The following is a 72,089-nucleotide window of genomic DNA, read 5'->3' as shown; positions in this document are numbered from 1 at the left end:
GATGTTTTGTTTTTGTACGCTGTTGTTGACCTTTGCTAAGGCTATGATATTGAGATGGGTAGGAGTTGTGATGCCAGGAGAAAACATTCAGATGCCGCTACTGAGTGGTAATGACCTAAGTGAAGGTGAGGAGGTCATAGAGATTGGAGAGAAATATCCATTTTTGAATATCTGAATTCAACATTGACTCACTATTATTTTGAACTGGAAGTGAATTGATAAAAGGGGGGAATTGAATATTTTAATCATGTATATTAATCATGTATATGTTAATCATGTAGTGGAATAATGCGAAAGTATGATGCAAAAATTAATATTTTTGATGTTTTGTATGTACAAAGATACTGGCTGTTGATTTTTCTTCCCAGGATGATATTTGGGAGACCAATGTGAGGGTGGCTGATTGTCCAGAGATCCTTCCAGATTAATGGAGTTGAAACAACCAAACTTAAGAAAATGGAGGATGGAAATGGACAACGGAAACCTGAATGAAGACATCATGATGAGGGGTTTCGATTGAAAAATCATTGAAGGTTTATTACAATGTAACTTGTATTGTTGATAAATATTTTTGTATGTTTTACTTTATAGTAGATATTTTTAGCAAGACATATTTTTCTGGAACTGTATAAGATGCATATATTGGGACCTCAGGTGTTTTCTTTCTTTATCGATCCTTAGGGAAAGTGGTGTTAGGTAGGGAGAGGTCCATTGGAAGGTGCGATGGGTCGACCAGCCTGACTTTGGACAATTTTTAGATTTTATTTCTGAGGTTTTAAATGTGTGCATTTATATATCATCCTAAAAAGTTTTCATAACCCTTTTCTTTTTAATTGGTTTGGAGTACTATAGGTGGTTGCCTGGGGCAGAGGGACCGTGAGAGAGTTTTCCTGTCTAGATTGTTTGATGGATAATAAAGAAAGATAGCTGCCTGATGGGTTTTTCGCTCTCACACTCCACAAATAAAAATTTTACTATATTACTAAGGTTAAGCATGGACAGAAGTGATTCGTATGAGGCTAATTAACATCATAATTGTATAATTTATCTCGTTTGCGAGACTATAGTCTCGCTAGGGGGGACTATGAAGTGTCTGATGTAACCAGGACAGAGATAATATAGGTTTACAACGGGCGCGTCTGGAGATAGTATCTGAAGGAGATTTAGGAGTCCCCTCAGGTGGAATGTTTACATTGAGGTGTTGTATAGGAGTATTGCCATATATGGTTGTGTAACTTGATGTTTTTATGACCCATGACGAAAAGCAGATGTTTAGGTGCATATAAGCAATTGTCTCTGTGCAATTATTGGCTTCTTGATCCTCCTGGTCAGACGTGACCAGTGACTCTGTTTCTTGCTTAAATAAAATTATACTCTTTGAAAGCAAGTCAGTCTCAACGGCGAATTTCTTCATCATCAAACATATCAACAACAAGGAAATCCACATCACTATACTATGGGGCGGGCCCAAGGTCATACATAGAACATCAAATAAATGAGTGACGATAAGGGGAATTTGCATTAACTTGTTATTATCGCGTTAAATTCGGCAGCCCTAATGCTAACACATTTTACTCTTGCTCAGACAGACTAAAAGTGCAAGTTATGTATGTTTCAGCTTCATGTGCATTTGAATTAATACAAGATACTTGATTTAATTCTTTAAAAACTTTATTCATCCTGAGGGAAGTTGCAGCATCCGATAGCTGCTTATCAGATCTAACACCTGTAACAGCTCTCACACTCATGGTTTAACAATGAAACTGATTTCATATTCTCTATCACAGTGGAACATTAAACATGCACAATTACCAATGATTACAACCTTGTTACTGAACACTGACTTTAACGTCATTAACACACTTTTCTTAACTGGACACTGAACTTCCCATGAGCCTTTGCTCCACAATCAGATCTCAGAGCGACTGTCCATTTGGGGTCTCTACAGTATAAAACCTTTACACAGATTCAAATGACACCTGTCCAATGTCAGACCTCTGTTACAGCTGCACAGCATCAAGGTACAGCAGTGTGTGAATGGAGGTGGTGCACATTGAGTCTGTGCATAGCCTGCTTTAAGGTAACTGTTGTAATATATTATTATTTAGTATGCACAAGAGACTGTCTCTTTAAAACAGATGTGCAGCTGAAAAAATAAGTCCTTACCTACATAGGCGTAGATTTCGGGGGGGACGCAGGGGATGTCCCCCCCCCACCCCCCAATATTTAGAAAAGGTAGATTTGTCCCCCTCAAAAAATATATAGTTTTTTTAAAAAGTCGAAAAAAGAGTTAATGAAAAACATTTTGGGGGGCTCAAAACATTTATATATCCTTCTGACCTGTAAATACGTTTCCAAATCATTTCAGACACCCCTATAGTGGACTATACCATCTTAACCTTGCCGCACAGTCACACGCCCGTGCGCAGGCACGTTACTCTCGCTCACGCTTGGTCAATGGATCAGGTCCGGTCAGGTTAGGAGTCGTGGTCTTTATACAGTCTATGGTCGCGGGCGCAGACAGTGACAAGACAAAGCAAGAGCAACAGGTTGGTGTTTGCATTAGTGTCCCATTAACTGTATAGAGGTGACACCACTTTTCAGAAGTACACACATACAGTCACAACAATCTACTTTCAAAGGCATATTATGGGACCTATAAGAGCAGCGTAATCAGTTATGTGGAAAATAAAGATGTGATTTCTTGTGATTTTTGAATTTCATGGCTGTAAGAGCCAATTTTAACTTATGTCCCTAATATTTTCATTAATATGTATTATTTATAGTTTGTCATTAGTCAGTTAACGCAAATGTATTCTTGTTACTTTTGGACATTAACTCGGTATTGGACTGGAGATTTAAGTTTGGACCACCTGTTGTTTTTGCCTTTTTTGGTTAATAAATCCTGCCTCCTCCTAATTACATTGGGTTTTTATAAAATAATGGATCTTCAGTGAGTGAAAGATTAGTCAGCCATAACAACGGCTTTCATGTAGTTTTACATTTTGGATACTAAGGCTATAACAAGGTGTCATTCTCTAATAGATTTGATTTGAGATGTACATGATTCCTAAAAAAACATCCTAAAACTAGTTCATGCATTTGTTACCTCCAGGTTGGATTATTGTAACTCTCTTTTGTCAGGGTGCTCTGGCAAGTCTCTAAAGACTCTTCAACTGGTCCCGGAGTGCAGGCCTGCTGGTGGTACCTACAGTCTCTAAGTGTACTATGGGGGGTAAAGCCTTCAGTTATCAGGCTCCTCTCCTCTGGAATCGCCTTCCAGCCGGGGTCCGGGAGGCAGACACAGTCTGTATTTTTAAGAATAGACTTAAAACTTTCCTTTTTGATAAATCTTATAGTTAGTGCTGGTGTAGACCAGCTCTTAGTTATGCTGCTATAGGCTTAGACTACGGGGGGAACTGGCACCTTGAGCTCCTCTCTCCCTCTCTCCCTCTCTCTCTCTCTCTCTCTCTCTCTCTATCTCTCTCTCTCTCTCTCTCTCTCTCTCTCTCTCTCTCTCTCTCTCTCTCTCTGTGCATATACAGTACATCATATTACTGCATGTATCTATCTGTAAATCTCAGTCACTAACCACCTACTTTCCTGAGAGCTCTTGAGCTCTCTTAGGCTCCTCAAGATCGTTGGTTGACGGCCTGCCAGAATAATAATTAACAATTAATTAAAAATGATTAATAATTTCCTATACATAGTAAAGAAATTTCCGCCATATATTTTATGCAAATATATAAAAAGAAGACATGAAAGGGTAATAAATCCTCCTAAATAAAGACATGTCATTATCTCCACAAGGTTCAGTCCAGTATATCTATGTATTGAGGTTTCTATCAGAGAAAACTCATTCCTCCTCTTCATCATCTGACAGATCAAAACTTTTCACAAAGGCAGTAAAGGGTCCCCATATCTTTTCAAACATGTCACCTTTTCCTTTTTAATATATATGTCACTCTTTCCAAAGGAAGTGTTATAAGTATTTGTTTAACCCAGTGTGTTGTACTTGGTTTTCCCAAACATTTAAATTGATTTTTTGGCATGTAAAAGACACATATCTATCATTATCTGATCATTTTTGGTAAACTTGTGATTGTTTGGGTAAAGTCCTAGGATAAAAAGCTTGGGATCCATTGGAACATCTTTTAAAACAATTTCTTCTATCACCTTTTTAACCTCTTCCCAGAGTTTCTTAATGCTAATACACTGCCAAACACAATGAAACAGTGTTCCCTTCTCCTCAGTGCATTTTGTTAATCTGGAATATTCTTATTATATAGAATATATATAGGTTTAATTTATCTGCTGTGATGTATGTTCTCATTGTCCATTTGTACTGCAGTAGTCTTAACCGAGTATTAATTGATTGAGAGTGGACCTTAGTACAGACTGACTCCCAGTCCTCAGATGTTACAAACACGATACCTGGGCCCATGTATATATCCCACCTGTTTTCATTTAATTTTTCATTTATTCATAAAATTGCTGCGTGCCTGAGAGAGTGAGAGGGAGCGGGGGGAGAGAGAGAGAGCGGGTGGAGAAAGAGAGAGCGGGGGGAGAGAGCGCACGAGAGCGTGCAGGCGCGCGCTCTGCAGGCTCCGTGCAACCAGAGCCGCTGTGTTATAAGTCTCTGCGTTCAACATAGCAAAACTGCCTTTTAAAAAAAAAATCCCTCTCGACTCCTGAGGAGTGTTAACACTAGAACCGCCAAGACCGTGTGACGGACGGTTTGGGTTTTTATAATACAAATAACTCTTTTGAAATAAAAACGTACAAGCCTCTCAGCCAATGACTTTTCTTAAATATGTGTCCTGTATGTTTTCTGAAGCCTATGTGTAACTAAAATAAAACACACAAGATTTCTGAGCATTTATACCTCTAACCGCCGGCGCCTTCATATTGACGGCAGTTGAAAATGATACATTTCCCTGGATTGTTTTCGCACGTCGTTTTAATTTTTATTAGTTATTGTTTCTATTTATAGACTTCATATATATGCGCAGGAATTTAACAAAGAGCGACAGGGAGATAGGATATACAAATAGATAGATAGAGACCATAAACAGATAGATACATGCTCATTCTTGAGCCGGCAAAGGAACAGAGAGAGGAACACCTGCGCGTCAAGGCCAGTCTGACGTCGGTGCCCACTGACCCACAGCATCCACAAGAGCTGAGAAGAAGGCAGTGCAAGGAAAATATGACCATTGTCTCCTGCAAGGGGTTCAAGCGCCCTGTGAGTGGGAAGTGCACCGTAAAGGTTGAACACTTTTGCCGCAGGTATGTGCATCACGTGCCGCGGCATTTGTTCATCTGTTTGTTTGTTCGCTGCTGCATCTGTTATGGATTTCTGCAGTTCTTTTTCTAGGCTATATAGTTTGTCATGCCCATAGATAGCCGTGTTTTTGTTGTTGTTTTTGTTGTTTTTGGTGTGCGTGTGTTGGTCAATGATTTCCTCTATGTCGGGGAAACAAACCCAGTTGCAGAGAGGAGGAGGAGCATCGGTGTTTAGCTCTTTTTTTTGCAGTGTTTTTATTAAAATGCATAGCCTAATATATCCAACAATATAAAAGACTAAAAGTTATGTGTGTTTCATTATTGTACAATGTGTTTTAACAACGGGAGACGTGGAGCAGCAGAAAAAAACGGCGCTCTAAAAAAGCCGACAGATATTTTAAATTAACATGCAACATTTAAAAGGTTACCAATCCTGCCTTATGCTGATAGTCTATTTGGTTTGTAGATAAAAGTAAGTTGTATTTAACTTCATCAAAAAAATGCATTATTTGTGTGCTTCTGAGCACAAACAAGCACATATGCTATCTGAAAGACGGCTGCGGCGCTTGGAGGTCTAGAATGATGGTGGTCCTAGTGTTAAGACAGCAAAATAGAGCAGAATCACATCAGCTTCAGAGCAAGAGAGAGAGAGAGAGAGAGAGAGAGAGAGAGAGAGAGAGCGACTCTCCTCTCATGCATCAAAAAGTGAAGCTTCTCCTGGCTCCGTTATATACAGCTGCTTGCTGCCGATTTTACTGAACTCCAATAAATAACAGATATCTGTTAATGTAGACCTACAGCTGCTTGCTGTTGTTTCAGGACTGAAATATAACGGAATATCGAGTGGAACTTTTCAAAACGTGAGGCGTACTCCTGTTGTTGTTTATGTCTGCACGCGAGCATAAATTGAGCAGATTAAAGTTGTTTGTTGCAAAAACTAGATTAATTTAGAGGGGAAAACACATTTGATATTAATACAACCCAATAGATACAAGACAGATAAGAGTATGTCAAAAATAAAAAATGTCGTTTTATGCTGAACAGGATTTTTTTTCATTTTGTGGAGATTTCTTTGCGTACCACCACAGGGAGCCCGCGTACCACCGGTGGTACGGGTACCATAGTTTGATAACCATTGCTTTAGAGCATCTGAAGCAATCTGAGCTGTGAAACCTGAAGACGGCACACTACAGTTTTTCAATGTCTCAGATATCCTTTTCTAAACTCTGAGAAAAGCAACCTACCTACCTACATTACTCGACAAAACAAAAAGCTTATTTTTGGCTTCAAACCGAAGTTGTTCATTGAATGCACACTCCACATCTAACCTCAGACACACATTTCAAAATACTCCGGCGTAGGAATAGGCTTGAGAAGATGTCTGATCAGAGGCTTACTATAAATATATTTACTAGGGATACTTTTCATTGTCATCCCTGAGCCAATGAGTTTCATTCTTTATTTTAATCGTCTGTCATTCATTTTTCAAAATAGGCTACACTGGGATTTTCAGGATGAATGATTCTCATGTATAGAGAAAATGGTCTGTTGTTATAAGGTGTAAAACAAAAACACAAGCTTACTGTCTCATATAGAAGAGTAGAGGTCTATGAATAACCAAAAGAGGGGCGCCGGTAGCACAGTGGTACACACGCCCCATGTACAGAGTCTACAGTCCTCCAAGCGATAACCCTATCTCCCACTGCCCTGTCTCTCAAATAAAGACATAAAGAAATAAACCTTTGTAAAAAAGAAAGTATAACCCAAAAGGCAAGGATGTTGTGTATAGGTACGTTCAGGAACATTAGCTTTAGCTTTAGAGACCGGAAGGTTTAATTAATTTTTGATCAAAATGTTAATCAGTCATATCTGTTGAGCTGCTGCTGCAGGAGCACACTATTTTACATGTAGAGAACATTCAGATTCTTTGTGTTTAGTATATTCAGTAACAACACGAACAGCTGTTCTAATTGTGTTTAGAGATCTACAAACTAACTGGGTAAAATCATAACTGTAAAATACAGGTTTCTGGAGACTTTTTACATCTGTACATGTAATGGATCGCAGCCTATCTGGATGACTCGGGAGCAGGTGCAGGCCACCATGCCTGACAAGTTCCAGCAATGGCGCGGACTGCTGAACGGCAGGAAGTTGTAGTACATTTTATTTGTAATGCACTTTATATTTTTGGAAAAATTCTCAAAGTGTTACAGAGATTAAAAATAAAATAATAAATCATCAGAATAAACCATTGGAATAAAAACAAGAAAGATTAGACAAATACACTTCCTGATATTTATGTTGTTACAGGAATTTCTAAATACTGATGTCATGAGGTGAAGCCGCAACATTTATATTTTGAATTGACATAGAGAAAATACATCTTTTAAAGGTTGTAAAATATTTATTGTTCTTTTTGAAGGATTTATTCATTGATTTAAACGGCTATTTAACTGTAAACGAGTTCAACTTATTAGTGTAAAAACCTTGGACTAGTCACTGATTTGCTCTTCACAGCTGTGTCTGGATAAACTGATGGAGAAGTGCAGCCCGTGCCTTGACACAATCAAGATGCAGGTGTATTTTGAGTTGAATTACACCTCCAGACGTAAGTGTGTTTGAAATGAAAACCAATATCCTGTGTGTCTTAACCCAGGAGTAAACATCGTTCTCTTCAGTGTATCATAGAAACTGGTATTATTTTGTCGTCATTAATAAAGTTTTCACTGCATCGTTGTAATGATGCCTGACCCGTGTCTAAGGATGCATCATATCATATCTTTATATTATTTTTACGATCATCCAGTCAACTCGCCTGAATCAGTAAGATTATTCTGCAGGAAAGATTTTAGAATAATTGAGAAGCAAATCCAACATGTTTTTGACTAAAAACCTGAAAAGTTGTTTATGGAAACCTTCTTTTAAATTGTGGCCTTTTTAAGGATTGCATATGAGCGTTGTAAGATGAACATCTTAACAGAGACCTGAATGTGTTTGTGCAGGAGAGTTCCTGGAGGATATCCACCAGGTGATGGAGTCCAAGCTGAGCTCAGTGAGCAGAGAGATCACAGACAGCAGGGTGAAAACACGGGAAGAGTCAGAAGCATTGTACCGCAAAGTCGTAATGTACATCCTGGTTGTCCTCCCAGCTATTCCAGACGATGATAACCATCCTACCAATCCAGTTGTCTGCATCTGTGTTTTAACAGACACGCCTGGAGCGAAGTCTGAAATACGACTCAGCCAGTTATCCAGTTCATACAGTCCTTTTAAACCTCCACAACAGTCTGTGAGTGCAACAGCCACCTTATGACCACCTGTCATAAAAATGAGAAATCAGAATATTTTAAAAATCGTTAAAAAAACTTGTTGAAAACTAAAAATGTTATTGTTATTTATAACCAAAAAAGTTAATATTTTGTATTTCCTCCTTGATAGCAGTTTGCATTCTTGCTGGCTTTGTTTTGATGTACCTTTCAACAGTCTCTCTTGAGTTACAAATAGTTTCTAGCTGTTCCCACAGACTTGCTTTAGATTAAAGTTTTCATCAATCTTTGAATCTACTAAATCCCAAATTTGTTCAATGGGATTCAGATCCAGACTTTGACTTGGCCAGTCCATCAGGTCCAGTACTCCAGATTCCTTTTCTTGGTCAAATAGTCTCTGCACAGCTTTCAAGTATGCTTGGGCTTATTGTCTTGTTGGTATATAAACCCAATTTCAAACTGAATTCCCCTTTGTATACCCAAAAATGAGCCGGCTCACTGGGCTTCTCTGAGAAGTCAGAAATGAATCAAGCATAACTTTCAACCACTAAAACACCTTTTTCTGTTCAGGAATACAAGTAAATAACTATAATTTGACATCTTAATCAAGAAATAATAATCTGCTTTACTATTTTTTGCTAAAACAGTAAATTTGAATGGATAGCAATAATAATGATATTTTAGCATTAAAAATATCATTTCAGTTAAAGAGCTTCTACATACTGATGTATTAACCATTACAGAAACATAAAAAAATATTTTTCTAATAACCAATGGTGTTACCGAATTCCCCCCTGGGATTATTTAAGTATTTCTGATTCTGATAATTTAGGGCAGCCTTACATTGGGTGGTGGTCTAATACATTTATTAAGCACTGTACATACAAAGTACACTCCAACGCTTCTATCAGTGTGTAGTTAGACATTTTGTTCACTTTGTTCAATTCCAACATTACAGAAAGTGATATTTTCTCCACGTATAGTTATCTTAATGTTGCCGGGTTGTTGTTATGGTAGAGTTTCACAACATTGTCAGTGATGGTTGCGCGGCTCGAAATCGTGAACTTTGAGTTCATGGATGAACTCCTTAAATCCACACCCCTGTGAGATGTGAAAAGGTGTTCTAGTGAATGATGGGTGATGAAGGGTCAGATTCAGGAACGGTAGCAAACACATTTACAAAACTAAAAACACACACTCGAATACTGAAGTTTTGAAAGTCTTTGAATTATATTTGAATGCTGAATTTCTTTCCAACAGCCCTAATACTGAGGGTTTGAAGAAGAGCTAACTGGCTGCTTTGAAGCTGAAGGCTGTGGTGTTAGCTAGTACCTTAAAGCCGAACCACTTCTCGTCAGATGACTGCAGTCCGCTGCCAAAGTTACATATAGCATACTGACGCAATTCTCCTTGTTGAAAATTATCGTACAATTAGACCGACCTTTGAAACGACTGTTTTAAGGTGGAAAAGTTCCATAATGTTGCTTTAACTGATGCTAAAAGAAACCCTGCCCTGATCACGTAGTAGATTGTGAGTTGGCCTGGCTGGACATTTTTCTGCGCATCTTCTTGAATTTTTGCCGGATGACTATTTGACAAGTAGCTTCTCATATTACTTGTATTTCCCAACGTGTAGGTCACAGCAGTCTGGCAGTGTCTGTATATTGTTTTTTTTATTCATCAACTTTTCTCCTTTCTCATTTCTTGTCCTGTTAAAATTAAAAGGCTTCCACACATCGTATTTAAAAGCCGCTGTGGCATCCACAAGTTCAAAATCTTTTCTATGTTCTCCCTCGATGTACTAGATCTTAGGCAGTAAGCGGTCATGCATGGAGATGGTCTCTGTAGTTCCCACTTCCCTCCGCTCTGCTCCACAGTGTCTGAAACAAAACTACACTTTTTGCCCAGAAGACTTATCGATTCATACCGTCACAGCAAGTCCACGACCATACTGAGACACTTTTAATCTTGTGATATCGTCAAGTTGATGATAGTCTTTGACCCCAGTTTACAGAAAAGTAGAAAAATGTATCTAATGTTTGAATTTTTACATAACAAATATTAGTTTTCAGCACCACCCTGTTGATTTACGCCTTTAAATATTTTTCTAGAAAGGGGAAACATCAGGTGAAGGGGTCTGGGGATCTTCTCAGATTTTTTAGCAACAAAGATTTCATTCACTGCATTGTGCTCGATTTTATGCACAAATTTATGTTCTTGTGATTTTGTCTTGTGTACTCTTTTGTGTCCCTTCTGTAATCTCATTTGGTGTTAGGACACATTATCACATGTTAAATACATTTATTTTGATACTTTTATTTTGTATGTACATTGTTTGTTGGATGTATGATTTTACTGCTGCCTGAAAAACAAATTACCCTCTCACAGCGACAAGAAAGACAACCTTGTACCGTGAACCAGAGGTAAGCCATGACTTGACTGTCTGAGATTTGCATATTCATTTGCATAATTCTTTTTGCATTTTATCAAAAATAAAAACAGCGATGGTTTGAGAATAACATGCAGAACTTCCAGGTTATACCGGTTTTGAGGATAATATGTATTTAGGATTATTCCAAGAAATGACTTAAAAAAGCAACATGTGTCCTTGGGCAAGACCCAATTTTCTCCCGCTGCTTCAAAGGCATCGTATGAAAGGGATTAGTTACTTCTGATGGTCTCACTACATAGAAACCTCTGCCATCAGTGTGAATGGGTGTGATTGAATCTACTTACTTGGTCCATTACATTTCTCCTGACACAATGAAAGTAATAATACTCTGTCAACAATTTCAATCAAAGGGAAATTCATGCAAACATCGAAGTCAGATGCAAACTATAGGCTCTGTTTTTCTTTGTAAGCAGAGCAGAACAACCGCACATAAACAACCCCTTACATCAGACTTTCTTTTATTTATTTAATGTTTTTTATACACTTATGTATGAGTGAGAGAGGACGACACATGTCAAGTTTGTTAATAAAGCACATTTACAAAATTCTCAACTTGACCAAAGTGCTATAAAACCAAGATAGAGAAATAAATAAAATTAAAATCCATATTAAAGAAGAAGAGTACCCACAAAGAAATATGAAACCCCAACAAAATGAAATGTGAGAATAAAACAAATAAGAGCAAAGATTAAATCCATAAACAGAATAATTGGTCAGGCCATTGCTTCATTTGTGTATCACGTTTACAGTTCCAGGTCTAAAAGAACGGATGAACTTGGTTCATTAACTTTAAGATTATCAAAAGTGTATTTGAAGATAATCTGGATTGTTGACTGTGTCCACAGCTGGGATGAGCAGCTGGTGTTGAATTTCTTTAGATTTGCAAATCAGTGTCAGTGATATAAGTAGAGACTGTTGTCATATTCAGTTCACAGAGCACCACGATGGAGAAGTTCTGGCTGGGTCTCTTGTGTCTCTCAGGTCAGTAAACTCTGTTTAATTATGACTGCTTGTTTTCTTACAATCCACAATGTCTTCAGTAATTAAGTGTTTTAAGGGGTTGTCTTTATGATTATGTTGGTTGGTCTGAAAAAAATGTTAACCTTAAAAATTAAATAAAAAGCAATATATAAAATAGAATAATATAATAAAAGGCAGTGTACATATTATTTTTAATTTTGTTCGACAGGTGCATCTCCACATAAACAGAGAGACTTTGCACATTAATAGTTTGGTAAAGCAGCTTTATATAAATCATTTTGTAGGTGCAGCTAGGCCTGGGCGATATGACAAATAATTTTATAACGATAAAAAATGTCATATCAGTCGATATCGATAATTATCACGATAATTGTCAATCATTATTTCTTTCAAATTTAAAATCTGATTTGAAAGTTGAAGAAACCAGATGGTTAATTATGGTTTAATTATTCTTTATTGTTGGGGAGCTGGAAATACTGATACGACAGTTTGCTGCTGGGGAGTGGCACTTACTGGCCCGCTGCTTACTGAGGGTCCACACCATAGACTGTTTATTTTATTTACAATACGGTCCATACTAACACTCGTTTGGGATGTTTGGTCATTTCTTTCCTTCGGTGTGTTATAGCGGGTCAGGTTTGTGGTGTCGCTGTTTTAGCTGCACTTGTCTTCGGCACAGTTAACAGAGCACTTTACTCTGTTTTTTTCGGTCTGTAAACTATCCAAACTGTCTCTAAACTCCGGAAGTTGAGCGGCCTTTCTTGTCGACGATGTTTTCTCCTGCTCTGAGCCGCTACACTCAGCGTTTTCTTCAGGGTCTCTATCGCTTATTTCAGCTGTGTTTTCATTCCACTCCTAACATCTGTAAGCCCGCCTACGTCCCTATCCCTACAACATGATTGGCTGTTCATCGTTTTTTTCTTCTTCTCTTTAATATCGGGAAATTTTATCTTGCATTTTTCATATTTATATTGACAAAAATTATATCGCAATAATTATCGTTATCGTTTTATCGCCTAGGTGCAGCAAAGCACCTGTTTATTTACTCTTTACTGTATGTGTGTTCTCCTCACAGGCTGGAACATCTCCTCATGCCTTCCCTCTCAGTACCACTATGTAGCTGAGCCTATGACTTGGACTGAAGCTCAGACCTACTGCAGAGAGACGTACACAGACCTTGCCACTGTTGAAAACATTGAAGAAATGAAACAACTTCTCTCCACAGTTCCATCTCTGCTTGATGAACATTTTGTCTGGATCGGCCTGTACAGTAAAATCGAGTGGAAATGGTCAGACAGCTACACAGGGAGTGGGGCTGATTATAGGAACTGTCACCCTGCACAACCCGACTTTTACAGAGGTCAATTCTGGTGAATGCGGCCGGTTCGGGTAATGTAAATGACGCCACTTCCATACTGAATGAATCAGATGAAGTAGGAACAAATATCTGCCTACTGTGTGTGCCTCCTGAATAGTAGGTACTAACAGTATACAGCACGGATAGTAGGTACTGCCTACTGCCAGATTGAGTAGGTACTTGGCAATTCGGATGCAGCCTCTGTCTCAGGAGCTGAAGCAGGTTTTAAGCCTCATTTCAATCATCTACGCCTGTCAATCAGGTCAGCTACACGCCTTATTGTGAATAACTCTTATCTACCTTCAAATCAAAACAGACGAGTCATCAAAACATTCACCCCCCGTACAGTGTGTGTCGATCGAGACATGAGCTAATGAGACCTATTTGGTTTTATGAACCAGGCTGTAAACATGTTAATTTCTGCTTTTTTGAATGTAGTGTGTGTGACTTCCTGTGCTTCTGCAGCCAGCCTCTAGTGGACACTTGAGGAGCTGCAGGATTTTACACTTCAGCTTCATTGTTAAGTTTTGTTTTGACAAGATGATAATAATAATTATTATTATTAGTGAAGACCTCCGGTGGAAGCGTTGTGGTTGTGATGGATTTAAAATTTCAATTTTGTGGCATTTGAGCAAGTGTGCGGGCAGATCTTCTTCCTCAGGCTGCTGTTTTGCTTTGCCCTGCACCTACCTGATGTGCATATAACTACATGCTCCTTTCTCTACATGTCTCTCCACACATTAGCTTCAATTATGATATTCACTCATGTCCCCACAGAGGTGACGTTTGACCCGAGGTCACGTGAGAGCGCAACAACTTTTTAATATCTCATTTGCACTCGAACTTGACACCTGTCGGCCTGATTGAGAAACCTCTCTAAGTGGATACCTGAACTCATCAAACACCTGGACACCTGAACTCATCAAACACCTGAACACCTGAACTCATCAAACACCTGGTCACCTGAACTCATCAAACACCTGAACACCTAAACTCATCAAACACCTGAAGGAGAAACCTCGATGGAGAGATACCTGCAGGGAAACCCGTCTGCTACCGGAGCCCCCGTGATGGACCGCCTGCTGACTGGGGTCAGTTGATGGCTCAGCAGCTTTGCTGGTAAGACATCTTTTTATTTTCATGCTAAATGTGTTCGTTTATCTTTCTTTAAACATTTAAATGAGGTTTATGAAACAAAGTATGTTCAATGGATGAATGTACGTAAATCGAAAGTTAAAAGAGTTTTCATTGGGTTGTTAAGAAAACAATAATTGTTGGAGTTACTCAACGTTTTCTTGATTTTAAAACGATGATTTCATGATTAAAATGTGTCTGGCTGTTGCGGGTGGAAAAGTGGAATTTGTAAGCAGGTGCGAACTGATTTGAAAACAACTTTATTTTGGTTTGAGGGTCAATTTGACTCAATTAATCGTCTCAATTTGAGGAGAAAAAGATGGCGACCAGGCCATTTTTCAAATAATGCCAAAAACGTATTTTTCTTGTTCGCCATGGAGCAAATTTAAAAAGCCTGGTTGTTGAAGTTTCGTCACAGATGTATTAATAAGTCATTTAAAAATATATTCAGAGATGATTGAGGAATGTTTTCTCCTCGGTCATGTTGTGTTCTGATGTTAAGAGAAGAGATGATGCAGATAGTCTGAAACGCTCCGTGTGTCTGCTCCTCTCTCCTCCACGCGCGTTGTCTGTAACTCATGTGACAGTAACTAAATATAAGAGAACACGTTTATCCTGACAGGAAGTTCACACCTGTGTATTTAGTGGTTCTTTCTCGTGCTAGAGTTTATAAAGGCACTCTGGTTTGGGCATGCATAATGACGCCCGGAGCTCTGTGGCACATCTGGGAACTTTTTGCCACAGCTTATAGTTTATTGCAAACTAAAGGTAAGTGGGCTCCTGTTAGAAACTCCACAGTGTCCCATCAGAGAGAAGTGTGGGGTCAAACATGATGTAATGTGAGAGGATGTTCTGATTTTATTTGATGAAGGTGAAAATACATGCTCCGATGGAGTTCCGATCTGTGTCTGATTTATGAGACTGTTACTGTGATTGGATGATAATCATCCTCCTTCAAATACAAACCATCGCTGTGTTGTGAACTTAATTTAACTTTTTCAACTGACTCTTAAGAGGCTGTTGACTCACCTTTATGTCAAACTCAGCCTCTTCACTTCACAGCTCGAGGACGAAGAAGGAAGAAGACGAAGGTGAATGTGACCTGCTGACTGTTCTGCTCCTGTTTGATTCATTATTATCACATTTTTAATCACATTAATCTGTCTTCATCCTCGTGGTATTATTATTCATCTTACTAACCATCTTGTGTCTCTCCTCTTGTCCTACTCGGCTGCCTGAGGTCGAGTAGGATCAGAGGACCAGTGGAGGTGAGTGTCAGCTTCTCATCGAGTGTTTTTATAAAGACAGGGACACAAATTCATTATCCAATCATATTAAAGATACATGTTATACTGACTATTCTTTTGTTCTCTTCTCTGACTCCATCGCCCCAGCAGCTGCCCTTCCCTGCAGGTGACGACCAATAGGATGTCTCAGGTAGGACAGCAGGTGCAGAACATTCGGAGTTTCCATGAAGAAGTGGTGTTGAGGTAACGACAATGACAATATAACTTCAGGAATAATCCAGAGACCATCCATCTCACTCTCTCTGTTGGACTCTGTGTTTGTTTTACAGACTCATCGTTGCTGCAGGACATCCAGGGTTACTGCAACGACGACGAAACAAAACGCCAACTGCAGAGCGGATCATTTTTAGAGCGACGACCACAAGACGAGCTGCAGAGAGAAACTGAGCTGTGTTTTCATCGTTAAGGTAAGTCCCAGTTTATAAAAGTAACACAAAGAGCAACGTTAACATGTGATGCAGATATGTCTCATTGTAGACCATCAACTTTTTCTTGTTGCATAATCAAAGTATTTTTTCTGTTTCATAGGGAAGGACTGCCGATTCATTTGTGACCAAACCTGGGACCCTTCAGAGAGACGATATCAACCAATCAGCATCCAGCTTCTATTTCAACCAACCTTCTGAAAACATCTGGTTTGGTGTTACATTCAATAAAACCTGCAGACCTGCAAAGAAAGATTATGAATTTGGAGTTTTGTTAGACTTTGAGTAATTTTGTGTTGAAGCATTCAGTTTATTATAAAAGCTTCAATGTTTATTTGGTTTATTATCACGTTACACACATTGTGTTGGATCTGAACTCATCTTTAAAATCATCAAAGACAAATAATCAAACTCTCTAAAACTTTATTCTTTAAAGAAAGTTCAAATAAATATCTGTTAGAACTTAAATAGTCTGAGATGATTTATATTAAGTTTATTAAACTCAATTAGAGTGAAGGTGTCATCTTGATGTTGGATGTCTGGATGCAGTTAACTAAAACAGCCAGTAGGTGGAGCTGCTGCTGCAGAGATAACAGCTGACTCTAAGGAGCTGCGGAGGTTTGACCTTTGACCAGATGGTGCTGCAGAGAGGTGACCCAGAGGGGGGAGAGCACGTGTCGGGTATCGCTTCAATCTCTGTTAAATAACAGCATAAGAGTGATGCAGTGATTTCTTCTCTCCTGACATCTTTCCCCAGAGTCAGAGTAAGTCATATCATACTCTGTATACATATTGATCAAATATTTTTGGCCGATCTATTCCACAACCTTTCCATTTTTCCCCTCATTATTACTGGACAAATGGAGCCCTCGTGTACAGCGCCCCCTGCAGGACAAACCATTTTAGATCAATGTGCGTGGTCATATGTGCACTGCATACATGCAAACCTTTTCTGGCTTCAGAATTCCCTGTTTTGTAGTTATTGTAGCGAGTTGTCTCGACGTATTAAACAACTAATCGAACAAAGCAGTCAGATGTTCTGCTAAGATCCTCTGTTGGAGGAGTTTGGTTCAACGTGTGATTGTCTGTGACCTGTCTCTGATGTGTTTCAAACCAGCTTATAGTCCCTCTGACTGCACGTAAAAAAATAATCTGCACCTTCATTTATGTTATATTCCTGCATGGCGCCTGTGTATGTCTGTACTGCAAACTCATTGTCCTCTGTGTCAATGTCAGAGCAGGCAGGAAGGTCACAGAGTGATTGACAGTTCCGTCTGTTCCTTTGACTGAGACATTTTTCCATCGAGCCGCACAGTCTGCACCGACAATGAACACACACACACACACACACACACACACACACACACACACACACACACACACTGTTCATGACGTCAGAGGAGGCTTGTTTCAGACAACAGGCTGTGATTGGCCGTCTGGAGGTTGTAGGTGTGGTCAAAGGATCATGAATGGATTCTGGGCAAAGATGTTTAGTCATAGCATGGAGACCAGACACAAAGATGGTGACCATTAAGTCCGATAAGACCCGATCACCTGAGACATGTCACAGCATGATAAACACCTGCAGCCTGATTTATTCTTTGTGAACGTGTCTCGACTCTCTGACTTTAATGATGTTGTTGAAATAGTGTTTCTCCTCCCCTGATGTTATAGAGAAATCTCTTCACCTTTTGGATTCTATTAAAACTAAATCTTAATCATTATACTTTAGACTAAACAGAAAATTAAATTAACTGCTAATAATAATACAATTTATTTAAAGGAAGAATGTGCAACATGTTACGCAAATGTATGATAAATCCAGTCTCTCCTGTGTAAATGTGTTTCTGAGTCATGACTGTCTACAATGAGGGAGAAGCTCGAGTCTCGCTAGCTGTGTTGTTGTCAGAGCCGTGTTTACATGGACGGGCCGGCCGGCTCCTCCCCTTGTGTATAAAAGCTGTTTTATGGCCCTGACACACCAAGGAGACCATCAGCGTTGGTCTGTCTGTGAGCGGTCGCCCCCCTACTTTTTGAGGTGTATCCAGCTACGTCGCTACCCGTCTGCCCCCGTTGGCCTTTTTTTGGCGATTACAGACTACCGCCGCCTGCTGGCATGGAGAGTTATTTCCGCAGAACGTACGTAGTGTGGTTGGCCGTTGCCTGTAGTCTTTGCGGTGTGTTCAAGTGCAACTTTTTGGCCAAGACGTGGGGCGGCCTTCGTCGCCACTAGTTCTTTGCCGTCTGCTTGGTGTGTCAGGGCCTTAAGTCAAGGACTAGAGAAAAGAAGAAGAACATAATCACTGCTTATTTTGATGTCACATAATCATCTTTTGATCATGGTCATTCCGTGTCAATGTATGTGAAAAGGGAAGCTACGAGCTAACTAAAGAGCGCTAACATTAGTATGCTAACAAAATAAATCAGGACACAGGTGATTGCAGCTCAAGCAAAGGACAACTTTATCCACTGCTTACTATTAATGGTGCTTAATTACGGTGCGTTCTTATTCATAACTCCTTTTTGTGAATGTGAGTGGAGAGGGGTTGGAGGTGTGTCTCTGCAGGAGAGCGGAGGCTTCAGGATGGAGGAGGTGTGGCCAAACAGCAGTTTGTTTTGGTTTCATGCTGGTGCTCAAGGGCGACATCTACTGGATTAAAAAGTCACACGTTCTTCCTTTTAAAGGCATCTTTCATCAAGCAGCACCTTATTAATGTATTACTTTAAATAATTTAATTCTTCAAGACAAAATGTTTCCTCGTCTTTTTTGTTGATGGAGGGTTAAGTTTGTAACTCATTTAAGACAAGCTAAAGTGAGCCCTCCGTCTGACACGCACACACACGCACGCAGTAAAACACACAAACAGAGCAGTGAGTTGTTTCTCCCTCTGAGGCTACTGTCGTCCTAATGCTGAAGGTTTTCACCCAGCTGTGATTGTCTCTGACAGGTGAACTGAGTCATTCCTGCCCAACGCTAAAATAACCTCCGTGCACGCTCACACAAATAACCACACACAAACATCCTCGACTGGACTTAACCTTTGGATTCTGGTCGGTCTGAACTGATCCATCAGTCTCTCATTAACAAGGTTTGAGACCTTTAAACCCCAGATCCTACTCCACTCAGAAATATTACATCATCCATCTGTCTTTCAATTACCAACACTGGCTCGCTTTGCTTCCTGAATCCCTGATTGAATCAAAAACCCCACCTGCCGACCGCTGGGTGTGTGTGTGCGTGTGTGTGTGTGTGTGTGTGTGTGTGTGTGTGTGTGTGTGTGTGTGTGTGTGTGTGTGTGTGTGTGTGTGTGTGTGTGTGTGTGCGTGCGTGCGTGCGTGCGTGTGTTAAAGCTCAGGAACAAAAGGACGTCTTGTCTGCTGGATTTTTCTGACCTTTTTCTGATTTTTGGTGCCATTAAAGGTCAACAGGATCATGATCTATTTTCTACATTTCAATATTTAAGATAATTCTGACATGCCTTCAACCTGCAATTTATAAAATGTCCAACAGGTGGCAACTCCATCTGTAATTATATTGAAGTCTATAGCCATTTTTATAGTGGCTGATCTGGTTGTTCACACATGCACCTCACAGCGGGAGAGTCACCACCACTGATTATATCCTGCTGCTTCCTCACAACAGCTCACTCTAACTTTGTGCGGAAAAAATACTCTGAGAAACTCCGGATAAAGTCTGAATGAAAAATGTGGCTGTTTGCGTTCACACATGGAGCTCACACCGAAAACTTCAGTTTTTAAGGAGTTTTGTGTGAGTGTGAATGGACTATAAGAGAAAATGGTCCTAATTGAATTATTCCCTTACAAATTCCCTGAAACTTAAACAATAGATATTCATAGTTAAGGACAATTTGGCCCTGAAATCTTCTTGAGTTGCTCTTTCACACATGTCGACTCACAGCGGAAGATTCTCCCCGTTGGACAGGAGGGTGGGGGGTGGGGGGGGACTTGAGAGGGAAGAAGCGACATTAAAAAGGACGCTGTGGAACTTACAGCGTAATGTTTTACAACAGTGAGGTAATAGACGGAGCAGAGTTACTACGTGCTGTTGGACGTATTCATACAGTGAATTTTGTCTGAATATTTCCTGCCTCATATTGACTCAACCTGACTTCACTTGGAAACTAAACTAGAGTACATGCAGGAAAATTCCTGATAAAGTGAGGATGAAAAATCCAGCTGTTTGTGTTCATACATTTGCATGACTTACAGAGTGTAGAAAAACAGAATTTCCCCTTGTGTGATCAATAAAGTTAATCTTAATCTTAACATGCTGACCAATCCAAAAAATGCACATTAAGACAATTACTGACTAGATGTTCTACCATTATCTATCGTTTCAAAGTGCAATTTACTCTCTGATGCTGACGAGGAAAAATCAATCCAAGATTTCATCCTCTTAAGGTTCTTGTTCAGTCACTCTGTCCATCGTTTTTGTTGTCTTCACCTCTGCCAAGGTCATACATACTTGGCCAAGACCGATAAATTGTCCCGTTTTCCAAAAGGACTTTCTGCCTGAAAGCTGAACGTATTTCTCACAGTGAATTGTAGACACATAACCAAAGTAAAATTCTAGATAAAAGGCGAGAATGAAATATGTATTTTTCTTGTTCTTCATTCGTAGGTAGTGTGATGTTGAAGCGGTTATTTTGAGGCAAAATGGGAACATAATGTTGCTTTAATTGGTTTTGATAACTTAATTTGAAGCTGACTGATTGCTTAATTGACCTTCAACAAACACCTTCCAATTATCTTCTTCTAATCCTTCAGATCTCATTTACAGAGAGACGACATGATTCAGGGTCTTTTCTTTTTAAACACAAACACGTCTCCTGTCTTTACTTTGGGGGGTACAGGAAAGCCCCCTCTCCTTCTCGTCTGTTCTGGGGTCACTCAGAGGGGCAGTCAGTGTCACCTCCCTTAACCAGTTTAACCAATCATCTAGAACCAGCTGGGACCAGCTGGGACCATCAGACAAGCATGCGTCAGCGTGCAGAAGTGTAAACCGTCATGTTGTCATAATTTTATAAGTGGGCGTTCAAACAGAAGCAGGGGGCCGAGGATGCTGCGGGGAGTTTGACTGTGGACGTGCACATTTTCACACATTTTCTCTGCAACAAATCTGTGAGACCTGACATGATGAGGACAACAAGTGCAACATATTCCAAAAGTATTTACTCCCCCTGATGACTACAAACACATAATAACGTGCAGTGAACCACCAATGAGGTAACTGCCCCTTAAAAAAATCAGGTATCCCTTAAAAACCCAACATTTTGGTGCAGTTAATCTCCATTCAAGGGGGGTCTGGATTTTAATCTGAGGAGTGTTTTGGTTTCTGTTTGGTGTATGTTTCTAGTCTAAGCTTTAAGGTGTATGCAGGTAAAAACAGTCTGCATGGAGAGGAAGAAAGCAGGCAGAACACAATCCGCCGTGATGACAGCCAGGCTCCAATCAGCAGTAATCTGACAATCGTTTATTTATCTCAATACACAGATATCTGCATCCAAGTAGAGCTAACAATCCTGTCCCTTATACTTTGATTGTATATGTTTCAAAATGCATAAAAAGGCATCATTCTTCTCAATAAGGTCTACATGTTGGTATGTTAATTTACAGTGCAGTTTGTGTTTTATGTTTGGAAGCTGTTGTAATTGGTTATCATCACAACATGAGACCAACAGTATATCAAAGTTGACTTTCACTGCATGTTGTTAATACTGGCATTAGACATGTCCCGGCCTGAGGTCATCTTAACATCTAACCACATTGGTGGACAGCTGGGTCTACAGTGAACATATTGTGGTGACAACATGGTATTATGTTCTGTCATGCCAGTGAAATGTCGCACTGAGCTGGAAGAAAAGAGGCATGCTGTATGAGAGAGTGTGATGGAGGAAGAAGAGCAGCAACCCAGATTCATGAAGACACAGAAACACACACACTGAAGAAGGAGAGAGGAGAGAGATGTCAGGGAATATGAGACTCTTCTTCTGCAGCTCCAGAGCTCAGTGAAGAGGGACGAAGTCAAAGCCAGAGAGGACAGTGTGACACAGAAGGAGAGAGAGAGAGAGAGTGTGTGTGTGTGTGTGTGTGTGTGTGTGTGTGTGTGTGTGTGTGTGTGTGTGTGTGTGTGTGTGTGTGTGTGTGTGTGTGTGTGTGTGGAAAAGTGAGTGAGAGACCCGGGGAAAACGTCATCTGCCCAGACTGGACTACCGGACTGCGAGCATACGAGCACCGTCCGGAGGAGGAGGAAGGACAGTGGCTCCACTGTGTAGCCGGACAGAGAGTCACTGTGCTCGGACAGCAAAGCGTTGCTGTAACCGGTCCTCTCTCGCAGCGGCAGCGGGGCTGAATGCTGGAGGACACCGCGGAAAGTGACACGAAGAGCAGGCTGTTAATGAGTGATTGACGGCGGGGGGAGAACATGGATACTTCTCCGGTCTCCCCAGTGTCGCTAGAAGGAGGGACACCTTCACCCATGCAGAATGAGGGGCCCGCTACAACCCGACAGGTAAACACACACACACACACACACACACACACACACACACACACACACACACACACACACACACACACACACACACACACACACACGTCTGTGCCCCGATTGCATGCCCGATAACGTCCCTTTCACGCATGTCGAAAAAAAACATCACCGAACCTCATTTGAAATTGTACTAATTTAAGACTTACTCGGGCTTCCGCGAAGTAACATGCGTGCAACGTCATGATATCACACATAGATAGATTCAGCGAAACCTGCCCTTTAATTCGGTAGTAATTTAATAGTTTTTTGAACTCTCAATTTTAAATAAAATACAAATTGGGTATCGTCTTTTCGAGTAGCCGCGCGCCACAAAGTAAACAGTGACAGTGTTTATCGAGCCGTATGACGGACCATAAAAGTTAAGATTTTATTAAAATGAGAGAAAATCTGTTAATACAGTACACGCCGAATTGTACATAACCCCTAAAGACACATGCTAGCCTATAAGTCAGTGAATAGCGATTACGTACGTTCGCTACTGACTGAGGAAAGGTGAATCTATGAGAAGTTTGAATGGAGTTTGGTTTGACCTACTCTCGCTGCTGTCACTCGTGTTTCTACGTCGTATTTGATGTTTAAGAGCTGGAGGATAGTTTGTCCCATAAAGGGACTACATGCTGTAGGCTTCTGTAGCTGGGAAGGCGTTTCCCTGAATTTGACACTTGCATGGCTGACCAAATCTCAGCTGGAAAGTCATGAAGTTGTCCTTGGTAATCCTGTCACTGCTTTTCATCCACAGCCAGAGATGGTCTGTGTATGAAGATGATTTCGCCTGTGTACTGTTAAATAACCCCTGCCTTGTAGTTACAGCATGTTTTCCCTTCAGTGCTTGTAAAGTCCTTATTTTTGCATATTTGAATCATAGTTCTGCACACGTTGAGCTAAAAATGAGATCCATTTCCCTTTCTGCAGCCTGCCAAGCTGCAGGTTATTGTGCTTGTGAATGAGTCATACTCGGCACAGCCAACATGTGCGTCTGTCAGATAGTCTTGAACGCTCTGACACTCATATTTAGACAGTGGGCAGCATGTTGTCTCTGCAAAGGTGATTGTGTTTACAGCCTGCTTCACACACGGAGGCCTTCACAACAGGTGTAGGGCGGTATCAGTGTCACCAGTCTGGCAGCTCTGAGGTCCTAATGTGTACTCATGGCTGGAGTGACAGGAATGCAAAGTCAATGCCAGGTTAGACTGCTTGTTCTCAGACCCACTTACAGGGAGCAGGAGAGAAAGAGAGAAATGATCTGCAGCTGCATTTTCAATTCGGAGGATTTTAATACCCAGAAAGTCAGTCGCATGTTAATGAGTGTCCTGTCTCTCCTGTTATGTGTTAACAACCCTTTGCTTAGGGAATAAAGAATTACGGCCGGCCACTTTAAGCGCAATTTTTATGAGGAGCCTTTTATCAGGTCAGGCAGGATGTACTATCACCCCAAGTAACCCACTACAAGGTCACCTTACACGCTCTGTAAATGTGCAATTTTAATTAACTTGACAGATTTGAAACTGTATTCCTGGGCAAAATCAAAGTGATTGGATTTGCAGTCCGACCGATATATCTGACAACTGAGATATCGAGATATGAAACGGATATGGGCCTGTAACGGATTGATCTGTGTCGGCATTATGTTTTTTAAGATATGCAAAACTATCAGAACAGAACAGAGGCAGAGTGATTTAGAAATGGTGTCACCATGCAGAATGTCTTGCAGACGGTGCTCATGTCTCCTAAGCTCTTTTCAGACTTTGTTCGAGGTGCATTGTTTACACCCCTGTGACGTCTCAGAGGCATAATTGGGGGAATTGAAGTGATTCCATATCTGTGCCGTCATGGGAGGTATAGTACCAGTAGGTGAGTCTGGATACACGGAGCCAGCAGTGCTGTGTCTGAATGTGTGTGAATGTGGAACTCCCGCTGTGTCTTCCACAACGATGTAATGCAATGTGAATTCACAGACTGGGACACCAAAAGTACGCCATGACAGAATAAATGAATGATTGAAGACATAGTGATGGTGGAGCTTCATTACGCTGCTGTTTCAGAATCACAATCTGAAAACGTCTATAGATTATAATCCTCTCTGTCTGCAGCACTTGTTGTAGCAAACACCAGAGTTTTATACTGTTTAATAAAGTTATATAACTTAGAGCGTAGCCTATTGAAAACATTTGCATATCGATATTGTTGGAGAAATAGGTGTACAAAAGTGAAAAAAAATATCAGCGCTAAGACTCTGACTTTTGCACCAGTCAAGCTCCCTTATAAACTCGCTGTCGCTGTTTTTTTTCAGTGTAAATAATTTGTGTTGGATGCATTGGTTCAACATTGGTATCGGCCTAAATCGGCCTTGTTGACAGACATTTGCAAATAATGTGGCATGAAGCGATGTCAGTAGCCGATGTTTATTTATTATACCAAATCAATTTCATGCTGACATCTAGTACACCTCACTACGGATTAAGAGAAGAGGTTTTTTATCGGGTTGAGGAAGTCACCTGTGGGACAACCTCTGACTTGTCTTCATGGTCAAAGACGAGGTGGCATTGTTGGAGTCTGACACCTAAAGAAGTCATGAAACGAACATCGGTATCGGTGCATCTCTAGTTGGATGTTTATCCTGACATTTCATTGGATTGATCGGTGCAATGATGGAGACTAAGAGAAACGCTGTAGCTGCAGCCCTTTGCAATTAGCCCAGTAAACTCATGGATAGAAAATGTGGCCAATCTTTCGATTCATGTGCTGAAGATTAAATTCTTTGTTCTGTGAGTAGTCACACTCCATCAGAACGCTTCAGGCACCAACTATTTCACAAAGACACCTGGATGAACTCTGCTTTTCTCCCCTTTGTTCCTCTGTGCTTCCTCACAGTATAACAGCTGAATATCTGCAGGTCACTATCAGACTCTGACAGAGTGGAGGTTTGCACACAATGTAAATGTTGTGTAGAGCAGTGGTTCTCAACTGGTGGGTCGGAACCAAAAATGGGTCGCGGAGCCTTTTTCAGTGTGTCGCAAACGTGTGCTAGGAAATAATAGTTGTGTCCAAAAGTTTATGGAGAGCTTTTTAAACATGCTGGTTGTTTTCTGTATCTTTGTCTATCATGTTTGGTTCCATCGTGGTCCAAACCTCCACTTTTTAAAAAATTAAGTACATCTAATTGTTTGAAAAATATCCGAAATTTTGGGTCGAGATTTATCAGTAAGGGGTCTAGCCTCAGGACCCACCACCAAATCCTTAATAAGCAACCCACGACTGGATATTTTTCAACCTATATTTGTTTTATAAAAGAAATGGTGCAGTTTGTACCTCAGACTGTACGAAACATTTAACTGAACAAAGAAATGAAACAAAACTATATATATATAAATATAGATTTTTAGACTTTTGACACTTTTTTTTCTTCCTAGGCACACTTTTGCTCACACTTGAGCACGGATAAGCACCTCCACTACTGTGGGTCTACCTGCTGAATGTGTTTATAAACTGATGTCTCATTGTCTTAAGTCCAAGATGATTCAAATAAGTCGGCTGTGGTTCTTACTCTTGGACAAAGAAGAAGCTGAGGATACTCCTTCTCACTACAGCCTTCGCGACTACAATCGCCGCTGCAGCTCTGAGCGATAAACACATTTAGTTCCGGAAAGTTTTTCACAATAAAAGTCTGTTATTACCATCGCTGTGATGTGCTTTTATTTTGAAGCAGATGTATGAGGAAGTTGGGTGTTGTAAGCTGGTGCAACTTAACACATCTCAGATGTGTTAAAATAAATACTTCAAACCAAACAGATTCAGTTGGAAGCTTCAGTAGCTAAGAGGTAAACAAACAGTGACTTAAACATCTAATATAATCTCATACAGGCTCATTTTAAAAACAATAAATGGATTATATTTCATCTCAGGTTTAGTTGCAGCTACATCAGCCTTTGAGGCTGCATTTGAGACTAAGAATAACAAAACTAAAAACACTAAAATACTCTTTATGATTGAGACAAAGACCCCTTTAGTATTTTCTTAAATAGTTTAAACATTTCCTTTCATAAAACAGCTGATCACTTGAACATATAATCCTTGATTATTTATTCGTCATTATTAATATTTTGTTTTTGTCAATGGGGTAGAAAAGAAAATGTTTGTCTGAAAAGATAAACTTTGCAAAGATTTGCCTTTAATTTAAAAAACTTTGAGATTAATATCCTCTCGTCCTTCTTCACGTCTACGCGTTGTTAGAAAAAAGTAACTAAGTAACTTTTACTCAAAGTAAAAAACTTTTTACTTTTACTTGAGTACATTTTTAAACTAGTACTTTTACTTGTACTTAAGTAAAATTTCATTAAAGTAACAGTGCTTTTACTGGAGTAGAATATATTAGTACTCTTTACACCTCTGCCCCTGGTGTATGTAGAGGGTTTCAGAGGTTTCCTTAAAGTCGTGTTTTGGACGTCACAGTGAAGATGGAAAAGCCTGAGTAACAGAGATGAGGACCATCTCTGTCATGTTGAACCTTTTTATCTGTTGACCTGTGTTTTCTTTCCAACCATCATGAAGAACTGCATCGTTATCAACCTGTGGTTATGAAGGTTTGAATCCGTCTTTGCACTTTTTCTTCTGGTCCAAGAATAACCTGAGCATCTAAACAGTGTACACGAGTCTGAATATAAAACAGGACAGTCTACCTGTTTACTCGTCATGGCTGTTTGCTCGAAGATAACAACCTGAAAGACTTAAATAATCGACATTTGATTGATGAAGTCATCAGAGTCAGCTCCTTGAAGGTCTATCAGGGTGAAGCCACTAATCATGAGAAGAAAATTGGTTCTTTGAAAGCCGGCCGTTCAAAGGACTCTGCTTGAAAGGTTTCCCCTTCCAGTCTGTGTTTATACAGATTTTACATAAACTGAGAGCGGAACCTTTTACTGCAAAAGCCATATAATAAAATATTGAAGGTTTGTCTGACTTTGCAACGTCTGGTTCATGCTGTTGTTACTTCTGTTTTGTTCTTGGATTTCACTGCGTCATAACTTGAGATCTGATCGAGTTTTTTGCTTTCATGTCTCAAATCAAGTGAAGTTTTCAGGATTTAGATTCTTCATAAATTACTCTGTGTTTGTGTTTGCAGCAGCAAATATCAGAAAAATCAACAACTACTCCCGAGCAAACAAGGGTGTAGACAATGCAGTTTCAGTTTGAGAAAACAGGTTTTATGTGAATTAAAATGCTTCCTCCAAATGTGTTTCGACCTCAGTGAACATCCCGATGTCCCTTTAAATATGATACAGGTTTTAAGAAGCAAGTCTTTACTAGCTCTGCCATCTATCACTCTAAAAATCTTTGATTTTAAATAATTCTGTTAATCCTAACAGAAGGAAAGTAATGCCAGTTGATGGTCAAAACAAAGGTAGTAGAAAACCATCTATCACCGTTGTTTTTCTCTCCTCTCGTCCTTCATGAAAATGAGGGAGTAGGTGGAGGTAGAGCGATAGCCTAGAGACCGGCAGGGGTAAGTGCTAGACCCAATCAGTGCATCTCATCTTAGCTCTCGTTCTAAGATATCTCGACAGACTTTTCTGTGGTCTGTGTTTAAACCAGGAATGGTGGCATTTTGGTTGTTGGGGTGTGTGTGTGTGTGTGCGTGCGTGCGTGCGTGCGTGCGTGCGTGCGTGCATCTGATAGTGATAGTGATCTGCCTATCAAAGTAATGCAGGAAAGGAAATGGAGTTATGGGACAGAAAGAAAGAAGAGGGGGAAAGAAATGGTGAGCGTGAAAGAGGGGAGAGAAAGAGACGAGGCCAGAGAAGCCATTAAACAGAAAATCAATCAACAGAGAGAAAGAGGAGGAGGGAGTGAGGGGCAAGGGAGGGTGAAAAGCCCGGGATGATAAGGAAGAAAACTCAAGAAGGAAAGAGGATGGACTAGGAAAGCGATGTGCTGTTTAACTTTTAAAAGAATCATAATTCAGAAAGAAAGGAGGAGGTTTGCAGCAAACAGAGACCGGCAGGGGGAAAAGCAAAGTGGTACTACAACAATAAAAACTGAAAAGTGAGCTAGAAGGACCAGAAGGCAACAAAAGGGCAACACTAGCTCACTGATGTGATAACAAATGAAGGCAACATGGCTAACACTACCCCTCTCTTTCACTCTCTGTTCTTCTCAAACACAGAGGCACACTCAAACGCCCTCCTTTGCACACACTTTCGCTCCTCCTGTGGGTCAGTCACTATGGGGCACGAGCATGAGCTCATCCTCCCCAGGTTGCCTACTGAAGCAACAGCGGGGAAGAGAAAAGCCCACACTTCAAAAGATTTAGCCAAGTTTACATGCTAAAAATATACGATCAGAAACACTTGTCTGCAAGAAGATTTTTGCCCAAAGCTCCTTTATCTTCTTGATTTGCAAATGTTTAACACTTTATATTCAAGTAAAAGCTCAATATTTGAGTTTTCACCTTCAGTCCAGAAAGCCAGTTGGGGCGAAAGGGCTGCTAAATGCTAAGTATGTTTGTCTTCATTTGAATGCCTCAGAATTTTATTCACATGACTCTTGCAGAAATGAAGCTTGTGTTTTTGGATTTTTCTTCCATTTTTCCCAAGAACCAATAATACAATTCACAGCACTGTGACCTGACATAGTTTTTGTCCCTGTAGTGTTAGCTTTTGACTCTCTTAGTGGGATTTTGCAATAATATCACCTGTCTGACTTTAAGATGAGTCATAAAATGCTAATGAAGGATGCAAGAGAGAATTATAAAGAATGTTAAAATTTTAACAAGATTAACAACATAACGATGTTGTATATTTAAAGCTGTGCTTATCTGGGAGATATAGTGACCATATGCCATTATGCAGTTGCTTCAAACTAGCAAATACATACAGATTTAGGTTCACCTTTGACTGCTTGGTGTTCTCAACAAGTATCAGTCACTATTGTCAGCTAAAATTCATTTTATTCAATCTTATTCACATGTCTCTCTTTTCAAACTCCATTCTTGCATTGGATGAGGCCGTAGTGACCTAAGGCCTCCTCAGTTGTCTCCCACAGATTCATTTAAATGCTTATTGGATTTAAAGATTTCCACTATAAACTTATAAGACTTCTGTGTAGTTTTAATCTGATTACATTTTTATTCTTCAGATAGAGTGGGGTTCCAAGAATTTGAAAATGACTCATTCAATACACTTTTCTTGAATGCAGTCCCCTAAGTGTGAGTCATTACAAAAATAAATATCAAAATGAAACATACCTTAGTTCACAATGATTTTTTTAAATGTGCCATGCTGTTAAGTTAACACTAGTGTATTTGACTGATCTTATACTGCAGCTGTGACGAGACAAAGGCAGGAAGTGATAGCAACAGAGAATGATGCGATTGAGACAGTAATATTTCACACTGTCAAACAATGTCCCATCATGACTGATGGAGCAGGAAGGTGTGAGCAGCATCCTAAATTAGCAGGTGCAACATGCAGAGCTGACTGGTTCCATGTCGGAGGAGCAGGCATTTAACAGAAGGTAATCAGTGTTGGCCTAAGGTATGTGGACGCCTCACCCTCCCCATCTGAACATCCAACAAATGTCACTTTTTATTAGAGCAGCTGCTCCTGAAGCAGGCTCTGCACAGCCCTGTCGTTACAAAACGACACACATGAATTACAGACGAGCCTAATTGCATCATGTGTCATCTGAAATGATCGCATGGGATCCTCACGTCGCTTTCAAAATAGCTTCACTTCTACATTAGTGTTCAAGTTCTTATTTGAAGTAATAATAAACCTTTTTCTGTTCTATAAAGCGTACAAGTGGATTTTTACTGACAACAAGCCAACACATTCTAGCTTCGGACCCATAATGATACAACTTCATAATGTCAAATTCAGCAAAAGTCCGGTCGACATGAGAGCTGCTCACTTGTTTAGTAATCTCTCATTTTTACAAGTTAATTTCCTGCTCTTTAATAAGAGCCACACCTCAGTGCACCTCGAGGCATTTCCTCATGTCAGGCAAGTGTCAGGGCCACATCAATAGTCTAAGGGGCTGGAGGAGGTGTGAGTATGCGTGCAGAGCGGGTGCGTGACTTCTTAGGAGACACTCTCTCTCTTTTCATCTCCATGTGTCCGGTACAGACAGAAGTCCAGGATGCGTTTAACTCCACTTAGCACGTAAATGAAATGAGCAGAAACTGTACGCCTAATTCTGTCAAAGTGAAACAATTATTCTTCACACAAAAAAAAACAAGAATCTTTTTTTAAACATCATACCTTGCGTCTTTAACCTGTGTGGAAATAGAAAGTGAGACATTAGTGTTTTGGGATCAGATAAAATCTCAGATGTTCCATCTGCATTGTACAGTTGTCAGCTGTGAAAACTTTTGCTGATCAAACCTCAGGTGACTCTTAGATGTATTGATGATTGTAGACAACAGGATACAACATGTACGCTAAATAAGACTGCTTTGCATTTGATCGAAGGCACGATTTTTCACATTTGATGGTGGCAAACTGTTTGCCCCTGCTTGGAGTCTTTGAGCTAATTTAGGCTAAACACGTCTCTATACCAGACGAACAGAAATGGAAGCAGATAGTAATCTTCACATCTTACTGTGAGTCTGATGGCAGACAGAAGCATCTCCCAAATCTTGAAGTCCTTGGTCAAAGTGTGACTCAGTACTTCTTTTTTTTTAACTTTATTATTACCTGTATTTGTCATTTTTAAATCTCTTTATCACCTGATCAAACCTGATTGCGTCCTCTAGCAAAACATGCACATTTTTTACAGTTGGACTTTGCAGCCTATTGATCTGATGAGCCAGATGTTATCCTGCAGCAGACATGCTTGCATGTGTTTTAGCAGAAGTTACATTGCTTTGATCCATCATGAGCAGGGCACATATATTGTAGGGATGAGAAATGAGGAAAGGGGCAGAGCAGAAAATATAGGAGACAGATTACAGGAGAAATTTATAGATGCTTTTCTGGCAGGGAGTGAGCACTCAGACGTCACGTTAGAGTAATAGATCTATATGATTGGTTCGCTGAAATTTCATCAAAATAAAGATCAAAATGTACCCTGTAAGTGCCTGTTAAGTGTAGTTCTCATATAACTTAATAACTTTTCTCTTGTATGTGTCCGTCTTTGAGCGTCTAGTCTCATCAAATCTCTGTCTCTTTGTCACTTTTTACACCAGCGTTTGGCCACAACGAGTGCCCAGACCCTGGTATACCCATCAACGCTCGCCGCTTTGGAGACAGCTTCCAGCTTGGCAGCTCCATTTCTGTGGTCTGCAAGGACGGTTTTATCAAAACCCAGGGAACCGAGACAATCTCCTGTCAGTTAGAAAGAGGAAAAGTCATGTGGAGCGGGCCAATTCCTAAATGTGAAGGTAAATTTTGTCTGGATTGCTGATTAAACTACTAACTCGGGAACAATATGTCAACCCAGATATCATCATTACTTCAGACACAGGAGGTGGAAATCATCTGCTGTCAGCATGTCATGGGGAAATAAATATGGAGGTGGCCAGTTAGCCTAAATACCCAGGGAGATAACGACATACAGTATACACTGCTGCTGTGTAGACAGCTATTAATTACAAATATAATGAATATATATATATTATGAATATAAAACTATTTACCTTTACATGAGAAATGATCAGGGGACAAAACATAAATTAAAAGGTTGTATCAGATAATTTAATCACAGCCTAAAATTTGCAAAATCTGAGTCAATCAAAACACTATTCCCTGATGACTGCTGTTTTTTAAACATGTATTCATGATATCCATTTATATCAAATGCTGATTTCCACATCCATATCAGTCACATACTGTCATATTATACTTCCATTTGGAAATGTATTCCTTTGTTTTGAGTCAAAAAGCCCAAAGTCTTCTGAACAGCTTCTACATAAGAAGAAAAAGAGTTTGACCCTTTAATCTCTGATGAAACAGAACATCTAACACTGTATAAGTGCTTTAGATAGATCTCCAAAGGCAGCAGGTGTAATTAACTTAAAATAAATCTGGCACATCAGCTATTGTTAGAACTGTTGATGATACAAAGAGAGGCCATGCTAATTGTGCTCCAGGTAATTTAATATCTCCAGATCCTTTGTTGGATATGTTTGTCTTTATCTACTTCTACATCCACACACACTTGAATGCAGCAGGTACAGACCAGAACAAATTGAGTTCAGACTCTAAGTTTAACTTCAAACGGGCTCAGATTTAAAAGAAGACTGGAACAGAAGACCTTCAGGCTAATTTAACAGCATGATAACATGCTGCTAAAAACTCTTAAATTATGGGTGGATGATGATAGAGAACATGTTTAAGTGTTGATGTTCCTTTTAGATGCAATGAATGCCATACTTGCACTATGTAAAGGGTCATTTCATTTTTCTCTCACTTAAATAATGAAGGGGAGCACCAGAGCACACTGTTCATGTGTAGTTTTGATGACCATGCCATTCAATCGCTCTGAAGATTCATGAATGTGTTCATCAGGGTCAGTCTCCATCCTGAGAGCTATTTTCAGTACACTGCAGAGGTGCTGCATCTTTTTCTTTCAGCCAAAGAGTCAGATTTATCCTTCAGGAGTTGAGAGCAAAACATGTATAGAGAGAAATTATTGTTCTTAGATTTACAAATATTCATCAGGTAGTAAAAAAATAAACACATCTCCAAATCAGTGCTAATGTTGCTTTTTATCTGCTCTTTGTGTTAATAGGCATCAGTTTGCTTACACTCTCACCATATCTTGCATTTGACTTTTGTGCCGTAAAGTGCATTTAACAAAACTGGCTGAACAACCTGTAGAGCAACTAACATCCTCCGACCTCCTAGAGTTCTGTCTCTCTGCAGCATGTGAACTCAATTAATTTAAACAAAACAACAAGTATATGGAAGGTTTCCTTCAAGTTATGTTCTCAAAAGTCGTAAACTGCACAGTTAAAACATTTGAGCAGCTTTCAGAGACAAACTGGTCACTGGAGCAATTCAATAGCAGCACTGATTTTTATGTCTCACTTCAATGATATAGAGGATGTAGATGCTGATGATAGATACAGTTGGTGAGGAACTTTAAATGTATTTTGAATTCTCCTAGGTGTTTTAAACTGTCAGTTTTATTCCAAAAAGTGGTTATCATCATGGTGAACTTTTATTTTTGTTTTGCAGGTTCCAGACTGAGCAGGGTTATGACTTCCTGGAGATCCATGATGGACCAAACCTCCTGTCTCCTATGGTTGGCTCCTTTAATGGCACCCAAGTGCCCCAGTTCCTATTCAGCAGCACCAACTTTCTGTATCTGCTGTTTACCACAGACAACAGCAGATCAAATGTGGGCTTCAAACTATTGTATGAAAGTAAGTCAGAGACATATAAACCATGTTTTTGGGATATACACTGGTGGGTGTTCATCCAAGAATACTAAGCTGACTTTAAAATGTATTTTCTGTAGATTTGAATATTAAAGTTACACTTACAGCAACCCCTAACGAGTCAGAGGGTTCAAACTACTGTAGTTTCAAAGCATGGTGCTTTATGTGGACAACCAAACAATCTGATGGTTTTAGATTATACTGATCATCTAAACTCAGCTATAAACTCTTAATTCTCATCCAAAACGTTTACAAAGTTTAACCTTTTTTCCCAGGTGTTACAGTCGACAGCTACTCGTGCCTGGACCCTGGTATCCCTGTCAACGGTATCCGCTATGGGCAGGATTTCTCCATCGGGTCCACAGTATCATTCGGTTGTGATTCTGGGTACAGACTGAGCCACGAGGAGCCACTAGTATGTGAGAAGAACCACTGGTGGAGCCACCCTTTACCTAAAACTGTGCCAGCCTCCTGTGAATCCAAAAGGTGAAGAGATTTCTCTATAACATCAGGGGAGGAGAAACACTATTTCAACAACATCATTAAAGTCAGAGAGTCGAGACACGTTCACAAAGAATAAATCAGGCTGCAGGTGTTTATCATGCTGTGACATGTCTCAGGTGATCGGGTCTTATCGGACTTAATGGTCACCATCTTTGTGTCTGGTCTCCATGCTATGACTAAACATCTTTGCCCAGAATCCATTCATGATCCTTTGACCACACCTACAACCTCCAGATGGCCAATCACAGCCTGTTGTCTGAAACAAGCCTCCTCTGATGTCATGAACAGTGTGTGTGTGTGTGTGTGTGTGTGTGTGTGTGTGTGTGTGTGTGTGTGTGTGGGGATGGGTGGGTCACCTTCTCTCCTGTGTGAACTGTGAACACAGGACGGTTTGAGGTAGGGTTGATGAGAGCCTGTGTTGGCTGTCACCTCCTCTCTCTTCCCCCTCAAATCAAGGAGTCAGGGAAGGGGGAAGGGGAAGGACGGGGGTGATGAGGGGTCTCTCTCACTCTCTCTCATTCTAATCATGTCAGAGATGTAGTGGGAAGGAATGAGATCAGTTTTGTTGGCTCATTCGCTTGTTAACCATATTTGAATTGCACTTTCCCTCAGATGGGCAACCATTTTCCTGCAAGCACCCTTGGGCATATAAGAATCAAGAGAGCAGCCTGGAATTTGCAGGCTGAATGCTTTTTGGCAGTGTTTACACAGTATGCATCATACAAATACAGGAAGTATTTATTGCTGAGCTTGGTCAGAAATGTTTTGATAATTGAAAACTAGAAACTAGTGCACATAGAATTCAAGCAAGATGGTGCCAGAGGGCAGCCAACCTAATCCTGCAGGATGCTGCTTAAATCCAATTTAGTTTATGTCACATATTAGCAGATACAAATCAATCCTGTGTTAATAGATATTTGAAAAGATTTCTACATTTTTTAACCAAACTCCTTTACTTTTGAGTAAAAAAAATGATAGAAAGAAATTAGAATTCAATCCAGCTGATGAATTCCTCAAGCAATTATGTGAATGAAAGTGAATCAAAATATGATTTAAAATTACTTTTTACACTTTTTTTGAAGATTAACTTTTTTGGAGATCACTTCATCCAACTTCATTTGAATGAAAGACAGAACAAATTGGAAGACCAGCTAACCGACAGAGGTGGAGAAAAGAGAAAGATGAAAGAAGATCTTAGAAAAAGATAGACAGACGGAAAGGGAGTAACGAGAAAAAATATAAGGGAACTGGTGGGTGTTTCAAATTTCTCACACAGCTCAGCATTTAACATTAAGAGCTTCCTGGCAGAAAAGAATTCATAATTAATGGAACTTTGCGTGTGTGTCCATGAAAGCCTTTGTGCGTGAGTGAGCTGTGTGTGTACGATATGGGTGGGTGCCCATGTCTGCTTGCATCTATGTACTTGTCTGGTTGGGAAATATTTTTACCCCTCATCCTTGTTTTGAGGTATGCTGATGTTGTACGTGTGGTTCAAACTGTAATATAGATACTGATGCGTCACTCTGTTGTGGTCTGAGCACATTAATAATGCCTGACCTGCCTTTTTAATGTGATTGTGGTGGCTTTCACCACTACAGAGGGTCTGTACTGACTGTAGTCTGGGCAGCAGTCCTCAGAGATGGTGTTTCTCCACTCACATTGAACTGCTGAATTGTCCTGCTCATGAAAACTTCAGCAGAACTTCCAGGTTTGACCTTGTCCCAGGAGCTCTGCCACCGTAGCACTTTTGAGGTAATGTTATGGCATTTTATAGGTTTATTGTAAGAGGGAATGACAGGCCAGTCGGCCAACTGTAAGATGAACCAACTGAAGCGAGCAAGAATGAAGCACCTTGCAACACATGCATGCATTAGTATGCATAGAATGAGCAACAGATTTCACCAAGCTTTCCTGCGGACTTGGTCTCTTACTGCATAACAATGTGCACAACTGAACAGTGAGCAGAGCTTGCAGGGTCATTCTGAGGCCGTACAGTGAAATGTTCAAAATGATTTAAGTAGTCTTTAAGAAACCCTTCCCTGGTTTGAATGTCACTGTTTTAAATCACTTGAAATCAATCTTTTGTAATCTCATTCCTTATACAGTCATTGCTAACTGGATACATTAGACGTTGGTATACTGGATGTTGTTTGATTGATGTAGTAATCTATTGCTACAACAACGGCATAGTTTAAATTATTTTCTTATTAACACCCTACATTAGACAAAGCAAAACTCCAATTATGTATTTGAAAGCAGCTTTGCAATAACGATAGGCAATGCTGAGTTATACAGTTATGATAAACTTGTAAAGTTCTGATACCTAACTGCAAAATAAAAACTTAATTAGCATGAAACATTATAAAACTCAAGCTAATTATCCCAAAGAAAAGAAGCTGAAGTGTACTCTGTGTTCTGCTGGAGAGTGGTTCTATCGTTCAATGCTGCAGAATCAGAATACATCAGTGTATTTATGCACCATCTGTCTGCACCTACAGTCTGATCCTACATGTGGAGGGGCTTTTAGAGGCCTGTAGAAAGCTCATTTGAGCTCCAGAGCCCAGAGTGCTCTTCTAATTATGTGAAAGATGTTTCTGTCTGGTGAACATGCCACACTTTTTACTCACAGGGGTCACCACGGTCACTTACTACATAGCTGCATATTTTCTGACCTAAACTACATTTGCTTATGAAAAACAACTGCATATGTGACAGACTGTAGTATGGAGAAATCAGAAGAAAATATTGGATGAACCAGGAGGAATCGCTGCCATAGTTAATCATGAGCAGCTGCTGTTTGTCTCAAAGACATTTACTTTAAAAACAGAAAAATGCATTATATTTTAAAAATATATTATTCAAGTATACAGTAAAGTTTTACGCTATATGTCATTTTGTTGTGTCTCTGCAACAGTGGAGGGTAAAATAAGAGATTTTGCATCTGACCTTTTTACATCACAGGTTTTTGGAGTTTTTCTCTCTTTCTTTCATTTTCTGTAACTATGCCTTTCATGTGGCATTTTGTGTGTGCGTGCGTTTGTGTGTGTGTGTGTGTGTATGTTTTACAGAAGTGAAATTTAAGGTCCACAGGGAAACATTATCTGTTTAAGCCGTCAACTATCTAACGCTAACCTCTGCCTGCCTCCGTCCTCTGTCTCTGCTCATCTTTCCCGCACCCCTCTGCCTCTCTGTCCCACCTTGTCTCTCTCAATCTGTCCAGCTCTCTGTGGCGGCGATGTTAGAGGTCCCTGGGGTACCATCCTTAGTCCCGGCTATCCAGACAGCTACCCTTCATCTCTCAACTGTACCTGGACGGTTGAAGTCAGCCATGGGAAAGGCAAGAGACACAAGCTGATTCATACGCCCTAATAGAAAGAGACAAGTCGCACACACAGCAGTGCAGCTGCTGCTACAAAATCACAAACCTTCACTCCATTGGGTTCCTAGAGTATTTTGTAGTTTGTTACATATCTAAAGAGACATATTGACATTCATATTTTTATTTGTTACATGTTTGAATTTCTTTTAAAATTCAAATAAAGCTAACATATATAATTCCTTGTTAAATATCATTGTGTAAGGTTATCAATACTAATTTAAATTTTTTCGATGCCGAAGAGCTGATAATATAACAGACTTCTAAACCTGTTAACTGAACGTCTTAATAATAATTTTCTAAATGGAAACTGTAGCAGCTTGATTTATTGACGATATGATAGCTGTAATATGACTATTAGAGAGGGAGGGAGAGAAGGAGTGGTTCTGCAGATAAGGTGTGTGTGTGTGTGTGTGTGTGTGTGTGTGTGTGTGTGTGTGTGTGTGTGTGTGTGTGTGTGTGTGTGTGTGTGTGTGTGTGTGAGCCACATTTATACATGCCAAATTTCAGTTTCTGAAGGAACAATAAATGTCAGTGATATTTCTTGGAGGTGAGTCACCAGTGGGCAGAGAGTTTTGGCCTGTTCACCATCCTGTAACACCCTTTTTAATTATGTGTTGCACAATCAAGGACATTATTAGAAATATGACTTAATTTATCAAGCTCTTGTTCTTATTGTTGAATAACCTGAGGTGGAAAGTTTGGTAATTCAAACAGAATACATTATTAAAGAGATATAAATATTCTGAATGACAGGCCTATGAAATTTCTTTTTTAGAATGGCTACGATTGTAAATACCTTAACAACCCACCTTATTAACCTTAGAGACATATTTTCAGTACAAACATTGTTGTATTCAATATCTTCTTTTTTATTAAGTTTGCCTTTCCAAGATACTTGCGGCTCAAACAGCCTTGGTTAAAACTTCTTTGTAAAGTTTAAATTTCTATGCTGTACAACAGACTAACAACAAATGAATGGGCTGAATGGCCCTCTAATGAAAAGATGATTTAATATTCAAAACTGTATGGACAAATTGTGGCTGCGTAAACAGCATGAGGGAAACGTCTATTGGCTAACACTTTATTTAAAGAATGTTGATGAATGTTGTCAATGAGTAAAACTGAAATGTCAGTCACTTTATTTTACTTTTATTGCAAAGTTAACATTGTTTAGGATGTCTTTGACATTACCACGTCATAACAGGCCTGATCATCAAACTTAAAGAAAGTATTTAGTCGTATCTGTAAACATTACTTTAACCTGTCATATGTGGTTAATGTTGAAATTGGCTTTCATAACACCATTATAGCAGCGACATGAATAATTTCCTTGACCTCAAGTAAAGTCGGACACCAAGGAAAAGTTATTGAGATGTCATTAAGTGTTATGACAAAGCCAAATGATTTTATAACAGTGTCATGAATCATTTCCTTGAACTCAAGTAAAGTGTGACACTTTGGACAAGGTTATTTTGTCTGGGTCAATGTTGAGTGGTTATTACAAAGACTTCCTAAACAATGTCAACTGCATTAAAGGTGATACAATAGAACATATGACACTAAATGACAACATTCATAATCATTCATAAAACATCCTACATGTTAATGACAGTGTCATATTATGGATATGACAGTGTCATGTCAATCTTATGTATACCACTTATATATATATATATATATATATATATATATATTTTTTTTTTTAAATATATTTAGTGTATAGTTTTTTAGTGTCTATTACTGCGGTTTTCATATGTCAGTTATTTTATAAATGGGTGAAGGGCTGGATTTGGATTCAGTGTATGATCGACTGGATCTATAGTAGAGTTATGCACCAGATTAAACTCTGATTCATAACAATCACGTGTCTTTACAGTATAATGAGCAGCAAACAAAAACATGAAGAAGGGACAACATGAGGAGGGATATTAATGCAGTGAGGTCGCACAAAAATACAAGAATGAGGAACTGCTCCATGATCCATAAAGACAAATTAGAAGGCATATTCATTACAATAAAAGGTTTTATACTGGATGCAAAATGTGCACATGTCCTCAGCCGTATCACAAATTAATTCATGTCCAGGGTTGGAAACATTATAAAAAAAGCCTCGAAGGGAAAGACATGAAATAAATGAGTTCTCATTAGCTTTGGTTGGACTACAGGAAACAATGCTCTAGACATATATGGGCTGGTACAGAAACTCACACATAGAGCCGAGGGCTGCTCGGATATGACAAAAGTCATGATCCCGATCATTTTGATTGATGTTGATATCACGATTTTAAACACGACTACTCATTGATTTGACAGCATCTGGATCATATGCAGTTATTGAACTTAAACACACTTAAAGGTTCCGAACACTTTGAAAAACAAGCAATAAATGACAATGCCTAAGTGAAAAATATGAATATAATAATAATAATTTATAACAATCAATTCATTAAAATCAATAAACTATATTTTAGTTTGGTGATGTACTCTTGTGGCTAAAATACAACAACAACTACTTTCTAACATTTACCATACGTGACAAAACCTGTGGACAAAACAAGCGCTACACAGCATACAGCACAGTCATTATCTAATCTCGATTTATCTTGTTTTGATGATCGTGGGTGGACAGAATTGGAATTGAAATTGAAACTTGATTCATTGCATAGCCCTAATAGACTCCACATATGAACCCCCTTAAGAAAACATCTGTAACTGTGAGGTTTAGAATACTTTGTTTGCTTCTGTTCAACACAGAGACATTGAGAAAAAGGAGACATCAGAATAAACCAAGACGTTATAATGACAAAAACTAAAGGGAAAACATGTCCATGAGTCATTGTTTTGCTCTTCTGCACTGTTCATTTATTTTTCCATGTTTGCGTGGACTCTCTCTGGGTATATTAGCAGCTCTCTGGTCATTATCCTCAATCTTAGAATGGTTCCCTGGGTACCACAGAACGGCTTACCTGCTGTTTCAGAAATAGTTTAAAATAAGTCTGATGCTGAACAGGAGCTTACCCAAGAGGATCAATTCTTTGTGCTCATAACTTCAGGGTGTTTGGTAAACAGATGTGTGCGATGAGAGTTGATTCAGGTTTCAGATTTAAAACAAATAAAGGGCAAGAATACAATCAAAAGAGACAGCAGTAAATGTTTCAGCACTCCTTCACACGATGAGAAGCAAAGAGAGGGAGCAGGGGTTTGGTGCAGGTGTTGTGCTGTGTGCTATATTTAGTTTCTGTGTGTTGTGTTGAATTGATGCTGGATGAGATGCACATCACAGAAGGAGGAGTGAAGAAGAGAGAAAGGAAGTGATTTCAACACATCTGATATCTTAGCTATGCAAACGTTTGCTTGTTTGGGTCCGTTTTATAGCATCCTAAGTTATGTAAAATACAGTACTCTAATCACGTAAAGACACTTTAGCCAAAGTTGTGCTTGTTAGTATTTTTAAATCATAAGGGTGTGTTTTGTACATTTAAAGTATTGCTTTGTGGGTAAGTGTTTGTGGTTTTATTTATGGACATGAGCTTCTATTGAGCATGTAAGTAGGGGGAAAGGAGGCACAAGCAGGTGATAAAAGTAGATCAGGAACAGTCGAAGAAGACGGCAGTAGAGTAGAAGAGGAAACTGGGGAGAAGCGTAAAAGGTAGCTTGATTGAAGTGGAGTAGGGTAAAGAAAGCTCTATTCATAAAGCTGGAGACAGAGGGAGAGAACAATAGTGAGGGAGTTAAAGATTAAAGAGAGAGAGGGTGGAGAGGTAATTTTCTAAATGGAAACTGTAGCAGCTTGATTGTAATATGACTATTATACCAGTAGAGACACAGAGAGGGAGGGAGAGAAGGAGGGTGGGAAGAAAAAAAGAGGAAGGGGACATGGTTCTGCAGATAAGGTGTGTGTGTGTGTGTGCGTGCGTGCGTGCGTGCGTGCGTGCGTGCGTGCGTGCGTGCGTGCGTGCGTGCGTGTGTAGGGTGAGAATCTTTAGGTAAATTGGTTTCTGTGTTTTACTACCTGCCCATTCCCCTAAAGGAAGTAGATGGCCAACTACACAGCTGTTTAAGAGGGATATTAAATAACACACACACCTGCACACAAGCACTCATTCAAAGTGTCCATTTAAAGGGGAAAAGGAAGCTTCTGCCGCTTTAAGATGAAGTCTTCTTAGGACAGCCTGTGTTCTCTATCTTACTTTTAGATGCAACTTTATTCTTCGAAGGGGGGACACTTGAGTGGCATTTCTTGGTATATAAATCCATAATATTGTATGATCTTCTTTCTGTGTTTGCCATTAGCCGAGTGTGGATCTTCAGTCATGAACAATGAAGGGATCCTTCTCTCTCCAAACTATCCAATGAACTATGACAACAACCACGAGTGCATCTACAGCATCCAGGTAAACAAACAAAAGAGCACAACATAACTCAAGATGATAGAGAGGTGAAGATGTGGAAGTGTTAACTTTAAGATCATAGAAATTGCAGACCTCCGACAATGAAATCGTTTTCATGAGCAGACAAACGGAAATAGAAATATCCCTGTAGGAGGTAATAACTTTCTTGAAATGTTTATGGAAGCATGTTTTCTACCTTTGTTTGCCTACAAACCTGACTCTGGTTTCATGTTTTCTTTAGGTTCAGGCTGGAAAAGGCATCAACATCTCTGCTCGAACCTTTCATCTTGCACAAGGGGATATACTCAAAGTAAACACACACACGCACACACATATATATGTGATCTCTCTGTCATTCCTGACATCTGTGTGTAAATGTTATCTGGGCCGATGAAATGATGATGCCTTCAGGGACAAACCTTGAGCGTTAGTAGTTCTTTGTAGTTTTGTAGTTGCACCCGGAGTTAATTGATCTGTTGTGATCGCAGATTTACGACGGTAAAGACAACATAGCACATATCCTTGGAGCGTTTACGGGATCCTCGATGCTGGGCCTGACGCTGATCTCCACTTCAAACCACCTCTGGCTGGAGTTTTACAGCGATGCAGAAAGCACAGGGGAAGGATTCAAACTGGTCTACTCAAGTAAGCAATCGGAAATATAATAGCAATATAAACTTATACATGCGTACAACCTTACCAGGTCCAAACCTTACTGTGTTTGTTTGGCTTCTATTTCAACTGAGAATACAGCGCAGGGTATAAAAGAAACATCTTTGTCATCACTGCTTTATCTGATTTCATAACAAGTAAACATTTAGCTGCATTAAGAAATAATCGCGGTCTTCGCACGCATGAATGTAAGATTAGCATGCAGAGTTTACAAGCAAGCTTTAGTCGACTAGAATGTCTGTATACATAACAAACTGTTAAATTTTAAACATATCTGCATAACCTCCCAGTGGAATAAACAACACTGCTAGTTGACACGATGATAACATCACTGCAGTGCATGATATAATCCTAAGCTTTTAACAAACCAGGAAATACTGCAAGTGTAGTGTAGTGTTTTTGCTGTTAAGCAAGACAAAAAAAAATAGACTGGACAATGTCAGCACATGAGAATGAAGCTAGTCATCATGGGAGTCATGTCGTATAAGCAATTAAACTCCACATGACAGATGCTCTAATTGCTGACAAGTGTGACACACTTGCTTAATCAATTTTAACTCTGAATGGTTCTCATTTGAGAAACCATCACAGAAGCACCACTCATCACAAGAGGCTTGTCATGTTTGATTAACAAAGCTTTCAGGGGGTTCAGATATTATGCAGGATCAGGTGTTAAAGGTGCTTTCTGTGGTTCACACAGGCACACCCACGTTTTGCATCCCCTCTTAGATTCTAAGATGGAAATAGAAAATGAAATAGTTTGACTGGAGTCATACTAAATGATTTGCAAAGGATGTATTGTCTCTCTGCTGGGTGAAAGTGGGTTCAGCATTTTTCTCTACTCCTCTCTGATGCAAATAAAAGTGTGCTATACATCCAAAAATAGTTTTTTTGTGAAATGTTTATAGCTGAATTTGATATGAAGGCTGGAATCCAATAAATCTCTGATGCGTCATTCACTGAATTATGCATGATGACTTATTTTCTTATACAACTACATGTCAAAGATACAATATCAGATTGGCAACCACTCATACCAGGCATCAGGAGGACTGCAGATGTGTTCACATTACTAAAAAAAAATATTAGCTCTGCAGATGGCCATTTTTCAAGGATTTATATTTGCACCTACTGCAGTGTTTCAGGAGATAACTCAAATCCTTGAACACCTCATCTTTCAGGTAAAACTGCATATCAAATCCTGGTTAAGGTCTTATAGGGATAAGCTATTTATAAAACCCCGTCATATCCCCCTCTCCAAAAATGTGCACATGAATAAAAAGAATATTCTGAAGATTACCATGGAAACCGAGCTTAAAGACTGTGATAAACAACATGAAATTTAATAATGCGTATATGTCCTCCCGTATCTCTACTAATATTGGTACGTCTCATGTATTTTTTCCCGCGTTTTTTATTAAATTGGAGAGTGCTTAAAAGGAATGTGTGATCTTAGGAAGCTCATAAAAAAAGAATACTTTAGTGTGCTAGTTATTAAGGGAGCATTGCTTTGCATCTTAACAACACTGATTTTGTTTCCTGGAGTGTGTCCTTGTGGCTACTTTCGTGAGTGTTTTAAAAAGTACAGATAGTAAAAAAAACATTCTCTTTCTTTGTCTCTCTCTCTCTCTAGGTTTTGAGTTGTCTCATTGTGAGGACCCAGGCGTGCCTCAGTTTGGCTTCAAGGTCAATGACCAAGGTCATTTCACCGGCAGCAGCATCACCTACAGATGTGAGCCTGGATACACTCTCCATGGTGCTACCACACTGAAGTGCATGACAGGAGAAAGGAGAGCCTGGGATAACCCTCTGCCTTCTTGTATTGGTATGTGCCCTGCTGCATGAAGCACACACACACACACACACACACACACACACACACACACACACACACACACACACACACACAGAGATGTATACAAACATACAGAAATACATAAGAAACTTACTAGCAGTGGGACCTTGAAAAGAGCTATTTAATAAGTTTGAGAGGGAACTGTTATCAGCATAATTAGACAATTTCTTCTCTTCACATAATACTTAACGCTCAAGCGGGTCCATCTAATTTTCCCACAACCCAGCAGCTAGTGCACTTATACCTTTTACAAGCAGTAAACATTACTGCACTCAGTCTTTCTCTACACTCTGGTAAAATGTCCCTTGCTACTTTATGCAAAGACCCTTCATACGGGACGTCCATTCAATAATCTGCAAAAAGCAGCTGGAGGTCAATTTCCTGCGGAATCACCATTTTGATTTCCATGAGATCACACACTGCGCTAGTTCTGAAATCTCAATAAAAAGTCTATTTATTCAGGAGACTTTACCACCTGGACTTCCTCTCTCTAATTGATCCATTTCCTTTCCTCTACTGGCTCATTTGCTTTCTGTACTTTGAGATTGCTGTGCAATCAGACAAATTCCACACAGATGTGCACACCCACACTGGCCCATCTCCTTGTTATTATTTTTGTCTCTTGAATTGTTTCTAACCAGCTCTTTTTTATGTCATTCCCTCTCTATAAACAGGGCTACGTGGAGAACCTGTTTGCTGGAATCGTTTCATAAACACATTTAAATCGATTGAATTCTGTCAGACCACTGTATCAAATCAGCAGCAATTTTAGGGAAACAATAAAACTTACTGGGAAGCAACTCCCTTTCAAGTATCGACCGATTTCTAAATATGCCATTAAAACATCATTGCCTTCTTAATTAATTTTTCATGGCTTGAAACTGATGGGGGAAAGCAAACCACAGCTCTGAATATTAATATCAACAAGTCAATAATTGCCTTCTACAGTATAAGCTGTGCAGTATCAGGGCTGCAGAACTCACATTTATATACACACATGCTCACATATTCCTATGTGTTTTGTACAAAATGCTTTGATTTGAATAGATTTGGAGGTAAATTTTGAAGACTTATACAGTCCGTTCCCTAATTAAACCTGAACAAATGAAAGCATAGACAGAGTGACACACACAGAGGCTGCAGCAGCTGTGACTCAGACTAGCAAGTCCGATATTTTAGAACCTTTTCTTCCACCATTTCTGCCTCTGAACTTTCTGATTTTAGATTCAGCTTAATAAGGCGCTCTCCTTCTCAGGATTCTCTCCCCTGGATATCCATTTCCTTACGACAACAATCTACGTTGCACATGGATCATCGAAGTGGACTCAGGAAATATAGTGAGGTAACAAAGGCCATTTACAAGTCTGTAACTTCAACTGCACAAACAACACCATTTGACACTTTTTTCTTAAAAGTTAAAAGTTTATACATTCAAGAGTTCTGCAAATGCTCCTCTAATCCTTTTAATTGACATGATTCTTCATGGTCCCCCTGTTTTCCCTTTCTCTGCCCTCCTACCCTACGTCCCTGTCTGTGTTGTTTATATCCATCTCTAGCTTCAATATTGAGCCAAACTATGACTTCCTGTGTATGGATAGCAACCAGATAGCAACAGCCCTCTGATTGGCAGCTTCCAGGACAGCAAACTCCCAGAGCGGATAGAGAGCAGTTCCAATACAATGCATTTAGCGTTTCGAAGTGATGGGTCTGTTTCCTACATTGGCTTTCACCTGGAGTACAAAGGTAAAATGTAATGCCAATACTAAGACAATTTTACAAGATCAGAGGCATCAGCAAGAACAGAAATTCATCCTGTTAGACATTGATTTTTGTCTTAAAACCTTTAAGTCAGTAGGAAATAACAGAGTAAAATGTATCTGCATTATGATAAGGTAAATCCGCTTTGGTATAATCACAATAATCTAAGTTATCTTTCATTTTGTTTTGACAGCCAATTTGCAGCGGCCAATTGTTGAAGAATAATTTTAATATCCTTTTTTTGTTGCATTTGCTTTTCTTTCGTTTCTGTTTTTCATGAGCAAGGTAACATGGGAAACTACTGGTTAAGGTTTTCAAACTTGTACAACCGTCTAAAAATGTTTTAAAGGCCCCCTGTAGTGACAGGATGTCTCCAGAATGTCTTCAGAAATATTTAATTCTTACATTTAACAAAGACGTCTCCTGAAATATTCTGTAACATCAAATACAAAATGAATGCAATTAAGGCTCCCACACCGCTGACAGTGTGCATCATGCTGATTTTAAGATGAAATAGACAGATTGCCCTCCCTATAAAGTCCCTGTTGAATTAGTGTCTGTTGAAATAGTCTGCCAGAGCATTGAGTTTGATTTACCTGAACAAAAGTATCAACACTGGCTTCATGTGGACTCTGGAATTAAGTCTTAAAGTTGATGCATGGTGGCCGCTAATCTTTCAGGAGGTGGGCCAAAGCCGTAATTTTATAGCCGTAAGGTTCATGTACCATTCATAAGCTGGATGATGAATTTCTGGTTCATCCTCTATCTTCGGCAAAGACAGCTAAGTCAAACAGACTGTTGAAAAAGGCCAACGTAATGCCTGCCTCATTTGATTATAGTGAGAGACTTAGTTATTATTAATTTGAGTCTGTATTTATGTGTGCCTGTTGCTTTATCTTTTCCTCATCCTCTCTCTAACTTGCACACTTGTTCTCTCTTTTTTCCTCTAGCCAAGCTGAGGGAATCCTGTTTCGACCCAGGTGTTGTTCTGATTGGGACCAGGTTGGGGTCTGATTATAAGCTAGGCTCTACTGTTACCTTCTACTGTGAGGCTGGACATGTGCTGCAGGTAAAGATGCAAAAAAACACAAAAACAATTGAATGGATGGATGGATGTGTAGGTGGAGGGTTAGTTGGTTGATAGGGGTCACAGGTCGGTTGTTTAGTGATTGGATGGCTGGAGGTGGTTGGATGGATGGTTGCATGTTTATTCAGCTTCTAAACTAGTTGATCAGTTGGGATCCATTTGATCCTTAAGGTTAGTTGATCAGCTAGATGGATAATTGGTTTAGTGGTTAGTTTGATGTGTTGAGCTGCTTGTGGGTAGATGGATGGATGGTTGCATGGATGGTTGGATGGATGGGTGGGGCTTGGTTTATTGATTTGTTGTTGATTATTTTGTGTAAATGTTGATTGATTGGATGGGTTGCTGGTTCTTAAAAGGTTGTTTTGTTTGTTGACCAGTTGGGTTTTTTTTTTTCACTGTAAAATCTCTTCTAGGGCTATTCGACTCTCACCTGCAGTATGGGAGATGATGGCAGACCTGGATGGAACAGGGCTTTGCCTAGTTGTCAAGGTAACACAAACTAATGCACAGAGTGGAATAAAGTACTCAGCAAACAGAGCATAAACCTCTCTTAATACAACAAATAATTATGTGTATGATAATGTGCCTATCTGATTGTGTGTATTCCTACTTTAGCTCCCTGTGGCAGTCGATCTACAGGATCAGAAGGGACTGTTTTATCTCCCAATTTTCCAGGAACTATACATCTGGACAGACTTGTGTCTACTCTATATCTGTGCTAAGAGCGTTTGGTAAGTCCATACACGCTGTCTCATAGAATAGGTTACCTTGCATTTAACGTGATCCTTAATAGAGAATAACCATCCAAGATCCTTTGCAGAATTAAATTCTGTACCTGTAGGAATCCATTCTGTGTGATACAGTGTTGATATGGAATTATGAATATTAAGGGAATCCATTATTTATACTTAAAACAATTTCATGTGCAAGTTTAAAACTCTGAAGTGTAGGTGAAGTTACGACAAGAAGGAATGAAAAACTGTGGTCATACGTTTCTTTGACATTTTGTGACATTAAAACTTTCAGAGATATTATAGATGATCAAAAGACGGTCATTGGCCATTTATTTTTGATTCCAGGTCAGGGTTTTATTATTGAAGTGACATTTAAAGATGAGGCTGTTTTTATCTTTTAACATTTCAACATTGGTCCTTAAGTCAGGCATAAATGACAAATCATAAAGAAATGAATAATGTAGAGGATTCTTCACGTTAGGGTTTGAATATGTTCATAAAAAGGAAGTGTCTCTTTTTATACTTTCTTACACGCATGTAGAACCTCTTTCTCTTTAGAGGTTTGAATGTTCAATAAGTATTATACTATAAATAAATGATCATACTGTAGTCTGTTACATTGTCTGACGGAATATCTGATTCCAGTATATCCCACCCATGTTAATAATGCCTCTCCAAACATGTGTAGGGGTTAATTTACAATCAAAATTTGTGTGAAGAATCATTTTAATGTCACAGCAAGGAGGTTCCTGAAATCCCTGTCGGATAGGGCCTCTCTGTGTCAAGTTTCCATTTTCTCCCTATTCATGTTCTCCCCCCCTGTGACCCCGAATTAGAAAGCGGCAAAGATAATGGATTGATGGATGGATGTCTCTTGTTGTCAAGTAAATTGAAAAGTGAATTCATGATACGCAGTCTAGTTATTTGTTATTATTTTATAGCACACAAATTTGCATAGTCTTTCTTATATCCCTACATCAGTTATTGACTATTTGAAATAATGGCTTTAATAACAGTAAGTATTATATAAAATATTGTAGTGGTGGATATGATTTCCAGTCATGGAATATATATTTGCATAGAAGCTTTTGCAGTTTTATCTCATTGTAGGGATTTTGACTGAGAGGAGCTACAGTATCATTTGGTCTGCCTACATATTGAATATGACAAGCAGTGACACCCTCTCTGAACCTTAGACTGTTGTGTTGCCTTTCATTTGTTTTCTACCATTACCAGAATCATCTGAACTGCTTTCATTCTCAAAATACAAAAATAAATAAATAACATGCGTATGATATATGATCTTATGGCAAATGAAGCTTAAAGACTCAATGTTGAGGTTTCAAAAGTTTTATTATCAGAGGAGTTGAAATCAAACCACAGGACTGGCTGTGAAATGCTTCATGACGTTACAGCATTCATACGATCGGTTCCCTCAGTCTTAAGTCCGCCAGGTGTGAAAACACTTGGTGTGAAAACACTTGGTGTTTTTTCCCTCCTGTTTTCTGAGGACATGGATGAGGACACCCTCTCAGTCTGCTCTTCAGGAGGCATGGCAGCTCTGCAGGGATCACTGCCCAGGTTTTCTCCATCTGACGTCAAGAGTTGAGGAATCTTTGAAATAAACAGTGAAGAATTCTCAGTGGACTGATCAGACTTGTTAAGACCCTGTACAAGTGAACAGATCTATCAGGCGTATGTGACTGCAGCTCAGAGGGATTCTACTACCAACAAGTCATGTGGTGAGCACAGCAAGGGGCAACACTGCTGTGATCATCTTTCTCTATGTGTATTCATTTGTTTGGCCTGTTTGTGCTTGCTATGTATTTATGTTGTTCTTTGGTTTTTTCTTTATGTGAAAGGGAAATCCACTGTGATAAATGAAAGAGCGTAAGCCATTCTCTGTGTGTGATAATGCTTAATGAATCTGGCTGTTAACGATGGCGAAAGTGTGTCTTCCTGCCTGGAATCCGAGCTGTCTTGAAGCAGTGTCAGCTTTGAACTCCACCCCTGCTCTGTGGTGTGTCAATACCATTGTGAGGAATGATGGAAACCATAATCACTCTGATTTCCTTAAAATCCATACACGGTGGGAGCTTTGAAGTATTTCTGCTGACAGGCAGAATCCTGTCATTCTTTACGACTGCTCAGCAGCATGCCCTTAAACACATCCTCGTGTACAACGATGACATGGCTCTAAGTATAAGAGGGTAGATTCATCAACCCTGCAGAGCTCAACCCCTTTCTTGATGATTTGGTATTACTGTGTGATTCCCTTTCACACCTGGAGACACAACTGGAAATCTTGCGTGCGTGCGTGCGTGCGTGCGTGCGTGCGTGCGTGCGTGCGTGCGTGCGTGCGTGCGTGCGTGCGTGCTCAGGGCGCCGGCTTCATTGAAGCTGAAATGAATTAGATTTATACTAAAGGACATTTTTTCCATGTGCTGAAAACAAATTTTCTTTTAAACAACTACAGATTAGTCACTTAAGGCAATTTATGATTTATTTGAAGAAACCGTGATCAACAAAGACAGAGAAAATTGTGCTAGACTGTGCGAATACAGCGCCTCTGTCCTCCAGGGGACCTGCCTACCTGCCACTACGGCTGCACTGTAAAAATCCTGGTCAACAGAGGAATCTCCGGTTATTTTATTGGATGCTTGAGCTACATTCCTGGACACAGCAGCAGACTTTACGCTTCCAATATACTAAAACACTCTTGTAACACTGCCGAGAAAACACAGACAAACTTGTTCCAATGACATGTGTTGACAAAGTGAGTGAGATTTGTCAGCAGCAGCATTTCACACTAGCTGATAACACCTCTGCAACCTGGCCAACTTATGAACATGTAGGTTAGACCGAAGACAAGGTGGTGTTTTGACCTGACATGTGCTGATATGTACTTTTGTGCCAGTAGTTGGTTTCAAATAGAAGATGACACCACTCCTTAATGTTGATGTCACAGGTTAACTTTTAATCTAGGAAGGTCAGGCACTGACAGTGTCATGGAATAATAATTTGCTACCATTCATGATTGGTTAACTCATCTGTTTTATTTCACTTTTTTGCCCTGTTTTGTCTCCAGTACTCTTCAGTCAGTTCGTGTTGTTCCAGACATCGCTTAATGATGTGGTGGAAATCTACGATGGACCTACACAGCAAAACACACTGCTGTCTTCTCTGTCGGGGTCCCATTCGGGTAGGAATAGATGGATGGATATGTGGCTTGATATATGGAAAGATGAATGAACCACTGGCATCTCTTTCTTTTTGTTCTTATCTCTCTTTAAATCTGTCTTCCTCTCTCTAGGCGAGTCTCTTCCTTTGAGTTCTGGAAACCAGATCACAGTCAAGTTCAACACAGTCGGACCAGAAACGGCTAAGGGATTTCACTTTGTCTACCAAGGTCAGCCAAGCGCAAGTAGGCAAAAAAATGATTGAAATTCTCATTATTGTTTTAGTAGCAGTAATAGTAGTTTAAAGGTTTGCAGCAGCTGCTTGCTTACTGCTCATAAACCTTGGCTTTCTTTGTCTATGGGGTATATTGGGCTATTGCTGTATTTTTGATATATTGCCACACTAACATTATGGATTGTTATATATCTTCATACATATGCTAAACTCACAGTGACATGAAAGATGTTTTCCAATCATGTCTTGCTCAAGACAGACAGCAATAATTGTACATGTGGTATTTTATGTATAGTCACATTCTCTGATTGGTTTTGACATCTGTCTTTGTCCTGCAGCTGTGCCAAGGACCAGCTCCACCCAGTGTAGTTCAGTCCCCGAGCCACGCTTTGGGAAGCGTCTTGGTAATGACTTTGCAGTTGGCTCCATGGTGCAGTTTGAGTGCAACCCTGGTTATGTCCTACACGGATCCACTGCCATACGGTGTGAGAGCGTTCCAGACAACCTGGCCCAGTGGAACGACACACTGCCTACATGCATAGGTAAATACTACAGTTCAGTAAAACCATAGTGTGCTATAAGTCATGCAATTGAATGACTATCCTCTTTGGTCCTCTCCTCTCCAGGGTGAGAGATGGCTCAAAGATGTCTTTCTCTGTTACTTTCAAAATGTTGCTATAACCTCCGTTTTCCTCTCTTTTCTGCTCTCTCTCCTCATACAGTTCCCTGCGGGGGAATGCTGACCGCTCGTCGTGGGACCATCCTGTCGCCTGGGTATCCAGAGCCCTACGACAATAACCAGAACTGTGTGTGGAAGGTCTCTGTGCCGGAAGGGGCTGGAATACAGGTAGAACCTGCCATGCTAGCTTTCTGGCTGACCTATGTATCATGGGCTTATAAGCTGAGCAGACAGGATGTCAAGGAAGATAAGATATTATTAGAAGGGTGAATGGATGGATGGTTTGTGAGAGACGGACCATTCAGAGATAACTAGATAGGATCTAATCGTGAGAGCTCATGCCTGATTGCATGTAAGCTAAACCTCTCTCACGGACAAATACGAAGGCAAAGATGACTCTGACACCATATAGAATGAATTACAAATATGAGACAGACACCTCTCAGCTTTTCTTTTCTTTTTTGGCATTATAAGACTCATATTCCTTTTTATATTATTTTGACAGTGTGATTGATCATATTCGCTGTTCCACAGACTATGGCCACACTGTGTTTTGTATTTTCCTTTTTTCACTTTTTTGTTTGCTGAATGAGCAAATTTAGAGTCCATTGTACGAATACAACCAAATGACAACTTAAGTGCTTTTATTGAATACAATGAAACAGTAGCTAACAAGAACAAATCCTTTCTCCTCATTTCTTTTTATCTCTCTCTGCAGATACAAGTTGTGAGTTTCGCCACTGAGCATAACTGGGACTCTTTGGATTTCTACGACGGTGCTGACAACCACGCACCCCAACTGGGAAGCTACTCTGGTAAAAAAAAAAAAAAAAAAACTTATTTTAGCTTATTGAAAATGTAACTCAAAACACAAAAGTATGGACTTTTTATACTAATAACGGTTTTATTATTAAAAAAATAGTTATTTTTAAAAATGAATTAACACTCTTAGTTTTAAATCATATAACAGTAGCACTTATTGTTGAATTAAGACGTTGTAACTGAAAAGACACTTTTAGAGAACATAAAACACAACATTAAAGTCTAAACTGCCTGTCACAGCTGCATCTGCCGGTTATATCTAAGGTAGAAGAATTCAGAGAGAAACCAAACATTCACTCTACATAGCAAAACAAAGAAGAGCTGTGTTATCGTCTGACATGATCACAGCAAATACAGCTTGACAGTTTAATGCATAAAGTTAGAAAAACATTGCATATTGTCATGGTGTATTGGGGCATACAAGATGCTGACCTTGTGAGTCTCTGCTAAGAGTGCAGTTAGAGCCAGTCTGACTCCCCTCTGACTCTCCCAGCAGGAGTTGAGACACACAAAATCTTACACCTGCTTGTTTCTCTGCAATTCCTCGAAAGAAATAGATGTCCCATAGCTTACTGATCCTCTTAAACTCTATGAATGTTTTCTGATCAACCCAGGAGACTATGAATCAGAGTCATTCTTTCCAAAACAATCTGATTATTTCCAATTCTAAATGCTCCCACATGTTTATTCACAGTATCACCAGCTGAATGCGAAAAGCAATCCAGCCAAAGTTAATTAAACTATGTTTGATATTTACAACTGATTACCAATAATAAAGCCTTACAATGTGAAAAACAACAACTTCTGCTCTGGTTAAAATAATTGTACACACACTAGAAGCACACATGTTGCTTCAATATGCTAATCATTTTTTAACAATATAGCTCTTAAATACTTAGATAATGCATGAAAGCCAAAACTGAAAACTAAAGTGTGAATATTAATATTCTGACTATCTTATGTTCTATCTCTAAATAATAAAGGCACAATACAAGCCCAAAGATGCATACACTCTATGTATCTTATTTATACATGAAGGAGAAAATGTTCTTCAGAAAAGAAAAAGATACATTTCTGTTCTCATGTTTTCCTGTTTTTAAAATAAACTGCGCACTAAAATAAACCCCAAGAAGAAGGTTGCACATTAGTGTACTATGAGTCTGATTGCTCCCTGCAGTTTACAGTATGGATAATTTTAGAGTCCCTCTTGCTCCAGCCACTAAAAACGTGCTCAGTTGAGGTGAAGCATCTCTGTGGATACATTCACGAGCTGTTAAAGGAGGGAGTTAACTCATTCTACTATGAGGGAAGCAAAGCCATCTGATTATCTGCTTGTTATGCTGAGTAATTTATGGAAGGGCTTGACATTTTTATGACTAGCTGGGTAAGAGATTCAATTGGTGGCAATGAAATTATCATGACAGGAACTCTACTCCCATATAAAAAGTTATTAATGAATAAATACATGCAGGGAGGTAATTGAACTTTTTACAGGTTCATTACAACTATTAATTAGTACTGTCATACATCCTAGATTGTTATGGTTAAATCCATGCAATAGTCATTCGTCATCATTCATCATGTATTATTAAGGAAAAATAATTTATTATTTTCCGTTACGATAATGAATGAGATTTTCTCTGGATTGTGAAAGACACCAGCAGGGGGGCGGCAGACTGTTCAGAAAAGTGCTTATGAATTCCCCTCACAACAGGCAACCGATAACATCAGCTGGCCTAGTTCACTGTTGATTCAGAGGTTGCTCTGTAACTTTGATGAGTTTTGACTGCCACTGAACAAAAGAAAACATGCAAATAGTAACACGCCTTTGCTCACAGCTCTCTGCCTCTGCGCAAGTAACTGTTGCCATTTTAAAGGAAGAATGTGGGACATTTTACACATAAATACATCAGAATCTGTGTGTGTCTCTGAGTCATGACTGTCTACAATGAGTGAGAAGCACGAGTCTCGCCAGCTGTACTGTTGTCGGAGCCATGTTTACATCATGTTTACATGGACAGTAAGGCCTTGCGTATCAAGCTGTTACAATCAAGGACTAGAGAAAAGAAGAATAACATACTCTCTGCTTATTTTAGATGTCATGTAAGAGTCTTTAGATCACAGTCATTCCATGTCAATTTATATGCAATGTGAAGCTATGAGTTAACCGAAGTGTGCTAACATTAGCCTGCTAACACAACAATGCAGGCCACAGGCGATTGCAGCTCGAGCAGAGAACAATTTGGTCCGCCGCTTGCGCTTAATGGCGCTTAATAATGGTGCGTTCTAATTGATAACTCCTTATAGAATATCGGAGGTGTCGCCAAACAGCGGTTTGTTTTGGTTACATGCTGGTGCTCCAGGACGACATCTACTGGATCAAAAAGTCGCACATTCTTCCTTTAAATAAGACAACGACACATGCACATTGACAAGGAAGTTAGAGTGGGTTAATATTTCTTTACATTAAGTTGAATTATCTTTTATGTTATTGTGAAGGGCCCTGAAATGATTACACTGGTTTGCTTCAGCACCTTATTTTTCATTTGTACTTTGCCTCTCCAAGTAGGCCAAGTGAACATTTTAAAAGGGATTTCAAATTAAACAGATGTCTCATATAAAAGTAATTCTCCTTTTCCTCCTCCGAGAACAGATTACTAAGAAAAGTAAAATTATAGGTTTTTGGAGGCCTTTGTTGTTCCCTTCCCTGTCAGATTACTGAGAACGTTGCTTTCAAGGCTTTGTTTAAAGAATAAAGAAATTTGGTAGTGCTTCTCTGATGCTCTCTGCCTCTCTCCTTGTATTCAGGCACCTCCATTCTTCCTCTACTGAACAGTACATCCAACAACCTCCATCTCAGCTTCAGCTCTGATATCAGTGTCTCCGCTGCTGGTTTTCACCTGGAATACACAGGTAACATATTTTCCTTTATGCTGCTTTATCTTTTGCATTTTTCTTCAAACACAATATGTGGACTAAAACATCATTTCACATCTCTTCTCAGCTATTGGCCTTGAGTCTTGTCCAGAGCCTCAGACTCCGAGCTATGGAATAAGACAAGGAGACAGATTTATGGTTGGAGATGTCGTACAGGATACTCTCTTCAAGTAAAAAACAAACAACATTTGTGTGGGTTATTACTCATTGACTTACCACTAAGTACAATAGTTTTTTAATGCAATCCCACTGCCAGATGGGTTTGTGAAATTATTAAAGGCTGTTCAGCTTTCCGAGTGTGCTGCCATTCACTCCTTCTATCCCCTGGCTGCTCAAATCAAGAACTTTTTAAACTGTGAATCAGGAGGAACCCAAGCTCTTGGGTGGTTTTTCTCAGCTTTTACTAAACATACTACGCTGGTGTGGTTTATTTCAGCGCATGCATTATTTATGTCTCTGATGTCGTCTGCCCAATTTCTGTGCAGTATAAAAGTCAAACAGAGGTTTGCTTCTTTACGCTTAATACACAGATTTTGATTATTGCAGCTCTACAGCACTGATGCAGATGCCAACAGCTGTTACTGCAAAGCATGAATATTATTGTAGAGTACATAAATTATTTATAATAACTAAATGAATTGCCAACTGTAATATAAAACTACCTTGTGGTTTCTCTTACTTTTCAGGGCAATGCCCATAACACCTGCATGCCTGGGCCTGTCAGAAGATGGAACTACCCTGTTCCTTTATGTCTTGGTAGGTGTTCTACTGCAGTACACACACACACACACACACACACACACACACACACACACACACACACACACACACACACACACACTCACTCACTCACTCACTCACTCACTCACTCACTCACTCACTCACTCACTCACTCACTCACTCACTCACTCACTCACTCACACATATACAAATATACACACATACACACACAGAGAGAGGCAATCTAGCCTGACTACATTGAGAATCATGCAAAACTTCAGTGCTGCAGGGATGATGCAACTCATCTGCACTGCCTATCCTGACTCACTGAAAAAACAAGCTGTTTGATCAATTTACTTCTCTGTGATGAGCTGATTATTTAGTATGCTGTGCAGAATATGATTAAGCTTTTACACTGATGCAAAGCTCCGACAGACTCTGTCATAACATACACGCTGTGCCAAATCATCAGCATGCACTGAGGCAAAAGGGAAACAAGCCTTGGACACACATCTACATGCACAACGGTGATTTATTCAAGAAGGGCATTTATTAAAGATTCAGAATATTAATGTTTTATTCAATGTGACACAAAATGTCAGGTTGGAGATACTCAAGTGTCCAACCAGAGGAAGTGTATAAAACTTACTTTTTTGCCTTTCTGTGTAATACGTGTGCATTGTGTGTGTGTGTTTCCAGCTCAGTGTGGTGGGTCCATGACAGATGTAAGTGGAGTGATTCTCAGTCCTGGTTACCCCGGCACCTACCCCAGTGGATTAGACTGCACATGGACAGTCAACTTATCTGTCGGCTTTGGTAAGATACACTGTCAACTTTTAACTTGTGTTTTAAACAGTGTGTGTTTGGTTCTTTTTTCATTTCCCCTGTAACATGTTCCCTCTGTCTCCATCTTCATGTAATAATAATAATAATAATAATAATAACTTTATTTATATAGCACCTTTTAAAAACACAGGTTTACAAAGTGCTTTGACAAACAGCAAGAACAAAGCAAACAAAGCAAACACAGAAAAACATTAACAACAGTAAGAATATAACAGATGCAAAATACCAAAAATAATTAAATACAATTCAACAGAAAAGAACCCAAAGTGCACGATACACAACCAGACATATAAAACCCGACCATCACAAGAACCATCATAAGAACCATCATAAGAACCATCATAAGAACCCAGGAAACACAAGAACCCAACAACACGAGCTGAGACCAAGAGGACCAAAGATTTAGAAAGATGTAAGAAACTAAGAGATAAAAGCAAATAAAAAGCAATAAGAAGGTAAGAGCAGTAAAAGAAATAAAAACAAGTGGTTAAAGGATCAAAAAACCCAAAACTATAATATTAATAAAAATAAAAATTAACTATAAATACGAAACATAAATAGACTAAGTAAGATAAGAAATTACCAAGTTAAAACACAAGAGGAGATTAAGATATGAGCATAAATACGAGATAAGACCATAAATAAAAGACATTAAGAAGACATTAAGAAGACATTAAGAAGACGACATCACATAAAAGCAAGTCTGTAAAAGTATGTTTTAAGAAGGGATTTAAAAGAATTGAGGGAATCTGCAAGTCTTATCTCCTCAGGGAGGTCGTTCCAAAGTCGAGGGGCCCTGACTGAAAAGGCCCGGTCACCTTTAGTTTTAAGTCTCGACTTTGGAACGACCAGGAGGCCCCCACCTGAGGATCTAAGACTGCGGGCTGGCTCATATGGTGTCAGTAGCTCTGTTATATAGCTTGGAGCCAGCCCCGTCCGTGCTTTAAAAGTAATGAGTAAAATCTTAAAATCGATTCTAAAACGTACAGGAAGCCAGTGTAATGAAGCTAAAATTGGAGTGATGTGATGTCGTCTGTTACAACCAGTAAGAAGCCTAGCTGCTGCATTTTGGACCAGCTGGAGGCTTATTTGTGATTCCGGAAAAGAGGGAGTTACAGTAGTCAAGTCGGGAGAAGATGAGGGCGTGGATGATCTTTTCAAGGTCTCGTTGGGTTAGGATTGTTTTAATTTTGGAGATGATGCGTAGATGGAAGAAGCTTGATCGGACAACTGTTTTGATATGGGATTCAAAGGTGAGATTGCAATCGAATGTTATTCCTAGATTTCTGGCGGTGGGTTGGACATTGGTGAATAAGGGACCGAGGCTGCTCTTTGAGATATGAGTGGTGTTTGGCGGGTTGAATACTATGATTTCAGATTTAGAATTGTTCAGTTGGAGAAAGTTTTGTGCCATCCAGCAGTTGATATCGTTTAGGCAGTTTCTGACAGCAGCTAGGCTCCTAGGGTCCTCAGGTCTCAAAGGAAGGTATATCTGTGTGTCGTCTGCGTAGCAGTGAAAGGAGACATTGTGGCGTTCAATTATTTGGCCAAGAGGCAGCATATAAATGGAGAATAAAATGGGACCTAAAACCGAACCTTGCGGTACACCACAGGTAATGTTAGAGGTAGAGGAGGAGTAGTTACCGATGGTGACCGCAAAGGTTCTTTCTAAAAGATAAGAGTAAAACCAGCTAAGTGCAGTATCCTTTAAACCAACCCAATGTCTGAGACGATCAGTTAAAATTGTGTGATCAACAGTATCAAAAGCTGCGCTAAGATCTAAAAGAATTAAAATTGTGCCCTCCCCTCTATCTGTTGCTAAAAGAAGGTCATTGGTTACCTTGAGGAGGGCAGTCTCTGTGCTGTGACAAGCTCTAAAACCGAATTGGAATTTCTCAAAGAGGTTATTTTCAGTCATAAAAGATAAAAGTTGTGTTGAAACCACCTTTTCTAAAACTTTTGATGAAAATGGAAGTTTTGAGATTGGTCTAAAATTGTTAAAATCAGTGGGATCAAGGTTGGGTTTCTTTAAAAGTGGTTGGACCACAGCATGTTTAAAAGCAGAGGGGACTACACCTTCCGCCAAGGAACTATTAATAATGGATAAAATACTGGGTCCAACTGTGTTAAAAACCTCTTTGAGAAATGTTGTGGGAATAAAATCAAGGCTGCACGTAGCTGATTTCAGATAAAAAGGTCAAGGACACCGGCTCAAAACTGCTAAAATAACTGTTAAGTTCCCTGCTGGTGTCTAAAATACGGTCTGGGGGGATGATTTGTTGCCTAATGTCCTTGACTTTATTAGTAAAATAAGTTAAAAACTTCTCACATAGATCCTGAGAAGGATCAGTAAAATAAGAAGGGGAGGGGGTGGTGATTGATTCTAAAACCTTAAATAAAATTCTGGGGTTAGAATGATTGACTAAAATCAGATTAGAATAAAATGCTGCTCTTGCGTCTTTAACTTCTTTTTGGTATTGTTTCATTGAATCTCTCCATATTTCATAAAATACATGCAAGCCTGTTTTTTTCCATTTTCGTTCTTTCCTTCTGCAGTCTCTTTTTAGATCCTGAGTCAGTTCGTTTAGCCATGGCTGTGGGACTCTGTTAGTTTTTTTGTCTTTATAGGGAGCAACAGAGTCCAGCACAGTTTGACAGGTGAGATTAAAAGAGGAGAGTAGTAGTAGTGCTGTACTTATTGTTTATTTAATTGAAACTGTATTGGCTGCCTTTAGCCGTGTAGTTCATGAGTGGCTGCATCTAACTTTTATCACCAGCCTCTCTGTTACTGAAGCTTTGCTAATTGCTGTAAAAGACAAATACTATGTATTTTTCTCAGGTATCCATCTCCAGTTTCTGAATTTCTCCACCGAAGCGATCCACGATTACCTAGAGATCCGCAGTGGAACGCTGGAGACAGGCTCGGTCATTGACCGGTTCAGCGGCCCAGTCATCCCCAAGCCTCTGTTCAGCACCACGCACCAGACCAGCTTCTTCTTCCAAAGTGACTATTCACAAAACAAACCAGGGTTCCACATCACATATCAAGGTAAACGTTGTTCCTAAAAAGTGTCTTTCCTCACATTGTGTGCAGACGGATCATTTTCTAAGCAAAAACACGAGAAGATTGTGCTTCATTTTGAAAGAAACTGTTGCCTTTTTAATAAATTGATCAGTACATTTCAATTTTCTCATAACTGTGTATACATGCAACTGGAGCAACTCACATCAAAATCATTTACATGTAGGAAACAATTTCAAAAGTCCCTTGCCCTGAAAAAGACTTTCAAAAATATAATGAAAAGTCTTTAATTTGAGATAAATGTCAGAAATAAGATTCATGTTATATGCATTCACTATAAATGTTTTGAGCAGTCTCATATTCAATGTGAAAAACCTAAACTTGACAAAGCTAATTCCATTAATGTGCAAATTACAGCAGTGGATTAATAATAGCATTTATCTCATGACTGCCAAAGCATTTTAAAACAGGATTATAAATGCTTTGTAAGTTAGTCCTTCTCAGTCACGTGTCTGTCTTTATTCATGCAAACACTTGACTCCTTGAACTTTGGCTGTGAAATTCACTGTGACTGCAAGGATAAATACTGTAGTAGACAGATTAATTTGAGCAAATATAAAAGAACGAGAACAGGCTCCTTTTGTTTATGACACCGTTTTCAAAAGGTTTGCAATCTTAATGACCTAAAGGTTATTTTACTATACTTTATTTTATTTTAATCAGAGTTTCATATCATCAGTTATTTTGCAATATGTCTGCAGTTTGCTACAGGTCTTCAGCTTAACAAACCACAGGACTTATTTCTATAAATGACAAACGGAGCACAAACTGTACAGCTTCCAAGCCATTTCTAAGCTACTGCATTCCCATATTGTTTCTAGCATTTACCTTCACAAAAACGGATCATTGTCTCTCTAGCCTACCAGCTCCAGAGTTGCCCCGATCCAAGGCCTTTTCGAAACGGCATCGTGATTGGCACAGACTTCAGCGTTGGAATGACGGTGTCATTTGAATGTCTGGCTGGTTATTCTCTGATCGGGGATGCCTCACTCACATGTTTACATGGAATCAGCAGGAACTGGAACCACCCACTGCCAAGATGTGAAGGTAGTACAGATAGTCATCACTGTACATATGTCAGAGGGAGTGTTTCTGTTTGACTGCATGGTGTTTCAGACTTCAGTCTACAACTAGACATGAAATGTCCTTGTGCTTTATTGTGAAGGGAATAGAAACGGTGTAATCCCCTTTATTACTTTTGTCTCTGCTAATATTGTACATCTTGATTTCTTTGACAAACGACACTTAAGATTATGTGGGACTTGCAACATGGGATTATCATGTACCCAAAGGGCAAAGATTGAGAGGCAGATGAGAGGGGCTGGCAGTAACTGTTAACTGCCTGTTTACACAAACATCAAAAGCCTGGCGTCAGCAACAATGAGGACAAGGGACACGCACAAACTTCTAAGTAGCCCCTGTGAAAGAAGTTAACAGGATGCATAATTATGATGCACAATGGCAAACAGAGGACACTCATCCCTAACAATAAAGATGGTGAGACCTAATATCTTCTAAATAATGACTCTAAATGGGATACCGCCTCGGCCTTATCAGTCGCCTGACACTCTCATAAATATTCACCAAAGAGTGTATGAGAGGCATACTTATCTACTCTAAATCTACGCTTTGGTAGATGTTCTAAACAAAGAACTCCATGACTCACTATTGTAAGGTCTGTATTCATTATGTGTTTTGTGGTTTCATAACTGGATTTCTATCTAATTCACGTTGGTGGCTAGGTGTTACCATTTGCCACAGAGTGCAACATGGCACACTTGAATTCAATCCTGCTTCAGGAGAAGACATTAAGCACAACAATATGAAACAGTGGGCTCAGTTGCTTACAAATTGACTTTAGATAAAAAAGGCATTATATTGAAGCAAGTCAAATGATTATTGTTGCAGTCTGCACTACCAAAGAGGGAAAGTTTGAATTGATATTGTCCTTGATCTTCATTGAGAAAAGATCCAAATGAATAGCCCAAAGCTAAATCTCTTGATATTAACAAATATTTGATTATTATTAAATATTATCATTTAACCTTACAAAGATCAAAACCAGGCCTTGCAGTTCTACGTTAGCCTGTACCTCTACAGTTTGTCTGATCAAAAGACTTCTGTCTCATATCTGTATTCACTTTTGTCTTCACACACACACACACACACACACACACACACACACACACACACACACACACACACACACACACACACACACACACACACACACACACACACACACACACACACACACTACTCTCTCTCACACACTCTCAAAGCTGGCCCTGCATCATTTTTTGATAAAGCACTACTGCCCCCTGGTGTCCTCATGCACATACATACCCATGACAACAGAGGAGAAGAGAGTAGAGAGAGGACAAATAATGCTGCTACTAATTTATCTTTTCTTTTAGATTTTTTGTGTAATTACTTAGAAGCGTGAACTGTTTTTTTCTCAGAACCAACCAAAACCAGCTGTGATAACCCGGGAACACCACGCTACGGCTCTCTAAACAGGACCTACGGTTTCAAGGTAAAATATCTGTTGACACATTTAACTCCATATCAACCTTCATACCACAGTACTTAACTTGCTGATATAGAAGCTGTCAGGAAAAGAAGGAGAGGTAATAAGCTAAATATATCTGCAGTGGATTGATATTGTGTTATAGCACCTATATATAATATATTAACTCATATGAAATATGCTTGTTAAAAGAGCTTAGGACTTTGGATTTTCTTTTCTTTCTTTTAGTAGTGAGGTTAGGATTTCTTCACAGTCAGTATGGAGAGGGCTCTTTAAATCTCTCAACTTACTGTGCAACACTTGTGGGAGAATCTTCTCCATATGATATTTATAGTTTACTCTTTAATGCATTTTCACCAAGGCCAACTCATCAGATGCTCTTAATTAAACAAAAGACAGATGCAACTTTGCGTTGCATATGTATGTAACATTCCTTTACTGTGAAAGACTGAAGGTATTCAGAAACTGTTTAGACATAATATTTGTGTTGGTGGCTTTTTAATTCTCTCTCTTTCCCCCTCTCTCTCTCTCTCTCTCCCTCTCTCTACAGGTGGGTAACGTGGTGTCATTTCAGTGCCAGCCTGGCCATTTGATTCAGGGCTCCTCCTCTAGAACCTGCCAGCCTGATCTGACATGGAGTGGAACACAACCTGAGTGCATACGTAGGAAACATTCATCCTATCATCTTAACGTATCAGCAAGCTATGCTTTCTTCCTGTCAGACTCTAATTCCAGTGTATACCGGTGCATTTCTTCTCCTCCATCCAGCCCATGCCTGTAAGCAGCCCGAGAGCCCGCTCCATGTGGACGTGGTGGGGATGGATCTGCCTGGATTTGGCTACACCTTGGTGTACAGCTGTCAGCATGGCTACTTCCTGGCAGGGGGTTCTGAACACAGAGTCTGCAAGAGTGACGGGACTTGGACTGGAAAAATGCCTATATGTCGAGGTTAAAAAATATATATTTCTATGAATACTATCCTCTTTCTATTTAAAGTATCTATTGCATTTGATTGAATGTTTTACCTAAAACAATTAAGTATTACAAATAGAGATAAGCAAACAGGTGGCAGATTTGAACATGCCTTGCTCAAAGTCACTGTGTCAGTAAAGATGTCGGAGCAATCTGGCCATCTTGAATCAGACGAGATATCTGCACAGGCTGGTCAATCTTCTGGCAGCACTGTAAAAAAAAAAAGAAAAAAAGAGATAACACAATATCCCATTGTGGTCTTTCATCCTTCGTTAAATGAACACGGTCAGACCCTTTCAGGCCAGGTTATGAATTGATCACATCTCATGGGTCCATTTCTCATCCCCCCCATCAACTTTACTGCAGCTCACATTGACAGAATGATTGTGTTGAGCTTTACTGTGATCTGTTGAACCCTAGCACGTGTCTGTTGGATATAACAAACTTAAAAGTAAAGCATTCGTCAAACAGTGGATGTTTCAGGGATGAGTATGGGTCCAGTGAAGATTCTCTCTGATCTCCAAGTTACCAAAATGTGTGCACAGTACACACAGACAGCTTACATCTCCTTAAACTGAGTTATATCTCGAATGAGACTTTTGCTTTTTGTAAATATAAACACAGTTTGGATGATGATGGATTAGATACCTGTGTGTTAATAGAGATCAGTCAGACAGGGACTAATTCTAAGGCCACAGTTTATTTAATTTTCCCACTCCAGTGTCTTCTCGATCTATATACAGTATGTCCGATGTTGAGCTGTAAGGTGACCTAATGTATACGACCATAGAATACTCACCAGTACAAAGTGCTTAAACTACATCAAAACAATCCCACTATATAGTCTGTAGGAGATGTTGTGGAGCTTTAAATTGCTTCAAGCAATCTTCTTCAGCAGACTGAGTTTGCCCAGCTGCCGTGGAATTACAGATGTTCAAGTTTCCACTTTTCTGAGCACTTTAAGCATTTCTTATCAGGGTTTGTTTAAAAGTTGGGATTGAAAGTGCCTTCCAGAGCTTTGAAACAAACCAATCTCACCACCAAGTTCATTTGGTGGTTGTTCTGCAGCCTTTTTGATTAAATCACTTCCCTCAATACTTTTGTAAACTGTGAAGTGTGGCTGTTATAACAATGTGTTTGTTTTTTAATAAATAACTCAAAAAGAAATGTAGATGATAGAGTTTTGGATCAACCTTAGCACAAGGGGGGTGGGGGGACAGCGAGCTCCAACCTAGACATGATTCCACTAAGGCTGGCCCCCTCTAACCCTGAGGTGGCCTTTTTAAATTGGAGCACTCTTTGATCCAATTTGAGATTCTAGGACAAAAAGCCCTCTGTCTTTGCTTGCCTCTCCTTGTTGGCAACAATGGCTGCATCTTGAAGTGACGATAAGAGGCTGCTCTGAATGGCCAAACCCAGAGTGCCTTAAGGCCACTTTTAAAAGGATCTAATATGCACTACAATTATCGGTCAGGAACTCTATTTGCATTACACGGCCTACAAATACCCATTAGAGAGGTTTATTTTGAGGGACCTTTTTCTGCACACTTGTCACTTACTATTCGCATGTGTGACTAATAGTCACCAACACTGCATGCTAATTTGGTAATATAAAGTCCTTTCTCCTGCATAAGGTGGTTTTCTGGGGATTTGAGATGATGGCTCTGTAAGTTTAACAAGAGGCAAACATTTTAATATCTTTTCATACTGAGTCCCTGCAGCTCTGCTCATGTATTTTAATATCTCTTTTCCCACGTTTGTTTCTGTGTGTGTGTGTGTGTGTGTGTGTGTGTGTGTGTGTGTGTGTGTGTGAGTGTGTGTGTGTGTGTGTGTGTGTGTGTGTGTGTGTGTGTGTGTGTGTGTGTGTGTGTGTGTGTGTGTGTGTGTGTGTGTGTGTGTGTGTGTGTGTGTGTGTGAGTGTGTGTGTGTGTGTGCCAGTGTGTGTGCGTGCGTGCGTGTTGAGATCCGGTTGAGATCCCCGCACCCGAGGCCGCGTGGCCCCTCGGTGCTGGCGGCGGATCGTCACTCAAAAACTCTCCCTCTGTGTGTGTGTGTGTGTGTGTGTGTGTGTGTGTGTGGCCGGAGAGAAGAAAAAAACCTGTGAAACCAGCAACAGGTACTCCAAGCCCCAAACTTAATGGTCAGTTCTATTACATTTGATTCTATTACAGGCTAGTACAGTCCGTTCATTTATTTTCTGCTCTTGACTTATCTAATCTCTTTATTTTATTTTTTTTCATTTTTGTCGATCATAGTTTAATAAATTCTTCCCTGCTGCTCCACACTCGGCTCTTTTTGCTCCACACTGTTTTCCTCATGTCGATTTCATTGTTCCTCACTGCTATCCAACAAAATAACAAAATATTTTTCTCACTTCACTTCCCTTCTGTTCAGTCCTCCAGTTTTAGATCTCAGTTGTGGTCTGTCCTTTTCTGTTGTAATTCCAAATATCTCAGCATCTTATTAAAGCTCATACAATAATATAATAAGATCAGACACATATTTATTAAAAGGAACAATTTGATTAACAATTTCCAGTGATATGCAAGGATTAAATTGTGTTATTTTAACCAAAATTCTAATGTAGTATGTTCCTTAACTGAAGCTTTAATCCATTGTTGTATTTTCTCTTCTTTTCAGTTTCCTCAGATCTTCTCTGTTGTATTCTGCCTCTCTTCTGCTCATTTTGATTTGATGGTAATGCGTCCTCTCCTCTTCTTCTGTGTAGTTCCAGATGATGTCTTTGCTCCTAACTACATATGGAAAGGTTCCTGCAATTACCGTGGGAGTAAGCAGCCTATGACACTGAGTATCACCAGCTTCAACTCCACAACTGGAAGAGTCAAAGTTTCCCTTAGCAATGGCAACATGGACCTGCTGCTATCAGGCATGCTGGAGTATAGATACTTACACCCTTTATGATTTATGTCCAGTGTTTAGTACAGGTGCTTTACATGTCACACAGTATTAGGGTTATACTGTCTGTCAAACAGTACATGGATCATTAGGTAGCAACGTAAATAAACCAGGGTTCCCACTCGTCCTGGAAAACCTGGAAAACACCTGGAAAATGAGAGAAAAAGTAAAATGTCCTGGAAAATCACGTGTTGTCCTGGAAAATGATTCCAACACTCTCCTACAGGGTTGGACATTTTCACCGCCACACGTTAATAAAAGTATCTATTTGTTACATAATCCACAACGCAGATTGAATGGAAGTCTATAGATAATGTAATGGCTCCGCCTCCCCCTCGTGTCAAAAGTGAATATTTATTTACAATTTAATTGAAAGGATGGAGGTAGAATTGTGCTTTCTCCTTGGTTTGAGGTCAGCACATTAACAGTAGTTAGTTAACGTTATTAATGACATGCTAGCTTGCACTGAATCTCTCTCTCTAGTCGGTCTTTCTTGCTAGCTGCTGTCTCACTTCCAGGACTATGTTCTATTATGACTTTGTGCCTGACAAAAGTGATAGTGAAATACAATTAGTTTCATATGTTTGATAAATGCCAATTGGCAATGTTTATAAACTGCAGATTGGAAAAGATAACCGTGTCACGTGTGAAAAAATGCATTTATATGCACAATGAATGATGTATGAGTCAAACACGGGCCGAAGACTGGCTAACGTTCCTTTTACTTTGCTAGCATTGTCTCTTCAAATGCAATACTGCGTTGTTAAAGGTAAGAAATTGACCATAACATGATATTAAGTGTTTAACCTTTGAAGCGGTACTTCACAGTGGATGTGATTAGCCTTGTTAAAGACTAAACTTAATATTGGCATGGCACGATCACGGACTGTCATACCAGCTCGATCATCGCTGAAAATGTCCTGGAAAATGATCTCTGGAAAAGAGTGGGAACCCTGAGAGTTCTTACATGCATCTCCTGGCCCAAAGGAGCCATTTTAGTTATCTCCTTTCTTTGTTATTGCTGCAGAATCTTCTGATCTGTAAATCTATTGCATATATATTCGGGAGCATTCACCACCTATATTTTTGTGCTATATATTTACCACAAGGGGGGGGCTGAAGGGGAAAGACAGATTATACCTGAGAGTTTTTAGAAAAAATGAAATCGATAAAAGATATTTCTATGTGTTGTTCACAGAGGTCACAAAAAGTATTTAAGTTCATTTTGAAATGGTTTTTTTTTTCTTTTCTTTTTGTGACTTAAAGTTTCTCTCACCATCACTGTCTTTCCCACTGAGGCAATCAAGAGTGTCATGGGTATTATAGTTGTCATTATTGTTGAGATGTTAGGTTTGCCAGCAACAATCACGCTGTTTATAGTGAATGTCTCAAACATTCATCACAGAGGGCAGATTTCTAATTTATTCATTGCTGGAGGTTGTGTTTTGTCTGCCATTTCTTTGCCTCCTCTTCACTGGAGCTGTTACAGATCTGTCCTCCATTATGGTCCCCATTGTGTCCCAGACAGTATTTAAATGCTGGAATAACAGCGCTGTTTTCAGAACCTAACCAGTGATGTTATGTCACCAAAATTTGCACATCAAACTTCAAACAGATGCTGGGGGTTTTAAGCTACACTTCTCAGATATCGATAAAGTCAGTGTTGTCTCGGAAATATAAAAATATCAGTTCTAAAATAATTCTAGTATTTTGTTTATACACGACCAGAGCTGTATCTAGGTCTGGCTAATTAATGTTAATTACTGCTCTGCATAAAGTCTGTGGGTGAGGACCTACAGAAAAAAAGATAAAAGTCTGTTCAAGTTTCTTTCATTACACATGAGGAACTCATCGTACAAGGGATGGATTAGTCTTGATTTTTATTCTTATAGGTTCATTTATTACAAAAATAGATGTGTTTCTAATTTGTCTGCTCTTAAAATCTCAGAGACTAAATTGTTAAATTCTAAATGATCTTAAATCACCTCCAGGATTTCAGTCTCTTTGACTTTGGCTCTGTGCAAAGATGTGTTGGTCTTAAAAAGAAGTCTTTTTTTGGTCTTTAAAAGTTATTGTATTTTTTTTAATTTTATTTAAATGATGTAAATATGTTTGATCTGTTTTTAACTTCTATTTTTATAAGTATATTCCCGTCCCCTGTTTTCTGGAGCTGCTGTAATGCACAAATTTCCCCCACGGGGGATCAATAAAGTTTATCTTTATCTTTAAGATATGAAGCTACAACTTTGTCTTAAAACGAGATTGCTTGATTTGGGAACTACTACCATCTTCTTATTGAGGATAAAACGTAGATAGAAATGCAAAATATACAGTCACGGATCTGGCCAGCATGTCCTTTCTTGGTGAGGTTTTACATATAATGTAGCTGAAGTTTATAAAGTAAGCATATTTTCAAAAGATGTTGCTGTATACCTTGAACAAGCTCTACTGCTACATTGTCATACCCATTATCTCTGCAGGTCGTGAAATATTCACTGTAATAAAATTTGTCATCAAAATCTAGACATGTAAGTTGATTTCCCAAATTGACATCCAATGCATTTCAATTACAAGATTGTTTTGTGCAGGGAACATGTACGTGGTGCCTACAAGGTCCTCTATTCCCCTCCAAAATAGGTAAAATATGTTCTTGGGGTTTACCATCCATGTTTGAAGATAGATAAGTATCTATGGATTTCTATAACTAGTGAAAAAAAGGTTCCAGGTCTGAAAGGTGAAGTCTGTGAGAAAATGAGCCTTCTTCTCAGGTGATTTATTCCCTCAGGAAACATTTTCTAAAGAGTTTATGGTCTCGATCTCTAGTCTTCCTCAATACAGCATGATGTTCATTTTGTAAATGATGGTCCCATTCAGAGTCAAAGAGACCATTCGGTTGGGAGGAGGAAAGGGTGGGGCTCCCCGTGATTGACATGTTGCTACCTAGGTTACTCTTAAAATTAGGTTGTAATAAAATACACTCTGTGGACTGTTTACTTTCTATGGAAATACATCCTATCTTTGACGGACAAAATGAGCACCCAAACCATCAAAACATCACAGCTTCTCTCTATTTTTAATGCAGCTTGCTAACCTGGTAAGCACCAATGTTCAGTGGTATATTGGGGATTGCTAAAACCCTTTGCTCCCCTCCAGTTCCACCCCTTCATCCAAATATGGCCACTCAGACCACACTTCAGGTTGTCCACCTTCAAAATAAAAGCACCACACTTCAGTTTGTGCACTTTCAAAATAAAAGCACCAGATGTTATGCTAATGTTTAGAAGGGGAAACTGAAATCACAGATCAAAGAAATACTTAAATTGATGCAGTGAGGATATGCAGCGTGCGATCATGCGCAATGAGACACAATATCTAAAGCTCCATGCTGTTAGGACACGGTGTTAATCAGTACAGTAGTTAACACTACTGTATGTATAATACTGAATGTATTACAACTGTAATTCTACAATTACTGAATCTTTAAATATTGCAGTTAGAGTGTATTTCTGCAGGTCTTTGAAAGAACTTTATTTAAACATTACATCCTATCACAACGCTGCAAGTTACAGATGGTTTGAATCTATCTTATTCAATATTTCTTTCAGACTTTTGATTTTGTTATTTTTCAGTTTTAAACCTGTGTTAACAAACTGTATTGAATGTGTTTGATCGTAGTAATCTGAATGGAATGAGGTTCTTTTACTTTCATTTTTAGCTGCCAGTCATTTGACCGTTTTTTAGGTTTAATGGAAATGTTTGTAATAATTTAGGAAATATCTAGAAAATAAATGTTTTTTTCTGCAGAACTTTGCACGCTGTTACAAATGTGCCACAAAATCAACCAATCAGGAGTCAGGAAACGATAAACTATACAAACTGACATAAAAATACCAACATAAGTCAAATTGAAATACTTACAAACACGTGTTTTAATACTATTGAGGATAATGCACTCTTCTGTCAGTAACATGGGTAGACACGTTATCAGTCAGTAATCAAACAATGATTCAGGGATGATGTAAATATTATAGCAGTGAGCTAATTGGAGAAGAAGGAGCCAATCAGAATTGAGCTTTCCTGACTCCTGATTGGTTGATTTTGAGGCACATATGTAACAGCTTCCAATGTTGAGCGCACACGGAGTGTGCAGGTTGAGAGAGAGAGAGAGAGAGATGAAAAGTGAGCGAGTGAGAGTGGCTTACAAGCACACTGAGAGATACTCAGTGACTTTTATTCAAAATATGATTTAAACCTCTCGCAAAATATGTTTATGTGTTCAAAAGTGCCCATTGAGCGCTCAGGAATGAGACACAAATATAACACCATAAGAGAGAGGAGGGAGAGAGAGCGCGCGTGTTCGTGAGAGATGAACTAATCCACAAGGGCATGCGGTTTAACATGCGCTTCCCGGCTACACTGACAGTGAACTACAACGGCGCAGAGCACAAGTTTGAAACACCGAGAGATGCAGATAACTTTATCAACACACTGGAATAAATCTTGTCAGTAGTTACTTGTTAACCACAGCTCTCTTCTACCTAAATATAAGACTGTAATAATCTAAATATTGACATGGCTAAACTATATTTTGTCTTATTTTGTCTTCCTCTCTTTTGTCTGGCTAAAATATTGATA

The 72,089-nt window shown here is 39.4% G+C and overlaps 1 protein-coding gene and 2 long non-coding RNA genes across 3 annotated transcripts; all 3 read left to right on the top strand.

Moving 5' to 3' along the window:
* The first annotated feature begins 15,868 nt into the window (after positions 1 to 15,868).
* On the top strand, positions 15,869 to 16,461 carry LOC136177480 (uncharacterized). The gene is made up of 3 exons (XR_010665093.1): positions 15,869 to 15,966; positions 16,053 to 16,190; positions 16,312 to 16,461. It is a non-coding gene; the product is annotated as an uncharacterized lncRNA (long non-coding RNA).
* A 5,495-nt stretch (positions 16,462 to 21,956) lies between these two features.
* Positions 21,957 to 26,457, top strand: LOC136177375 (uncharacterized). Its single transcript, XR_010664996.1, has 2 exons — positions 21,957 to 22,740; positions 26,190 to 26,457. It is a non-coding gene; the product is annotated as an uncharacterized lncRNA (long non-coding RNA).
* A 3,729-nt stretch (positions 26,458 to 30,186) lies between these two features.
* LOC110003992 (CUB and sushi domain-containing protein 3-like) lies at positions 30,187 to 69,975 on the top strand. The gene is given in 33 exon segments (XM_065950991.1): positions 30,187 to 30,232; positions 31,961 to 32,105; positions 33,954 to 34,141; positions 34,441 to 34,520; positions 34,573 to 34,642; positions 37,881 to 37,997; positions 42,333 to 42,433; positions 42,672 to 42,740; positions 42,919 to 43,075; positions 44,736 to 44,927; positions 46,213 to 46,294; positions 46,514 to 46,554; positions 46,557 to 46,700; positions 47,666 to 47,784; positions 48,216 to 48,291; positions 48,418 to 48,474; positions 48,477 to 48,533; positions 51,625 to 51,738; positions 51,850 to 51,945; positions 52,289 to 52,492; positions 52,673 to 52,797; positions 53,348 to 53,444; positions 56,260 to 56,364; positions 56,456 to 56,539; positions 56,542 to 56,558; positions 57,075 to 57,144; positions 57,808 to 57,924; positions 60,794 to 61,003; positions 61,895 to 62,083; positions 63,499 to 63,572; positions 64,117 to 64,228; positions 64,335 to 64,514; positions 67,267 to 69,975. Coding segments are annotated over 33 exon segments (3,729 nt in total). The 3' UTR covers positions 67,461 to 69,975.
* The last annotated feature ends 2,114 nt before the right edge of the window (positions 69,976 to 72,089 follow it).

The sequence above is a fragment of the Labrus bergylta genome, chromosome 22, assembly GCF_963930695.1.
Source record: "Labrus bergylta chromosome 22, fLabBer1.1, whole genome shotgun sequence".
Lineage (NCBI taxonomy): Eukaryota > Metazoa > Chordata > Actinopteri > Labriformes > Labridae > Labrus > Labrus bergylta.
This window is presented reverse-complemented; position numbering and strand designations above follow the sequence as displayed.